At 44.8% G+C, this 72,089-nt stretch overlaps 1 protein-coding gene across 1 annotated transcript; it reads left to right on the plus strand.

Moving 5' to 3' along the window:
- The first annotated feature begins 233 nt into the window (after positions 1-233).
- LOC134352594 (calpain small subunit 1-like) lies at positions 234-43,899 on the plus strand. The gene is made up of 11 exons (XM_063059870.1): positions 234-366; positions 581-696; positions 13,288-13,306; positions 20,988-21,080; positions 23,752-23,809; positions 26,013-26,077; positions 27,683-27,751; positions 29,156-29,234; positions 35,172-35,288; positions 38,831-38,889; positions 41,819-43,899. Exons 2-11 carry the CDS (start codon positions 617-619, stop codon positions 41,843-41,845), a joined length of 666 nt encoding a protein of 221 aa, XP_062915940.1. The 5' UTR covers positions 234-366; positions 581-616; the 3' UTR covers positions 41,846-43,899.
- Positions 43,900-72,089: the final 28,190 nt, after the last annotated feature.

Genomic DNA, 72,089 nt, shown 5'->3' on the forward strand with positions numbered 1-72,089 from the left:
CTAGGTGGTTTGGAGGGTGGAGTAAGGCCTGGAGAAGGAAGATGAAGGGTCTCGGCCCGGAACGTCAGCTGTTCATTCCTTTCCATGGATGCTGAGTTCCTCCAGCACTGTGTGTGCGCGTTGCTCTGGATTTCCAGCACCTGCAGAATCTTTTCTGCTTACACCTTCTATATGGTTTCCTGAAAAAAAAAATCGACAGCCTATCGACCAAAACTTGCTTAGCAACCAGAAACGGAAGGGGCGTTAGGACGCAGGGGTGGTTGTGCGTGATCGCAATGGGTGGGGACAGGGAACCGGACTGACAGCTTCTAAGCAAATATCGGTGGCACAGCTGCGCCATTTATATCCAGCTCGGTCTTTCAGTTGGTAAGGACTTTTTTTTCTGCTGTGTTTCTCTTGTATTTACGATGAGTATTTGAGTTATTGAACTTGGGGGAGGGAACTTATTTTTGGAACGGCGATAAACATTATATGTAATAGCGGAAACATTGTATTCAGTAGCTTTGGGCTGAAATTGATGCGGATCCCGGCTGAAGTTCCTGTGAAATTAACCTTGTGTGTCTCTCTTTCTCTCTTCCAGCTGCTCTTCTCAGTCACTAAACCCTTCAGCTTCACCATGTTCCGTTTTCTGAGCGGCGCTATTGGCAACTCCGGCATGGCCAACCAACTCCTGCAAGGCCTGGCCGGCGTGATTGGGTGAGACTCCCTCCCACTTCGGAATTTGCTTTATCGTATTGCTCTGGACTTGGAATCATAAGCGGGGGGGGGGGGGTAGGTAAATGGGACCATTCGGCCCATTGCGGCTGTGTTCGCTCAAGAGCCCAGCCCATTCTCAGTCTCCAGTACCCGGTCGGTCGGTCTGCCGTGTTATTCCCTCCCAGGATGTGATTTTATTTTAAAAAATACATAGTGAAAAATTAAATATATTATCAGAAAGTTTGCAGTTATTGAGTTTGCAGGAAATGTGTTTTTAATATACGGTATCGCCTGCGGGATCTTGTCATTTGCCAGATCCGCATTTCATTCAGTTTCTGCGGGCGTGGTTCACCGACTGGGTATCGCGGAGTTGCGCAGAGCCATTGTTTAAACAAGCTATTAATTCTGCATAGAACCCCATTTGGCTTATCACTGGCTTCCAAGTGAAATTTCCTTGGATTCCATTCTGGAATTGAAGTTTAAAGTCGGCCGCACATTTTTATTTTTGTCGGCCTACTCTATTTCTCAGCCAGGACTTGGACCCACCCTGTGTGTGAAGTAACTATCAATTCTGAGACAAACCGTTCCTCGTTCAACTAAAATTTTATCTGGACTTCACTGTGTAAAGTCAATCAAGCTACAATCTAATTGGCAATATTAATCTTCATCTACTCTCCAGCTATTTCTGAATACTGAGTTACAGTGAAATTACCTTTTGATTTTTTTCCTCCTGGACCGAGCCTTTCTTTCGTGAAAGTTATCTTTGTACAACTTTCCTGTGCCAAGTGTCCTTAACCAAGCAAATGCAAATTGTACGCTGTGATTCAGGGTGGTTCCCTCTGAAATCTTGTGTACGTGTAGCGTTTCATTGGCCTGGGTGGAGGAAGCACGCCTTTAGCCAGCTGGAGACAGCAAGCTCCCACAGGTGGTTGGGAATGCACTGGTTTGCTTGATTTTTCATAGGTTTTTTTTGACAATGAGATAACGAGAAGCGTTTTTGGTATAGTACCACAAAACAGGCTTGCTGCCAAGACAGAAGGGAGTGGAATGTGAGGGGATAATTGAGTAATCTGAGGCAGAGAGGCGCCCCCAGATGTTTGTGTGATGGTCACTGCTTTTCATGATACATTCAGTGGCCACCTGCTTTTAGGTAATGCTCGTTAATGCAAATATCTCATCAGCCAATCATGTGGCAGCAACTCAATGCATAAAAGCATGTAGACACGGTCATGAGGTTCGGCTGTTGTTCAGACCAAACATCAGAATGGGGAAGAGATGTGATCTAAGTGACTTTGACTGTGGAATGATTGTTGATGCCAGATGGGGTGGTTTGAGTATCTCAGAAACTGCTGATCTCCTGGGATTTTCACGCATAACAGTCTCTGGTGTTTACAGAGAATGGTGAGAAAAATCAAAAATAAATCCAGTGAGTTGCAGTTCTTTGGGCATAAAGGCCTTGTTAATGAGAGGGGTCAGAGGAGAATGACCAGACTAGTTCAAGCTGACAGGAACTCAAATAACTGTGTTACAACAGTGGTGTGCAGAAGAGCATCTCTGAATGCACAACACGTCCAACCTTGAGGTGGACGGACTACAGCAGGAGAAGTCCACAGATATACAATCAGTGGCCACTTCATTAGATATAGGGTGCACTGGGCACAGTGTGAAGATGACACTAAATTTGAGAGTGTCTTGAACTTGCACAATCTTCTTTAAAGAAAGTACAAATGGCAGCTGAACTTCTCTTGTTGAGTAATGAGCTGTTACATGATGGTGGCAAGGGGCAATATAGAAGGGTCTGAACAGAGAACCAAAGTTCTACCTACTGCTCGTTGGAAGTGGGAGGGCAGGTGAGAAAGTGCTTAAAGTTTTGTGGGTACTGTAATATTAAGGAGGGAAGTATAGAGGGTTATTGGAGTTAGTGTTCTTTCACAGACTGATAGATGTGTGTATTGGTGGAGGAAGATGCATTAAGGACATTTATTAGAGATTGTTAGATGGGCACATGAATGATAGAAAAATTGAGGGCTATGTGGGAGGAACAGGTTAGGTTGATTTTTGATTCGGTAAAGGACCAGTACAACATTGTGGGCCGAAGGGCCTGCACTGCATGATAGGGGTCTACGTTCTATGTTTAAGGGCTGGTTGGTCACAACTCACCCTCCAGAGCACTGGCTCAGCCACAGTTGTCCCAAACTGGTTGGGACATAAAATCTTTGGAGAAGGTGCAGAAGAAATTTACTTGTATGAACCTTGGGAAGGGATTTTTAGACCGGAGAGGCAGGGTGCATTTTTGGAAGGGGCTGTTGTGAGGTGATCTGATGGGGATATTTAAAATCATAGAGGACACAGATTGTAAGTGTTTCCATTGGCAGGAGTGCCATGAACCAGAGAATATAGAGTCTAGATGGTTAATAAATGAATCAAGGAAACACACAAAATGCTGGAGGAACTCAGCAGGTCAGGCAGAATGAATAATCAGTCGAGGTTTTGGGCTGAAACCCTTCAGGAATTAAGGGTCACGGGAACTGAAGTCAGGACACTTCTAGGAAACAGTGGAAATGGGTTCAGCTGTGTTCAGAAGGAAGCTGTAGACATAATTGCAAGGGTGGCCCAGAGATGGCCTCTGTACACGGTTTTGTCTCAAACATCAGCTTCTATCCTGGTCCTCAGCTGCTGTCTATGTGGAGTTTGCATGTTCTCCCTGTGACTGCGTCTGTCTCTTCCCGAGGTCCAAAGGCATGGGTTGGCAGTTCAATTGGTCCAGGGGTTTAGGTAGGTGGTGGAATCTGATGGAGTTGATGAGGCTGTGAAAGTTTTGTAAAATGGGATTTGTATATTAGTCTAAGCGGGCATTTGACAATGGGTGAGATTCAAAGGCCTATTTTGTCAATGACTCCATAAAAGTAGTTGGAGGAACTCAACAGGTCAGGCAGCATCTATGGAGGGGAATAAACAGTCGAGGTTTTGGGCTGAGACCCCTCTTCAGGACTGGAAAGGAAGGGAGAAGAAATGAGAAATGGTGGGGGAGGAGTACAAGTTGGAAGGTGATTAATGAGACAAGGTGGGTGGGGGGGGGAGAGGAGAGGGAGGATGAAGTGAGACACTGGGAGGTGATGAGTGAGACCGGGTGAAGGTATTGGGGGGAGAGGGAGAATGAAGTGGGAAGCTGGGAGGTGATGGGTGAGATAAGGTGGGGTGGGGGTGAAGTGAAGCTGAGGGGACTGTGGGGAGAGTTGCCCTAGTGTAGAGTTGCTGGACTGAATGGCCTCTCAGTGCTGTACCCAGTGTGTTAAAGTTGAGAGGAGAAACCTGTTGTGAATTGAGCAATGCAGACATCCCACCTCTCCCAGAAGTTCCAGGAGTCTCCCACAAATTGATGGTGCTACCTCCCTGAAATGAATTTTTGCAGGGTGGGATGTCTGGCAATGCCTTGTGGAGCTGCAGTGGGTCTTGACGACATTCAGTGCAGTGACCCTCTGGAATCGGATGTGGATCATTCCTGTGCTACTTTTGTTGGCTGCTGTTCTCCTGAGGTGATTGGGGCATCTGATGTACAGGGGCCCAGTTAATAAGGGCGGGAGTGTTGTTGATTTTTGGCTCTGTGGATAACTTTCCAGCTCCTGAGAACCTATTAGTTCAACTCCAGTTCTGAGGACCCCAGTACAGAGCTCAGTGTCAAGATGATTCTGCAGATGCTGGAAGTCTTGGGCAACACGCGCGCACACAATGCTGGAGCAAGTCAGCAGGTCAGGCTACCTGATGAAGGGTCCTGGCCTGAAATGTCTACCGTTCATTTCCTTCCATGGATTCTGCCTGACCTGCTGAGTTCCTCCAGCAGTTGCTGAGGGGGTGGTGGTTTCTCATTTGGGTGAGAAATTAGACCAGGTATTTAAAACAGAAATAAGTTGCCACAATTGCACTGGCTGATCAATAGCGATCTCTCAGTTCGAGCTTGTCCAAGACTGTGGACTTTGGAAGGTATGGCCTTCCTGTTTGTGGGATCTACAGTGTATACATTTTTAACATGACAACGTGGCTGTGCTGTTTTACCATGAACAGTTGTTGCCACCTTGCCCCTGCCCCCTCATGCAAGGCCAGGTCTGTTTTCTCAGTAGCCCACTGGGTGTGTCGTTTCACTGGGGTGGGGAGACTGGTCTCTTCAGGCTGGTGAGCTCTCAGCTCCATGAGGTGTTGTCTCCCTGGGTGCAGAAGGAACAAGATTGATATAAATAAACAAACACAAAGAAAACTAGAGCCAGAGCAGGGTTACGGGGCCTTCCAGGCCCACACTGCCCAGTTACCGCGTGACCAATTCACCAACTAGCCTGCACTTCAGAACGTGGGAGGAAAGTGGAGCAGCAAGCAGAGATCCACACAGTAACGAGGAGTCTGTAGGACTGCTACTGACTCCTTGCAGTCCGTAGGAGGGATTGAACCCGGGTCACTGGTGCTGTAATAGTGTTATGCTGACCACTATGTCGCGTGTTATTTTTCAGCATTTGACATTTCAAGTCAGTGAGGGTGTGCTTGGGGGGGGCGGGGAGCAGCCCGCAAGTGTTGCCGTGCTTCTGGCACCAGCATAGCACGCCCACAACTCACTAACCCTAACCTGCCCATCTTTGGATGTGGGAGGAAACCGCAGCGTCCGGAGGAAGTCCGTGTAGTCTTGAGGAGAATGTACTGTATAAACTCCACATGTTTGGGGAAAAGTTCGGTTGTGTTTTCTGCTTGTCACCCACTTTATCCAGTTCCTGATTTCAATGGGAATGCATTTCTAGTATCGGGATATGATAACATTATTTGCTTTGGCTAAGTGGTACAGCAGATACCCTGATGGGATGGTGCTGACTCATTTGGAAGATTCTGGGATAGTCAGGAAGATCACCTTGAGTGCCTATTGTTAAAAGATTCCTGAAACTCTTGTTCCTTCAAAATACGAGGGTGTGCACACTGATTAGTAACCCATTTGGTGATGGCGATGCGTCATGTGGAATCCCAGTAGGAGTGACTTTGACATTGTATTTGTGGTGTGGGCCCTTCCCTTGCGTTAGCTCCACCACACTTGAAGAATGAGTCCTGACAGTACTGTCATGAGGAATTCCGTGCAGCATTTTTCAATCTTACTGTCCAGTTTGATAAAGCTGGCTGTTTTTCCCTGGTCTGCACTAGTTGTCAGCCAGATGTCTTGCATCCAGGGTTGATTTTGTCTCCACCGTGCAGCAGTTCCTTGTGTTCTGCGTTGCAGAATCTGTTCCAAGGTTACAATGAAGCCTTCTGTGAGAGGGTGTATCAGTGAACCATGACTGACTCCACTCCTTACCAACTCCTCGTCTCCAGGCAGATGTCACTCAGCACACTGGAGTTTCTCCAGCAGATTGTTTGATGCTCCGAATTGGACCGTAAGACTGGACTCTGTGTAACAATCTCTGAGATGTTTCATGGGTGTTTCTAAGCAGGAGGTGTGAGTGGAATTGACACTCTGTGTCATAGGTTCAATACATTCTCTCCCAATCAACATGGGGAAAATTTGTCGTTGAGTCGTACAAGATGGGAAAAGGTCTTTGGCCCAACTTGCCCCTCTAAGCTAGTCCTATTTGCCTAATTTTGGCCCACAGCCCTTGAAACTATTCCTCTCAAATACTCATCTAGATGACTTTTAAAAGTCCTCATTGTTCTTTCTCCGCTAGTCGTTCCACACACCCATTGGTCTTTGTGTGAAGAAGTTGTCCTCCTCACCAAAACCCTATACCCTCTGGTTTTTGATTCCTTTTCCATGGGGGTGGGGGTAAAGACTAATTCTGTGCAGCAATTGTATTTACAGTATATAATGTGAAAGTTTTTGGAGTTGAGTGAAAGTAGATTATTTGCAAAATGAATTAAAACCAAATAAATTGTCTCAGGTATTCAGAAAGTGTTGCACAAATTTTAATCACTGTTGGATCAGGGTGCAGAATTGTCATTTATAAGGTCATTAGATTTAGGAGCAGAATTAGGCCATTTGACCCACTGAGTCTGCTCCGCCATATCATCGTGGCTGATCAATTTCGCTCAGCCCCAATCTCCTGCCTTTCTCTCTCCCTCTTCTTTCCTACCCGGTATCCCTTCATTCTCTGACCAATCAAGAATATATCAACCTCTACCTTAAATATACTCATTGACTTGGCCTCCCTAGCCTTCTGTGGCAACAAATTCCACAGATTCATCAACACACATAAAAGTTGCTGGTGAACGCAGCAACTTTTATGTGTGTTGCTTGAATTTCCAGCATCTGCAGAATTCCTGTTGTTTGCCACAGATTCATCACCTTTTTTTGTTTGTATTGTCGTTTAACTTTCCTGTGCTGGATTTATTTTGTATAATCACCTATATGTGTGCAATTGTTCAGTAAATTTTCTATAACTGTCGTTGACTCATCCCGAATGTTCCTGAAGCTTCTTGGTTTTACGGGACTTTGAATCTGGTCTATTTTATAGATTAATTCTCTACCTATAAAAGCAGTGATTTTACTGGAATTTGATTATCTCTAGTTTGAGATAACACAACGGTTTCTTTGTTCTTGTAACACTTAATAAAACAGCTGTAATCACCAAGTTTTGTCTCATTTTTGACTTCTGAAGAATCTCTGGATTTGTATCACCAGATCCAGCACCACTAATGTAGTTTTCTATTGAATTTAACTGATTTGGTCCTTTTTATTTTAAGACGCATTTACAAATTGTCTAATTAGAGGGTCACCCTTTGTGCACTGAGAATTTCCCTTTGGAAAATGCTGGGCACAAGGTCTGAACTGCAACTAGTAGCATATGGAAAGTTTAGTCAATCACACCGATCTGACACCTCACGGTTCAGATATTAAAAGGGAGATTGTTTAACAGTGTAATGATGGTGAACTATATTGTTACAAAACACTGACAGCTGACCTATGAACATTGACATGAAAGCATTTTGTCATTTGCCTATTGAGTTATACACCCAGTGGCATTTTATTAGGTACACCTGTACACCTTGCTAATGCAAATATCTAATCACTGATTGTGTGGCAGCAACTCAATGCATAAAAGCATGCAGACGTGGTCAAGGGGTTCAGTTGTTGTTCAGACCGGAGATCAGAAAGGAGAGGAGTGGTCTAAGTGACTTTGACCATGGAATGATTGTTGGTGTCAGATGGGGTGGTCTGAGTATTTCAGAATCTACTGGCCCACGATGTTGTGTCGATCCAGCTGAAAAACAAATCAAAGAAACACCCAAACACTGATTCTTCTGACTTACACCATGCCCATATCTCTCCAATATCCTTCCTTGTATTCATATGCCTATCTAAACGTCTCCACCATACCAGTCGGTGCATTCCAGGCATCCACCACTCGTTGAGTTAAGGAAAAAACACTCGCCGCTCACATCCCCTTTGAACCTCCCCCCCTCACTTAAGTGCATGCACCCTGGTATTAGACATTTCAGCCTCGGGAAATGGATGCTCTTTGTCCACTCTATCTAGGCCTCTCATAATCTTGTAAATCTCTGTCAGATCTTCAGTCGGCCTGTAGCACTCCAGAGGGAGGGGGGAAAAAGTATATCCAGCCTCTCATGCCCTCTAAACCAGGCAGCATCCTGGTAAGCCTCCTCAGCACCCTCTCCAAAGCCTCCATATCCTTCCTATAGTGGGGTGACCAGAACTGTATGCATTGCTCCTGATGTGGCCTCACCAGAGTTTTATAAAGTTACAACATAACCTCCAGACTTTTGAACACAATGCCTTGACTAATAAAAGGAAGCATTCTATAAGCTGCCTTTATTGACCTGTATAGTCACTTTCAAGGAGCTATGAAATTGGATCCCAAAATCTCTCTACTCCGCAACACTGTTAAGGGTCTTGCCCTCAACAGTGCACTTTCTCCTTGCATTTGCCCTACTGAGATGCAACACCTTGCATCTGTCTGGGTTAAATTTCATCTGCTGTTTCTCTGCCCACATTTGCAACTGATCTATATCATGCTGTATTCTTTGCTATCTTGTGTGCTATGTACAACTCCACCAGTCTTGGTATCATCCACAAACTTACAAACCCACCTATCTTCATTTTCATCTGGGCCATTTTCATGCACAAGTCTCTAGAATTTATGGAGAATGGCGTGGGAGGAAAACAAAAATCTAGTGAGATGCAGTTCTGTGAGGGGGAAAAATGCCTTGTAATGAGAGAGGTTAGAGGAGAATGGCCGGACTGGTTCAAGCTGACAGGAAGGCAACAGTAACTCAAATAACCACACATTACAACAGTGGTGTGCAGAAGAGCATCTCTGAGCTCACAGCACATGGAGTCTTGAAGTAGATGGGCTACAGCAGCAACGACCACAAACACAGTGGCCACTTCATTAGGTACAGGAAGTTCCTGATAAAGTGGCCATTGAGTGTAACGAATATCACTGAGTCATTCTCAGTGTGAGGTCCATAATTGTGAGGATTAGTCGTTTTGTGTAGTTAGGCACATAGACTGAAAAATTTCAGCCTTGTGGTTGAGATTGGTAACTACTTTCTATGATTACATAAGAAATAGGATCAGGAATCAGCCATGTGGCCCGTCTAGCCTGCTCCACTGTTCGATAAGATCATGGCTGTTGGCCTATCTTCACCTACCTGCCTTTTTCCCCATAACCCTCAATTCCCTACTATGCAAAAATCTCTCTAACCTTGTCTTAAATATCAAAGTTGCTGGTGAACGCAGCAGGCCAGGCAGCATCTCTAGGAAGAGGTACAGTTAATGTTTCGGGCCGAGACCCTTCGTCAGGACTAACTGAAGGAAGAGCGAGCTACTTTGTGTGTTCACCAGCAACTTTGTGTGTTGCTTGAATTTCCAGCATTTGCAGAATTCCTCGTGTTTGAAATAGATTTACTGTGGTAGCCTCCACTGCTTCATTGGGCAGAGAATTCCACAGATCCACCACTCTCTGGGAAAAGCAATTCCTCCTCAGCTAAATTACTCCCACAAATCTTGAGGTTATGTCACCTAGTTTTAATCTCTCCTACCAGTGGAAACAACTTTCCTCCCTGTATCTTACCTATCTCTTACATTTTGTTTCTGTAAGATCTCTCATTCTTCTGAATTCCAGCGAGTACAGTCCCAGGTGACTCAATCTCTCATGGTCTAAACCCCTCAACCTTGTGGACCTCCTCTGCACCAAATCCAAAGCCAGTATGTCCTCCTCCAAGTAAGGAGACCAGAACTGCAAGCAGTACTCCAGGTGCAGCCTCACCAGTACCCTGTACAGTTGCAGCATAACCTCCCTGCTCTTAAATTCAATCCCTCTAGCAATGAAGGCCAACATTCCATTTGCCGTCTTGATAGCCTGCTGTACCTGCAAACCAACCTTTGGTGATTCATCTGCAAACTAGCCTTTGTGATTTATTTATTTTTTTAATTTTATGAGCATTGTTTGGCTCTGAGCCTGTACTTGCTGGAGTTTGGAAGAATGAGGAGGGATCTCATTGAAACCTATCAATTAGAATAGATGTGTAAAGGATGTTTCCTATAGTGGGAAGAAGTCTTGGACCAGAGGGGACAGCCTCAGAATATATGGACATCATTTAGAACATAAATGAAGAGTAATTTCTTCAGCCAGAGGGCAGTGCCAGAGTTGGCTGTGAAGGCCAAGTCATTGGATATACTTAAAGTGGAGGTTGATGGGTTCTTGATTAGTCATTAATCAAAGGTTTTGGGGAGAATGCAGGGAAATGGGGTTGAGAGGGATGATAAATTGGCCATGATGGTATGGCAGAGCAGAATCGATGGGCTGAATGGCCTAATTCCCCTGTGTTTTGTGGTCTAATGGTTAAAACAGCATGCGATCAGGCCCTTTGTCTCACTGAGTTGTCACTAACTATTTTCACTGATTCTACACCAATCCCCCTTTGTTATATTTTTACCATTTCCCCCCTCTAGAATCTACCCCTCACCTACACACTGGGGGCAATTTGCAGTAGCTAATTAACCTATCAATCTTGGGATGTGGGGGAGAATCAGGTCTGCTAGGGGAAATCTACAAATCCACAGCAAGAACATGCGAACTCCACATAGAAAGCACCGGAGGTTGAGTTTGAGCAAGACTCTGGACGAGCAGCTTGTCTGGCCGTGACGCTGCGCTGCCTTGGTTCTGCGGGTTGATTGGCCGTGACGCTGCGCTGCCTCGGTTCTGCGGGTTGATTGGCCGTGACGCTGCGCTGCCTCGGTTCTGCGGGTTGATTGGCCGTGACGCTGTGCTGCATTGGTTCTGCGGGTTGATTGGCTGTGACGCTGCGCTGACGCTGTGCTGCCTCGGTTCTGCGGGTTGATTGGCCGTGACGCTGCGCTGACGCTGTGCTGCATTGGTTCTGCGGGTTGATTGGCCGTGACGCTGCGCTGACGCTGTGCTGCATTGGTTCTGCGGGTTGATTGGCCGTGATGCTGCGCTGCCTCGGTTCTGCGGGTTGATTGGCCGTGACGCTGCGCTGCATTGGTTCTGCGGGTTGATTGGCCGTGACGCTGCGCTGCCTCGGTTCTGCGGGTTGATTGGCCGTGACGCTGTGCTGCCTCGGTTCTGCAGAGTCTGGTGCGTTATCAATGGTTTGATGTTCAGCACTTCTGCTTTCTGTATGGAGGTGTTCAAAAGCAGAGATGCATGATGTAGGAAAAGATTGCGCTGGCATTGGAGAGGGCCCAGAGGGGGTTGACAAGGATGATTTTGGGAATGAAAGGGTTATCATACGAGAACAGTTGGCTCCTGGTGTGTACTCACTAGAATTTAGGTTGGGGGGGGAATCTCATTAAAACATTTTGAATGCCTAGACAGGGTAGATATGGAAAGGATGTTTCCCATGGTGGGGGAGTCTAGGACAAGAGGGCACAGCTTCAGGATTGGGGGGGGGCGTCCATTTAAAACAGATGCGGAGAAACTTCTTTAGCCAAAGGATGGTGAATTTGTGGAGTTTATTACCACAGGCAGTTGTGGAGGCCAGGTCATTGGGTGTATTTAAGGCAGCGATTGATTGATAGATTCTTGCTCGGACATGGCATCAAGAAAAGGCCAGGAAGTGGGTCTGAAGAGGGCATAAAAGGAACAACTATGATTGAATGGTGGAGCAGACTAGATGGGCCAAATGGCCCAATTCTGCTCCTATTTTTGCGGTCTTGTGTATTGAGAGTATGGTGGGATGATACCCTCACTGCCGAGCTCGCCACAGGGAACATGGATGTGTGGGAGAGATGGACTGGATACACTTTTCGTCCACTTACCAACTTGATGTCAGGAAGGGCTGGTATGCAAGTGATGCGAGGCTGTCTTTCCTGTGAGAAGATTGTAAAAATTTGAATTATTTTGCTTTTAATGTTAAAGTTATTTTAAAAACGAAAGTTAAAAGCTGGAAGACCTCGGCCAGTCAAAAAGCATCTGAGGGAAAAGAAGTCGGTTAACATTATGGGTCAGGACTCTTCCCCAAAATGGATTCTCTTTCCACAGACGTTGCTTGACCTGCTGAGTTCTATCATTTCTTGTTTAGTTTCAGATTTCAGTATCCGCTATTTTGTTTTTCAATTATTTTTATAAACCTGTTCTGCCATCTCTGACAAAGTCAAGGTCAAGTTTATTGTCATCTGCACAAGTACATGTATGCACAGGTGCAGTGAAAAACTTGCTAGTAGCTGCATCAGACACACAAGACGATGACACAAAGTCCGTTGTAGTTCAGAATGGTTATAGTGTTGCTGCAGTGAGGTAGCGATTAGGGTTATGCAGGTTGGTTCAAGAACCAGATGGTTGATGGGAAGTAGCTATCCTTGAATCTGATGGTGTGTGACTTCAGGCTTCTGTACCTTCTGCCCGATGGTAGTTGTGGCATGGCCCAAATGGCAGGAATCTTTTGATAGATATTGCCTACTTGAAGATGAGCTTCCTGTAGATACAACTGGTGGTGGGGAAGGATGTGCCCTAGATGTATTGGGCTGGGTTCACTACTTGTTGCAGTGGTGAGGTGTTGGGATATCTTAGATGGATCCATTGTGGTTTTGTCTCGGGCTAGTCTGGAACTGGGAGGATTGGTTCTCACCTATACTGCGATGGTAAATGTGAGAGTCCAGTCCTGCAAGGTCTTGGATAAACTGAGGGGCTTGAGTGAAACAGTTGTGCAGTTGCTGGTGCCTTTTGAAGTGTTGTTTAGTACCTCTGTTCTCTCCAAGCAGTGTAGATGTGTAGCCGCGCAGTAACTGAAATGCTCCCGCGCACATATCCTTCGTTGCTGTGCAACTGGTATTTTCTTATTTAAACCATTTAAAAATTTTCTGCTCAGAGCAACAGTTGGTATTTTTAAATGATTTAAACTTTTAAAAGATTTTTTAAAAAATACTTGTGTATTAAAAAATATTTAGAGGGAACATTGGTTAGTACATAATGTGACTTTACCAGGAGGAAGCCCGTACGCAGCATAGTTGTTGCTTAGACTGAGCCCAGAATGGTGTGGGTGCATGCTTAACATGTATATTTGAAATGTACAATGCCTGAAAGTTTACTACATAATCTTTTTCTTCCTTTCTCTCCTCCTTCCCACCTGCCAATCATCCTACAGCCAAATGTCTGCTGGACCAGTAAGTATATGTGATTAATTTTTGTTTCTTGCTGCTTAAAGCCAATCAGGATTAGTACCAGGTTTGAGCTTAGAGGGTTCAAACTTGATGATTAGCTTTCTTTATGACATGTTCAATGTACACTTATTATCAAAACATGTGGGGATGTATGAAAATGCAACTTTGAAATTCGTCTCCTTACAGCCACAAAACAAAGAAGCACAACAGAGCCGATAAAACAAAATGGTGAAGCACAGCAAATGACTTGCTGGAAGCAAACAACACTACAAATTACTGTATTAATTTGTACATCTAATGAAGTGAGCCGACTGCGTAGAGGGTGTGCTGGGGGCAGCCTGCAGGTGTTGTCGTGCTTCTGGTTCCAATGTAGTATTCCCACAAGGAGGGCACAGTAGTGTAGTGGTTAGTGAAATGCTTTAGAGTACAGATGATCTGGGGTCAATTCCTGTCGCCGCTGTCTGAGGAGTTTGTACGTTCTCCTCATGACCACATGGGTTTCCTCTGGGTGCTCTGGTTTCCTCCCACAGTCCAAAGATGTGTGGGTTGGTAGGGGGTTGATTGGTCATTGTGAATTGTCCCATGATTGGGCTAGGATTAAGTCGGGGGTTACTGGGCCGAAGGGGCCCATTCTGTACTGGTTGGTAGGTTAACTGTTCACTGTGAATTATCCAGTGATTAGCCCAGGTTTAAATTGTGGCATTGCTGGGAGGCGAGGCTCAAAGGGCCAAAAAGGTGTAAATAAATAAACCCTAACCTGTACATCGGTTGGTCGGGTTGCTGTTCTTTTTTTTGGGTGGGGTGGGTTTGATGTTTCTCTCTGAATAATTTTCATGTTCTTTCTTTGTTTCTTATCTATCTGGAGAAGATAAATTTCAGAGTTGTACATGGATACGTGCTTTGATAATAAATGAACCTTTGATCTTTGTAATGTCGGGGGAAACTGGAGCTCCTGGAGGAAACCCATGTGGTCATGGAGGGAATGTACCAACTTCTTAAAGACAGCAACAGGAATTGAACCCATTATCTTACAGGTGTTGTATTAAGCATTATGCTAACCGCTGTACGACTGTGCTGCCATTGGGCTGTACTAAAGGCTGTAAAGGTAGAGAGATCTCCTGTGGTCTGGGGTGGGTAGTAGGGAATTAACTTTTGCCTTCCATTCCGAGTCGTGGAGAGTAGTAATGCTGACTGAAGGTATTGGCTTGTCTTCCCATTGTTTGCCCATGAACAGTAAATTGTCATTTTATACTGGGGTACAATGGAAAAACTTTTACAAACCATCTGTACAGATCACTTCATCAAATGGTGCATTGAGGTAGTATGAGGTTAAACAATAACAGAACGCAGAGTGCAGAGCACAAAGAAAGTGTAATGTTTACTTACTGACTTACTGCCCATTATGCCACTGATGTTTAGGGCAGCAATGAAGGTCCTCCATCGTGGGCTTCCTCTCGGTTTTCACCACTGTCAGTCATGCAAGTCCCGGGTGGAGACTCGGGACTACCATTGCACTCAGATGTAGAAGGATTCTTCATTGGTGTTTCTGTAACAGTTTTATTTGACCAGTCAGGGTTGTTAGCCCTGAGCTGAACCCCCCCGTACCTGTCGGACCGGTGGAGCAATGGGATAGAAGCTGTCCTTCAGCCTGGTGGTACATGCTTTCAAGCTCTCATATCTCCTGCCTGATGGGAGGGGAGAGGGAGAGAGCGAATGTTTGGGGTCAAAGGGTCTTTATGTTGACAGCTTTACCGAGGCAGTGAGAAGTCCCAAAGTGGGGAGGCTGGTTTCTGTGTTGTGCTGAGGAATAGTCTGTCCTGGGCCGATACCAGAGGATAGCGAGGGTCAATGATCTTGTCTCACTATGAGATGCTTGTGGTTTGAATCATGTTGGGGTGGGGGGAGGGGAGATTTGTGGAATACTGAAGTCTGTGTTTGTTAGAACTGCAGTGAATAACTGCGGTAAAGGGCTGTATCTAATGATCTCGCAGTTCTTGCAGCTCACTCCTCTCTATTGTGGAGGAAAAGATTTCAAGAGGTGCCCGCTAAATTAAGGAAATAGAAAGAAGTGAGCATTCCCTGTTCAGAAGAACATGCTCCATCCCTATGACAAGATATCCTGGAAAGGCTCTGGGTCAAGATAAATTTTAGTCTCCCTTTCCAGTGCTAAAAGGGTTTTACTAATTGGAAAGATGACTGGAAATTCCAATCCATGAGGCAGAGGTTTTCCACCATGGCAGATGCATTTCCCTCTTGGCCCCAGGCCCCAGTCCCCAGCCTTCTCCTTGCAACCCTTCACACCCTGACTAATCAACGGTCTATCAACCTCTGTCATATACACACACATTCAATGACCTGGTCTCCACAGCTGCCTGTGACAACAAATTCCACAGGTTCACCACTCTCTAAAGAAATTCCTCCTCCTCTCCGTTCCAAATGGACCTCCTTCTATTCTGAGGCCGTGTCCTCTGGTCGTAGACTACTCCACCATAGGAAACATCCTCTCCATATCCACTCTGAGGGCTTTCAACATTCGATAGGCTTCAAAGAGGTTCCCCCCCCCAAATCAACTGAATACCAGTGAGTGCACTCTCAGAACCATTAAACTCTCCTCGTATGATAAGCCTTTCAATCCAGAATTATTTCTGTGACCCTCCTTTGAACACTCTCCAATCCTTTCTTAGGTAAGGGGCATAAAACTGTTCACAATACTCCAAGCGAGGCCTTGTCTGTGCCTTAAGAAGCGTCAATATTACATCCTTGCTTTTGTATTGTAGTCCTCTCGATACGAATGCTAACGTCTTAAGGCATAAGAGAAGAATTAGGCCATTCAGCCCATCAAGTCCACTCTGCCTTTTCATCATGTCTGATCCCAGATCTCATACATCTGCCCTCTTACCATTTCCCTTGATGCCCCAACCAAACAGTAATGTATCAACTTCTGCTTTAAATATACCAATAGACTTGGCTTCAACCACAGTCTGTGGCAGAGCATTCCACAGATTCACCACTCTTTGGCTAAAATAATTCTTCCTTACTTCTGTACTAATAGGTCACCACTCAATTTTGAGGCTGTGCCCTCTACGTCTGGAGATGCCCACCAGAGGGAACATCCTCTCCACATCCATCTTATCTAGTCCTTTCAACATTTGGTAGGTTTAATTGAGATCCCCCTGCATTTTTTCTAAATTCCCGTGAGTACAGGCCTGAAGCTGCCAAATGCTGCTCGTATGTTAATCCCCTCTTTTCCGGAACAATCCTTGTGCACCTCCTCTGGATTCTCTCCAATGACAATACATCCATTTTGAGGTGAGGTGAGGAGCCCAAAACTGTTGACAACATTCCAAGTGCGGCCTGACTAGTGTCTTATAAAGTGCCGGCATTATCTCCTTGTTTTTATGTTCTATTCCCCTTGAAATAAATGGAAACATTGCACTTGAATTGAATTGATTTTACTACTTGCATCCTTTATGTACGTAAGTAAAAACCTTTACATTATGTCTCTGTCGCAATGTGCAATTTATAGAAGTTTGTAATAAATGGTATGTACAACAGGTCAGTCAATACAACATAGAAATATAGTTGTATCAGCATGAATTAATCAGTCTGATGGTCTGGTGGAAGAAGCTGTCTCGGAGCCAGATGGTAGCAGCTGGAACAGTTTGTAGTTCACGTGACTCGGGTCCCCAATGATCCTTTGGGATTTTTTTTTTACATACCTGTCTTTGTAAATGTCCTGAATAGTGGGAAGTTCACATCTACACTCAGAACATGCTAGAGGAACTCAGCAGGTCGGGCAGCATCCGTGGAAACGATGGGTCGCCGTTTCGGGCCGGAACCCTTCGTCGGGACTGTAGAGGGAAGGGGCAGAGGCCCTATAAAGAAGGTGGGGGGGGGTGGGAAGGAGAAGGCTGGAAGGTTCCAGGTGAAAAACCAGTAAGGGGAAAGATAAAGGGGTGGGGGAGGGGAAGCAGGGAGGAGATAGGCAGGAAAGGTGAAGAAGGAATAGGGGAAAACACAATGGGTAGTAGGAGGCGGAACCATGAGGGAGGTGATAGGTAGCTGGGGGAGGGGGCAGAGTGAAATAGGGATAGAGGGAGGGAATTACCAGAAGTTGGAGAATTCTATGTTCATACCAAGGGGTTGGAGACTACCTAGACGGTATATGAGGTTTTGCTCCTCCAACCTGAGTTTAGCCTCATCATAGCAGTAGAGGAGGCCATGTACGGACATATCCGAATGGGAATGTGAAGCAGAGTTGAAGAGGGTGGCAACCGGGAGATCCTGTCTGTTACGGACGGAGTGGAGGAGCTCGACGAAGCGGGTCCCCCAATCTGCTTCGGGTTTCACCAATGTAGAGGAGGCCGCACCGTGAGCGCTGGATGCAATAGATGACCCCAACAGACTCACAAGTGAAGTGTTGCCTCACCTGGAAGGACTGTTTGGGGCCCTGAATGGTGACAAGAGAGGAGGTGTAGGGACAGGTGTAGCACTTACACTTACAGGGATAAGTGCCAGGTGTCAGATTCGTGGGGGGGCGGGGGACGTGTGGATCAGGGAGTCGCAGAGGGACCAATTCCTGTGGAAAGTGGAGAGGGAAAGATGTGCTTAGTGGTGGGGTCCTGTTGAAGGTGGTGGAAGTTGCAGAGGATAATGTGCTGGATCCAGAGGCTGGTGAGGTGGTAGGTGAGGATAAGGGGAACTCTGTCCCTGTTGTGGTGATGGGAGGATGGGGTGAGGGCCAAAGTGTGGGAAATGGAGGAGATGTGGGTGAGGGCAGCATTGATGATGGCGGAAGGGAAACCACGATCCTTAAAGAAAGAGGACATTTGAGATGTCCTGGAATGGAAAACCTCATCCTGGGAGCAGATGCGGCGGAGACGGAGGAACTAGGAATAGGGAATGGCATTTTTGCATGTGGCAGGGTGGGAAGAGGTATAGTTGAGGTAGTTATGAGAGTCAGTGGGCTTGTAGAAGATGTCAGTGGACAGCCTGTCTCCAGAGATGGAGACCGAGAGATCGAGAAAGGGGAGAGAAGTGTCCGAGATGGACCAAGTGAATTTGAGGGCTGGGTGGAAGTTTGAAGTAAAGTTGATGAAATTGCTGAGCTGAGCGTGGGATCTGCAAATGCACTGGGCTGTCCACACCACTCTCTGCAGAGTTCTGTAATTGACAGAAGTACATTTCCCATACCAGGCCGTGATGCAGCCTGTCTCCTTCAGACTCAACCTGTGAATTAACCTTCTGGGAGTCTTGTACGAGGACTCCCAAGTACCTTTGCACCTCTAATGTTTGAATTTTCTCCCTATTTAGATAATAGTCTGCTCTATTGTTCCTTTTGCCAAAATGCATTATCATGTATTTCCCAACACTGTATTCCATCTGCCACTTTTTGCCCATTCTTCCAATTTGTCTAAGTTCTGCTGCAATTGCATTGCTTCCTCAGCATTACCTACCCCTCCAGCTAGCTTCATATCATCCGCAAACTTTGCCACAAAGCCAACAATTCCATTATCCAAATCATTGACAATGTGAAAATACTGACCCCTGAGGAACACCACTAGTCACTGGCAGCCAACCAGAAAAGGCCCCTTCATTCCTACTCACTGCCTCCTGCCTGTCAGCTATTCTTCTATCCACGCCAGTATCTTTCCCATAACCCCATAGGATTTTACCTTATTAAGCAGCCTCATGTGAGGCACTTCATCAAACACCTGAAAATCCAAGTAAATGACATCCACTGTCTCCCCTTTGTCCACTCTGCTTGTTACTTTCTCGTAGAACTCTTAACACATTTGTTGGGCAAGATTTCCCTTAACAGAAACATGTTAACTTTAACTTGTTTTATCATTAGTCTCCAAGTACCCCTGAAACCTTGTTTTTTAAAAAATGGACTCCAACACTTTCCCAACCACTGAGGTTAGACTAACTGGCCTATAATCTCCTCTCCTTTGTCTCCCTTTGGCCTTAAATGGTGGAGCCCCAGCCAAGGCAACGTGTTATATCCTTGAGCAAGGCACTTAATCACACATTGCTCTGCGGCGACACTGGTGCCAAGCTGTATCGGCCCATGCCCTTCCCTTGGACAACATTGGTGTCGTGGAGAGGGGAGACTTGCAGCATGGGCAACTGCTGGTCTTCCATACAACCTTGCCCAGGAGAGTGAAGACTTTCCAGGTGCGGATCCATGGTCTCGCAAGACTAACGGATGCCTTTACTTTAGTGGAGTGACATTTGCAATTTTCCATTCCTCCAGGATCATGCCAGAATCAATTCTTGAAAGATCATGACCAATGCATCTGTTATCTCTTCAACCACCTCTTTCAGGACTCGGATGTAGTCCATCTGGTCCAGGTGACTGATCCACGTTAATAACTTTGAATTTGCCTCGCACTTTTTCCTTTGTAATAACAAATTAAGTTCATCTGTCATTTCTTTGTCCCCCATAACTACCTCATTTGCTTTCCTCACCACAGACTCAACCTGCAAATTAACCTTTAGGGAATTCTGCACAAGAACTCCCAAGTCCCTTTTTGCCTCAGATTTTTGTATTTTCTCTCCATTTAGAAAATAGTCTACCCTTTATTCTACCAAAGTGCCTGACCATACATTTCCCAACACAATATTCAATTTGCCAAGTCTTTGCCCATTTTCCTAATCTGTCTAAGTCCTTCTGTAGCCTCTCTGCTTCCCAAAACTACCTGCCCCTCCACCTATCTTCGTATTGTCTGTAAACTTGGCCACAAAGCCATCAATTCTGTCATCTAAATCATTGACATATAACATAAAAAGGAACAGTCCCAATGCAGACACCTTTAGAACACCATAACAGGCTCCCTTTATTCCCACTCCTTGCCTCTAGCCAATCAGCCAATGCTCTATCCATGCTAGTAATTTTCCTGTAATACCATGGGTTCATAACTTGTTCAGCAGCCTCGTGTGGCTCCTTGTCAAAGGCCTTCTCAAGATCCAAGTACACAACATCAAATAATTCTATCTGCAAGTTATTTCCAGTAAATACCTGGAGAAAAAGAATCTTGGGGTTGTACATGGTGACCATGTAATGTACTTTGAATTTTGAACTTTGGGTATTGCTCAGACTTGCATTGTGTCAAAGCAAGAGGCTGTAGCCAAGTCAGTGGGATTGTGTAAATTAAGGTGTCAGGCAGAAAGAAGCCTGAAATCAGGCTGGCAGATTGAACATGGGTGGCCTTCGATGTGAATGTCATCTGTGTTTGGTTTCTCTAATGTAGGGCGGTCACAGGGAAAAGGTTAAAACAGTGCAAGTTCAAGTTAATTGCTGCTTCACCTCACGATTGCTGGTCCTGGTATCATGGGAAGGGGTAAAAGGCAGGCGTTGCATGAGGGAGCACCATGAGATTGGAAGTGGTGAGCGGGATTGATTAGTTCTATAGGGTGAACCCTTTTTAATGGGAAGTGCTCGTGTGATAGCATTCACAAATATATGATCAGAATTGGCAATCCAACCAATTTCATGGGTCTGTGTCCCCGATCGGATTTCATCCACTCTGGATTTAAGAACGAAGGCACGCGGAGTATTGACGGTAAGTAAGAGGTTACTTGCCTAAAACCAATTTAACACAAGGTCGTTATCACATGTTGTAGTAACACCGTCTTTTAGACTCCATGGACTTCTGCTGACCTGTTAACTCTTACTTTGTAGGCCGAGCAACCCCGCCATATTTCCCAAGTGGAGGCCTACGAGAACGAAGAGGAAAGAAAGTTCCGGCAGATTTTCAAAAGCTTGGCGGGAGATGTAAGTATTAAGAATCCGTGTGACCGCTGTCTATTATAAACTTATCAACTGTGAAGGCTTGTCCCACATCAGCTTGTTCTGGTTATCTGGAAAATGTGGATACCTGAGTCTTGATATTACAAACTTGTCCGATAAATTTTGTTTTGAATGCCCATGGTGGAGTTACCGGAAGGCTGGAGTATGATTAATATCGTTCCTTCATTTAAGAAAGAGCATCAGAGATAAGCAGGTAACTCCAGGTCAATGGGCCTTGTGTCAGTTGTAGGAACAGTGCTGGAGAAAACTTGATGGGTCAGGATTTGTGTTTTTGGAAAGGTAGGAAATGATTTATGAAAGTCAGCATGGTTTTGAGAAGAAAGCCCAGTCTTGCCATTTTTGACAGAGGTGGATGAAGGCTTCAATTGGCAGTAAAGATGATCATTGTGCGTCTTCTAGAGTTATAGAAAAGTACAGCACAGAAACAGGCTCTTCTGCCCATCTAGTCTGTGCCAATCCATGTAAACTGCTTACTCCCGTTGACTGGCATAGGGATCATAGCCCTCTATACCCCTACCATCAATGTACCGATCCAAACTTGCAGCATTCACTCTCTGTGGCAGCACGGGCAGGTGCTGGGGGCTGTGAAGATGGCAGGAGTTGCATGGAATTTGTAATTTAAAAGGGGCAAGTTTTCACACACGGGTATGGAGTGAGCTGCCAGAGGAAATGTTTAAGGCTTGGGAAATTAATAATGTTTGAAATAAGTACATGGATAGGAAGTTTGAGAGGGATAGGGACCAAACCCAGGTAAATGAGTTGAGCATCATGGTTAGCATGGATGAGATGGGCCAAAGGGCCGGCTTTTAATTTGTATGACTCTAACACTCCATCTCCATATGGCTACTCAATGGTTGGCATAGTGCCTTTGGGCCAAAGGGCCTGTTTGTGCTGTACAGCTGTCTATAGATTCTATATGGTGATTTATGGTAGAAAGGTGGGGAAGGTATGTAATCCACTGTCTGCCCTCAGTACCAGATCACTGTATAGGAATGTGGAGAAGGTACTGTATGTAATCCATATTACATATATAAGGTACGGTATCTAGTTCACTGAGTGCCAGTTGTACATCCTGTAAAATCTGCCGTGCAGCTTGACATCGTGTGGCTCTGACCTTGGGTCCACTTAGCAGCCGTAAACACATCTGCTGTTTCCTACATCTGTAAAATCTGGCGATAGTCTCAACAACAGAACCTCGTAACCCCTGCGTGAAGGACTCTTAAGTCCTGCTGCCCTGAATGGCTGGCTGCCTTGTTTAGGCAGTGTGAACCCGTGAATCAGGTATCTTGAACAATGTACCGGGTCCAGCCACCATATGCAATCCCATATGGACTTGGCACATTTCAGTGCTATTGCTTTTTGTTCTTTATCGGCAGATACAAACATTGGTATGTTTAACCCCCTCATCCCCGCAATCCATCTGGTGAACCTTTGTCCTTCTCTCTCGGTTGCAAGTATATCCTTGGGTATGGTCTTGCAATTGGAATGTCTTGTCTTCTCCCATGTCCGTGTCCTTGTCCTCTCCCAACAGAACCCAACCCAACAGCTTTCCCAAGTCCCATCTGTGCCTGATTGTTAATATTTTAGCCTTAAACATTATCTGTTTATTTCCCTCCATAGATGTTGTTTGCGTTTCTCTAGTCTTCAAGCATCTGCAGAAGCTCTTGTGTTAATTTTCGTAATGTGTGGGGCTTCGGAATATCAATATTGCCTTTCAACATTTAGATTCTAAACTTTAGAAGATACTCTGCCTCTTACAAAGTAGATAATTTGAATTTATTTAAATCTTGCATCTGTCCCACAGGGAGTAAAAATCTTTGCTTTACGACTCCTTTGCAATGTACAAACATGTGAATTTATAAGTCTAATGGTTTGTAGAAAGAAGTTGTCCTGTAGCCTGTTGGTCCTGGCTCTAATGTTGTGGTACCATTTGGAAGCAGCTGAAGCAGTTTATGGTTGGGGTGATTGGTGTCCCCGATGATCTTCCAGGCTGCCTTTCTTCACCTGCTGCTATAAATGTCCTCAGTGGAGGAAAGTTCACATCCACAGATGACCTGGGCTGTCCATACCACTCTCTGCAGTGCCCAACGATCAAGGTTGATGCAGTTCCCGTACCAGGCGGTGATACAGCCAGTCAAGGATACTCTCAATGGTGCTCCTGTAGAAGGTCTTGAGGATTTGGGGGCTCATGCTGAACTTCAGTCACCTGAGGTGGAAGAGACGCTGTTGTGCTTTTTTATTTGCCACACAGCCGGTGTGTACAGTCCAGGTGAGATCTTCCGTGAGATGGGAGAGGGTGCTGACACTGACTTCAACTTAAGTGTGCTGCTAAGTAGCGTCCCACACTGTAAGGTGGTGCCTGGTGGCGAGAGAAGTTTCAAAGTTGTATACCAGGGTCTAAAGTTCCTTGTGACCCATCAAGGTTCAGAAGTAGGATCTGTCTGCAATCAGCCTTAATAAAACTAGTCTGATGTGCTTTTCCTGTTAAATGGTGATTTCTCCTAAGTTCAGATGGCTAGAAGGAGGCGATTGAGTTAAATTTCCCTGTACTCTTTTTGTAATGTAGTCAGTGGTTGAATACTCCCTTGGAATTGATGCCAAAAATTGTAAACTAAGTTATCTTTTTATTTTGTAGGACATGGAAGTTAGTCCAACAGAGCTGATGAATATTCTCAACAAAATAGTATGCAGACGTGAGTATATTGTTAATATTCCATGTCCAGGAGTCTCATAGTTGTGATATTGTATGAAGCTGAGTTTGAAGTGCATTTTGTTTTGCTCGGTTATAGTCCCTCAAGTTTCAGATGGGAATTTGGTCAAAGAATCTTGGCTATTATCCTCGCAGTTTATAGTGTTGCAGTCACAGTTGGGTTTATTTAGATATTTAAATTGGCAACCTCTCAGTTGGTTTTGGTCATGGAACACGACAACATAGAAACGGGCCCTTTGGCCCATCTAGTCTGTGCTGAGTTATGATTCTGCCTCATCCCTTTGGCCTGCACTTGAACCATAGTCCTCTATACCCCTTCCATCCATGTACCTATCCAAATTTCTCAAAAATTGAAATTGAACCACTTGTGCTAGCATCTTGTTCCACACTTTCACCACCCTCTGAGTGAAGAAGCTCCCCCTCATGTTCACAATTCACCTTTCACCCTTAACGCATGACCTCTAGTTCTCATCTCATCCCCCTTCAGTAGAAAAAGCCATTTGTTCTGTTCGATGCAAGTTCTTCTCGTAACACTCCTCTCTGTTATTGTACCGCTGTCACTGTTGTACTTTCTTGTACTACGATCTTTACAACATTGTGCTATTTTTCACTTGTTCTGTTAATTACACCATGTTTGCTATTTACTCCGAGCTCTATGCAAACAAGGGATCTCTTTGCACCTTAGTGTGTGTAGCACTCTCGTCTAGCACTAGCTAGTCACCACTTGTAGGTGGATTTTGATTTTCTTCATTAGCTGCGGTGTTTGTCCAGAGAGACCAGATATAGAACATTGGAATCTACAGCACATTACGGGCCCTTCAGCCCACAATGTTGTGCTGACTATGTAATCTACTCTAGAAACTGCCTAGAATTATCCTAGAATTAGAGCCTTCTGTTTCTCTAAGCACTATATACCTACCTAAGAAGCTCTTAAAAGACTCTATTGTATCCACTTCCTCCACCGCAGGCAGTGCATTCCACGCACCCACCACTCTTTATGTGGAAACACCCACCCCTGACATACCATTTCAGCTCCTGGGGGGGAAAAGCCTCTGGTTATCCACACGATCAATGCCTCATCATCTTATGCGCCTCTATCAGGACATCATAGTTTGTTCGAAAAGTGACCGTACATGGACAGCCTCTTGTCATCACTTCATTCAGAGCATTGCAAAAGGCATTGGTGGTCAAGCGGTTGATGTATGTTAAATAGGACAATGCGCTGGTACCAGCTGAGATGTAACATCAACTAGACAGTCAGCCAGACTCCATTCAAAAATGACATGAGAGTCAGGGAATAGCCTCCAGCTCCTTGGGGGTTTATTGCAGACTCAATGGCACAACAGTGAATAAGGAGTGAAACTGGAAAAAAATAACAAAATGCAGTGCAATGCCACATTGTTCCATCCACACAATAATTATGCACAGATGAGTAAGAACTTGGCTAAGTTTCCTGCAGATAAATATTATGGGAATCCAACAAGTAAGTACTACTGGTATATAACATGTGTAAAGCTTTAGCATCAAGTTTAGTGTCTAATAAACTCATAACATTTTTTTCATAAAGTCTTACTGATACCTTTAGATTAATTTCTAAACAATATAACATCAACCTACAAACAATGCTGCGGCTGGGGAGACAACAAGATGTCTTTCATACTAGGTCGGACTGATAGGGTAGCGGTTCAATTCTGCCTCATTCTGCAAGGAGTTTGTATGTTCTCCCCGTGACCGTGTGGGTTTCTCTGCACATTGCAAAATCTACGGATTAGCAAGTTAGTTGATCACAAGGGTGTAATTGGGCCAAAAATAATTTTTAAAATGTAAGTATAAATTTAAAAAGCTAGTTTTCTGCTTTGAGAAATGATTTGGGGTGTATTCCATTATTGAAAATGAGCACTGCTGTTTGTTATTTGGTTATTGTGGGGCTTTCCTTATTTCTAGAGTAATAGTAACTCTTTAATTCTGAAAACAATGCTAGTCAGAGATGCTGAACAGTGTTGAAGAATGGGGTTAGTACAGATCTAAACTTGGCAGGATTAATGCCTGTGTGACTGACAAAGAAGTTGGAAGGTGATGCAGAAACAGCGGCTGTTTTCCAGTACCATGAGGTGCCTGCCAAGTTCCTCATGGAAGTGCTCATCTGGATGTGATTTGCCAGTTAACCCGTTTCTTCTCTGCCGCAGATGCTGACCTGAAGACTGATGGTTTCAGCCTGGAGTCCTGCCGCAGTATGGTGGCTGTGATGGATGTATCCTTTCAGTAAAGGCACCTCCGCCCTCTCAGCTCAAGGACGTTAACTGATGCCTTTTCTGCTTCTGGCACAATGGTCTTGACAGGCTGACCCACACTTGGGAAATCACTTCTTTAATTCCCTGGTCTGTAGTGCAGGAAAATAAATTTCCTAAAACCTAATTTCCTAAATTGAACACGGGGTGAAGGATTGGTTGCTGGTGTGAGAGTCGGCATTACATCTTTTACTGCGTACATATGGGCTTGCTCTGTTAAACCATTTCCGTTCTCCCAGGAACACAGGAGATTCTGCAGACGCTGGAAATCCAGAGCAACAAACAAACTGGGGCAGCACAGTAGCTAATGTGACACTGTTATAGCTTGGTGCGTTGGTGACTGGAGTTCAATTTCAGCGCCTTCTGCAAGGAGTTTGTACGTTCTCTCTGTGGCTGTGTAGGCTTCCTCTCGCAGTCCAAGGGTTAATTGGTCACTGTATTAGGCAAGTGTTAAATGGGTGGGTTGTTGGGCAGTGCAGCTCGTTGGACTGAAGAGACTGTTCCATGCTGTATCTCTAAATATTTAAAAAAAAAATACTGGTCAGGTCAGGCAGCATCTATGGAAAGGAATAAAGTGTTGATGTTTCGGGCCAAGACTGTCCAGATTGTTGAGGGGTAGTAACTGTTCCTGTACCTGGTGGCATGGGTCCTGTACCTCCTGTCCGATGGCCGAAGAGGGCGTGACCTGGGTGGTGGGACCCCCAGTGATGGATGCTGCTTTTCTGCAACAATGCCCTGTATAGATGTGTGCCGCACTGCGTGGTGGGGACGGCTTTACCCGTGATAGACTGGCCCATATCCACTACTTTTTGTACAATTTTTCCATTCAAGGCTGTTGGTATTTCAATAGCCGGCTGTGATGCAACCGGTCAATGCCCTGTCCACCACAGATCTATAGAAGTGTGTCATTCTGAATCTATGCATACTTCTTGAGAAAGAAGTTCTGCCATGCTGTCTTTGTAATTGTACTTGCATACTGGGCCCAGGACAGGTCCTCTGAAATGATAATACTGAGGGATTTAAAGTTGTCGATCCTCTCCACCTCTGATCCCCAAATGAGGACTGGCTCTGGTTTCCACCTCTTGAAGTCTATCAGCTCCTTGGTCTTACTGACATTGAGTAAGAGGTTGTTGTTATGGCAACCACTCAGCCAGATTTTCAATCTCCCTCCTCTATGCTGACTTGATTCAGCCAGTGTCAGTGTTGTCATCGGCGAACTTGCCATAACTCCATGTGATTTGTTGTGTTTGAACCAAATTCTTGGTCAGGGGTCAACTAGACTTGACAGTGATTGGTTTATCTGATTGGTAACCATGGTGTCTTCAGTGATGCCGTTCTCCATTATTCAAGAATGTTTGAGAACAGTGTAGGCTAAAATGAATCAGTTGCGACAGGGAGGATTTGCTTTTTGGAGTTTCCTGCATCTATGGTTGCAGTTTGGAAGCACTGAAACCCCAGAATTGGACTTGATTCAGCAGTGTCTAGCAGAACTATTTCTATTCTTTTTGTATAGAGTCTGTGCATTGAATGTCTTGGTAGGTTACGTTGCCTTAACTGACCTACTTCAGGCGGACAGCACTGGGAGACTGGGCTTCGAAGAATTTAAGTACCTTTGGGAAAAGATTAAGAAATGGCAGGTATGTAGAATGTCTGTCCTGACCGTGTGTAATGTCAAGTTACGTGGAGTCACTAGACATGTAAGACTCATTCCCCTGAGCAGAACGTGCCCTAGTTACTTTGAGGAGGGTTTCTGAGACTCTGTTAACCCAAACTCTTCTCGTGCATGTGCTGGTGCTGGGACTGTTTATTTTTACTGACTATGTTGATTTGAATAACAGAATTGATGGCCTTGTGGCCACGTTTGTGGATGATATGAGGAGAAGTGGAGGGGTAGGTAGTCTTGAGGAAGCAAGGAGCCTACAGAAGGACTTGTACACATTGGGAGAATGGGCACTGAAGTGGCAGACGGAGTGTAGTGTAGGGAAGTGTGTGGTCATGCACTTTGGTAGAAGGAATAAAAGTGAAGACTAATTTCTAAAGGGGGAGGAAAATTCAGAAACCAGAGGTGCAAAAGGGCCTTGGGAGTCCTTGTGCAGGAGTCTCTAAAGGTTAATTTACAGTTTGACTTGGTGGTGAGGAAGGCAAATGTAACGTCAGCATTAATTTCAAGAGGACGAGGATATAAAAGCAGAGATGTAATGCTGAGGCTTTATAAGGCATTTGTGGTATTGTGAGCAGTTTTGGGACCCTTGTCTAAGAAAAGGTGTGCTGGCACTGGAGAGGATCCAGAGGAGGTTCACAGAATGATTCTGGGAATGAAAGGGTTAACTCACGAGGCATGTTTGATGGCTCAGGGCCTGTATCTGCTGGACTTTAGAAGAATGAAGTGGGGATCTTATTAAACCTATTGAATTTTGAAAGGTGTAGGTAGTGGATGTGGAGAGGGTGCTTTCTATAGTGTGTGAGTTGAGGATGAAAGAGCACAGCCCCAGGATGAGGAACATCCATTTAGAACAGAGATGAGGAGGAATTTCTTTAGCCAGAGGGAGATGAATCTGTGGAATTCATTGCCACTGGTGTCTCTGGAGGCCAACTCATTGGGTATATTTAAAGCGGAGTTTGATAGATTCTTGATTAGTAAGGGTGTCAAAGGTCATGGGGAGCCCACTGGAGAATGGGGTTGAGCAGGATAATAAATCAGTCATGGTTAAATGGCTGAGTAGACTTGATGGGCTGAATACTCAAATTCTGCTGCCATGTCTTGTGGTCTAAGGGTATGAGGTTGCGTTTTCAAGATCGTTAACCAGGCAGCTTGGGACTGTAGCTGCCCTGGGTTTAAAAATGGTAGTGGTGTTGCTTGTTCTTGGGGGAGGCGATGGTGCCAGCAATAAAAGATGGCACTTTCTCAGATGTGTACCTTGATAACTGTACAGACTTGTGGAGCTTGCGTTGTCCTGCTCCGATCTATATTTGGGTGGTGGTGGTGGTGAGGGGCTGATGTTGCGTGGATTTGGGCGTAACTGCTGATTCTTGCACTACAGGCAGTCTATAAACGGTTTGATGCTGACTGCTCTGGGACCATTAACAGCCAGGAGCTGCCAGGGGCATTCGAAGCTGCAGGTAAGGTGAAATGGTGGACCGTTAGGTTGGTAAGTCCCTTGTGGGGGGCAGGTGGTCGTTTGTTTTCTGGTGTCTTTTTTTTCCCAACACTCCCTCTATAATGTGGTGCATCCTTGTATTTATTGTTCTAACATTTTTTAGTGGTGGGGTGGAGATAAATCTCTACCAAAGGAGGTGTAAAGTGCTCCCTCCCTCTGCTAGTCTGAAGATCATCCTTGAGCAAGGTGTAGCACCTGTTTAGACCCCACTCAGGGTCATGTGAAGCCATGGGACCAAGTGGTGGATGGTCGTATGAGTAGACGGTGCAAATCACAAGTCCTGGTCATGTGACCACTGACACCAGGCAGACAATCTCTGAAGAGTATTGATAATGGCTGGGGTCACCCGTCTTGAAAAGACACTGCCCAGAAGGCGGCAATGGCTTCTAGTCACCTCCCAATGTTACAGACACATCCAATATGGAAATGCCCCTCAGCTGACTGAGCTCGCCCAACCAGTAGCCACCCTTTCCACCAACACAAGAAAATCTGCAGATGCTGGAAATCCAAAGCAACACACACAAAATGCTGGAGGAACTCAGCAGCTCTGCAGGATCTATGGAAATGAGTAAACACAAGAGATTCTGCAGATGCTGGAAATCCAGACAGACAGACAATGCTGGAGGAACTCATGAAGGGTCTCGGCCTGAAATGTTGACTCGTTATTCCTCTCCGCAGATGCTGCCTGACCCGCTGAATTTCTCCAGCGATTTGTGTGTGTGGTACCTTTTACACCAATCCTCCATTACCTTATTGTTTGAACATTCCCATCAAACCCTTCAGATTCTCCCTCTTGGCTTCACACTGGATGAAGTTTAGGGTGTCCGGTTAACTAACAACCTGTACATCATGTTATTGTTCTAACATTCCCATCAAACCCTTCCGATTGTCCCTCTCGGCTTCACACTAGGTGCAGTTTAGGGTGTCTGGTTAACTAATGACCTGTACGTTATTGGGATGTGGAAGGAAATGTCAGGAACTTGGGCAAATTCCACACACAGTCACGAGCAATGACTGTGCCACGACACTGTCACGCTGTCTGACAAACAAGATTTGATTCCAATTACTTTGCTCTGATTAAACAACTGGTGCAGTGGAATTCCTTGCTCAGGAAAAGCTCAAAGAAGACATGGAATACAGGCTAATATTAAATACAGGATCATCATTGCATGTTGTGTCATATGACATCGTTACGTGCTATGTTGTATGACCAGGATTGTTCTTGGCAAATTTTTCTACAGAAGTGGTTTGCCATTGCCTTCTCCTGGGCAGTGTCTTTACAAGATGGGTGACCCCGGCTATTATCAATACCCTTCAGAGACTGTCTGTCTGGTGTCAGTGGTCGCATAACCAGGACTTGTGATCTGCACCGGCTGCTCATACGACCATCCACCACCTGCTCCCATGGCCTCACGTGACCCTGATCCGGGGAGGGGGCTGGGTGGAGGGACTAAGCAGGTGTGCATGTTGCCCAAGGGTGACCTGCAGATAGTGGAAGGAAGGAGCTGCTTTCACTTCCTTTGGTAGAGACGTGTCTCTGCCCTACCACCCGATTACAGTATTTGTGGAGGGGAATAAACAGTCGATGTTTTGGGCTGAGACCCTTCGTGAGGAGTCGGTCCTGATGAAGGGTCTTAGCCTGATATGTTGAGTGCTGATTTCCTCCATAGATGTTGCCTGATCTGCTGAGTTCCTTCACCACTTTGTTTGTTTCGCTCATGATTTCCAGCATCTGCAGAATCTCCTGTGTTACTGAACATGTTCCTTCTAGACGACTTATTCTCAAACTGGAACGGCTTACATTCTGTGTAGAATAAAATAAAAACGGTTGGGTCTGTGGTAGAGTGTTCACTTGCGAGAAATCTTTAAAGAACAAAAGAACCTCTAGATCAGGAGTTCCCATCCTTTATGCCATGGACCAGTGCCCTTAAGTAAGGGATCACTGGACTCCAGATTGGGAATCAGAATCAGGTTTATTATCACCGGCATATGATGTGAAATTTGTTAACTTACCAACAGCAGTTCAATGCAATACATAACCGAGCAGAGAGAGAAAAAATAATAATAAATAAAATAAAACCTAATAATAAACAGGTAAATCAATTACATGAATAGATTTTTAAAAATGTGCAAAAACAGAAATTCTGTATATTTTTAAAAAGGTAAGGATAGTGTCCAAAGCTTCAATGTCTATTTAGGAATCGCGTGGCAGAAGGGAAGAAGCTGTTCCTGAGTCACTGAGTGTGTGCCTTCAGGCTTCTGTACCTCCTGCCTGATGGTAACAGTGAGAAAAGGGCATGCCTTGGGTGCTGGAGGTCCTTAATAATGGACGCTGTCTTTCTGAGACACCGCTCCCTAAAGATGTCCTGGGTACTTTGTAGGCTAATACCCAAGATGGAGCTGACTAGATTTACAACCTTCTGCAGCTTCTTTTGGTCCTGTGCAGTAGCCCCTCCATACCAGACAGTGATGCAGCCTGTCAGAAGTTTTTGAGTGTATTTGTTGACATGCCAAATCTCTTCAAACTCCTAATAAAGTATAGCTGCTATCTTGCCTTCTTTATAACTTCATCGAGATGTTGGGACCAGGTTAGATCCCCAGAGATCTTGACACCCAGGAACTTGAAACTGCTCATTCTCTCCACTTCTGATCCCTCTGAGGATTGGTATTTGCTCTTTCATCTTGCCCTTCCTGAAGTCCACAATTAGCTCTTTTGTCTTACTGACCAAGTCCTGATCTTGGAACTATTTATCCCTGGGGGAGGGGGGGGTGGTTCTCATCACTAGCGATCAGGTTATGGAAACCTCAGAATACATGGTTGGCACAGCATTGTGGGCCGAAGGGCCTGTAACGTGCTGCAGGTTTGTCTCCTGAGCCTTTCTGTTGAACAGAATCAAAGGGAAACGGCTCAGGATCCACGGGTTCGATGGTGCAAGAGAGACAACCACCTGGAGTTAGGGACTATGCAACAGATTGAATGGATAGTGTTGGATGAAAGTAAAAGGCCTAGATTTGTTCCCAGATCATGTCCTGTTATGGAAACAGCAATGCCCATGATCGGAAAATCCTACAAAAAGTGGTGGACACAGCGCAGTCCATCAGAGGCAAAGGCCTCCCCACCATTGGACACGTGCGTGGAGCAGTGTCACAGGATGATGGCATCCATCATCAGAGACCCCCAGGATTCCCCTTGTCACTGCCATTAGGAAGGAGGTACAGGCACCAGCAGGTCCAGCAGCAGTTATTACCCATCAGCCATCAGGCTCCTGAACCAGTGTGGATAACTTCACTCATCTCAATTCTGATGGGTTCCACAACATACGCAGTTTCAAGGACCCTACAACTTGGATTCTCAGTACTATGTACTTATTTGTTTTTAAATTTACTTGCGCAGTTTGTTGTCTTTTGCGCATTGATTGTTGGTATTTGTGTGGAGTTTTTCATTGATTCTATTGAACTTCTCTGTTCTACTGTGAATGCCTGTTTTAAAAAAGAATCTCAGGGTAGTATGTGATGATATATACATATTTTTTATAATTTGTGTACACAGCTTTCCAAAGTTCAAAGTTTCTAATCCCAGTCCTTGCTACTTCACATCTGAGGAGATCTTGGGCTCAATGTCAATACGTTCCTACACTTCTGGAATTTCTCCCTAATTCAGTAATACTTTGATTTTCTATTCATGGCAACACTAGATCAAGCCTGCTCCAGTGTGCCATCTGGTGCTTGGAGGGAATATCAACCATTATTCAGCTGTAGGTTACCACCACAGGAAGTGGCCTTTTATGCCCCTGGAAGTAATCCCTCTTGCCAAGTTTTTTTCATGTGTTTATCCAAACCACTTTGTGAAAATTATGCTAAACTACTTCCTCATCCCTTCCAACAGGCCAACGGTTGTAAACTGCAGTAGTCTGTCCAGAAGAAAGGAAAGGACTCGTGTTTCTTTCGCTCCTCGGAATCAGAATAGAGTTTATTATCACCAGAGTTTGTAAAATCTGTTGTTTTGTGTCGGTAGTGCAGTGTGAGACACAGACATTGCTATAAGTTACACAATGAAATAGAACAAGGAATAGTGAGGTAGTGTTCATGGACCATTCAGCAATCTGATGGTGCAGGGAAAGATGTTCCTAAAATTGGTGTGTGTTGCTCCCCCCCATGGTAATAATGTGACGATGGAATGTCCCAGATAATGGGGTCCTTAATGATGCACCTTTTGAATATATCCTTGGTGGAGGAAACGTGATGTCACCACAACACCAAAGATGGAGTTCAGATGAGTCTTGACCCAAGACATGTCCTCTGTTTGCCACCACAGACACTGACTGAGCTCTTCCAGCAGCTATTTTAAAATTCCAGGTTCCAGCACCTGCAGTCTCATAGTCATAGTCATACTTTATTGATCCCGGGGGAAATTGGTTTTTGTTACAGTTGCACCATAAATAATTAAATAGTAATAACACTATAAATAGTTAAATAGTAATATGTTAAATATGCCAGGAAGTAAGTCCAGGACCAGCCTATTGGCTCAGGGTGTCTGACCCTCCAAGGGAGGAGTTGTAAAGTTTGATGGCCACAGGCAGGAATGACTTCCTATGACGCTCTGTGTTGCATCTCGGTGGACTGAGTCTCTGGCTGAATGTACTCCTGTGCCCAACCAGTACATTATGTAGTGGATGGGAGACATTGTCCAAGATGGCATGCAACTTGGACAGCATCCTCTTTTCAGACACCACCGTCAGAGAGTCCAGTTCCATCCCCACAACGTCACTGGCCTTACGAATGAGTTTGTTGATTCTGTTGGTGTCTGCTACCCTCAGCCTGCTGCCCCAGCACACAACAGCAAACATGATCGCACTGGCCACCACAGACTCGTAGAACATCCTGAGCATCGTCCGGCAGATGTTAAAGGACGTCAGTCTCCTCTGACCCTTCTTGTAGACAGCCTCAGCGTTCTTCTCCTGTGTTCATCAAAAATGAATGGTTACTGTGAGGGTTGGGCAAGAATATGACGGCTAGTGATAGGTGTACTACTTCATTTTGCAACTAGATTTTGATTGAGGTCTGCCATTGGCTTGGATAGCTTCCTGCATCCTACTTCAAAATGGTAGCCTGTGGCCTGGTATGTTCTGCTGAGTACCGTTGCCTGGTCTGCAGTGGAGAGCCAGCCTGGAGCTGTTTGTGCAGCTTCCTGCGAGAGGGACTGGGACTTGCCCTTGCGACTAATGTTCCATTAGTTGGGGAGCCAAGGTAGTGTAGCAGTTAGTGCAAAGCTATTACCGCTTGGGGTGTTTTGGAGTTCTGAGTTTGTTCTGTAAAGAGAGTCTGTATGTTTTCCCTGTGGAATACATGCGCTTTTTCTGTGTCTTCAGGTTTCTGCTCACAGTCCAAAGAGCAAATGGTGAGGGTGGAGTGGTGGGGGACAGGTGGCAGAGGAGGAGTGCCAGGGGCAGGGGCAGTGGGTGGCGTGGGTGCAGACACACCCAGCCCTGAGACACCAGGCAAGATTATTGATTCTAAACAGTTGGTTTACTGATCATTACAGAATGTCTCTCTGGTGCTTCCTGCTCCCTCCCCTCTCCCCCTTTTCCCAACCATGATTCCCCTCTCCCTGTCCCCTTCCCACTCTCAGTCCACAATAGAGACCCAGATCAGAATCAGGTTTATCATCACTCACATTCTGTCATGAAATTTGTCTTTTTTGTGTGGCAACAGTACAGTGCAATGCATAAAATTGCTACAGTACTGTGCAAATGTCTTTGGCACCCTAGCTTATATATATTTATATTATATACCTTAGAGTTTACTCAGTAAACGGCAGGTTAAAGCTCTGCAGTGATGGGTCCAGGGTTGGGGGCAGGCCAGGGACCTTTTCGTTAAGTCTCTTTTCTTTCCCTGGCAGGATACCCTCTGAACGATGAACTGTACCGACTGCTGTACCGCCGGTATGCCAACGAATCTGGAGACATGGACTTTGATAACTACATCGCCTGCCTAGTCCGATTGGACGCCATGCTCAGTAAGTAATGGGGGTTGTGTTGCTGTTTTTAATGCCTTCAGTGAGGACCCAGATAAGAATGGGGCAGGGAGTTCGATGTAAAGGTACAAAACGGCTCTGACATAGAGTAGAGCGCCTGGTTTGAAGATTCAAGTTTGTTTATTGTCATTCGTCAGTATACAAGTGTAAAGGAGAGGAGAATGATTGTCACTCCAGATCTGATGCAGCACCAAAAAAAACACCAATTTAAAAACAATAAATCTAAATAAATGAGATTAGCTTGTATACATTGTCTGTCCATAAAGTGACACTAGGCACTGGAGTCTCTGTACATAAAGTGACTCTGGCAGGAAATGATAAAGTACTGGTGGAGGGATGAGTTAATGGGTGGAGGTGTTGATCAGCCTTGCTGCTTGGGGGGGAAAGTAACTTTTTGATCTTGTGGTCCTGGTGTGGATGCTACATAGCCTCCCTGATGGGAGTGGGAGAAACAGTCCATGATCAGGGTGGGTGAAACCCTTCATGATGTGTGTTGGCAGCTTTAACTGCCTGTTGTAGAGCCCCCTGCCCCTGGCAATGCAGTTTCTGTTCCACACAGTCATGCAGCATGTTAGCATGCTCTCAACTGTGCACCTGGATAAGGTTGTGAGAATTGATGTGGATACTCTGGCTGTTTTCAGCCTCCTCAGAAAGGGGAGGCATCGGTGAACTTCACTGTGAAGAAGGGATTCCTGCCCTGGCATCCATGGACCCCTTGCTTAATGGTGTTAGTACACGGCATGAGAGGGTCGGGAAGCCCTGCGCCAGAGGATGTGTTCTGGGACCATGAGAAACCATGGAAACTGGACCATTTCCGTGTTACAGATACGAAAGCTTGAAAGCAGGACCCACCAGATTCCAGACAGTTTCCATCCGAGTGTGATGAGATGGATTTGTGCCCTCACAATCTACCTCATGATCTTGCACCTTGTCATTTACCTGCACTGCACTTTCTCTGTAACTGTTGCATTTTATTCTGCATTGCTGGTTTACTTTGTTCTGCCTCAATGATTTGATATGTATGAACGGAATACAAGAAAGGCTTTTCACTGTTTCTCAGTCCATGTAATAATAATAAAATATGAGAATAATGGCTGCACATAAAGCAGTTATTGCCAGTGACCTGGGTTCAATTCCAACTCCTATCTGAAAGGAGTCAGTACTGATGGAGGGTTTTGGCCCTGTTGCCACATGAACAAAGAAACACAGTTGGTAGATGTAACATAGTCTTTTCATTCGACAGAATGAGACACAGGAGGCATCGTATTGAGGCCCTTTCAGAGGAAGAAGTCTGCTCGACCCAACATTACAAGACATTTTGTATACAAAAGATCAAAGGACAATTCTATATCTGCCACCTTCTACAATGCTTCCTTTGAATTACATGTAATAACATTTAGATTATGAGAACACTCAGTCCTCTTTTATAGTTATTTAGAAATGCATACATGCATTAAGAAATGATACAATGTTTCTCCGGAGTGATATCACAGAAAACAGGACAAACCAAAGACTAACACTGACAGAACCACATAATTATAACATATAGTTACAGCAGTGCAAAGCAATACCATGGGCACGGGAAAAAAAAACTCCAAGTCCTGAGTCGATGGAATCCCGAGTCCCCGATAGCAGGTGGCAAAAGGGAGAAGCCCCCTGCCATAAACCTCTTGGCACTGTCAACTTGCCAATGCCCTGGAAGCAACCGACCACAGCCGACACTGGGTCCATCTGTCCGAAAACTTCGAGCCTCCGACCAGCCCCTCTGATACAGCCTCCCGAGCGCCATCCTCTGCCAAGCGCCTTCGACCTCGCCACGGCTGCCGAAACAAGCAAAGCCGAGGATTCGGGGCCTTCTGCTCCGGAGATTCCGGTTACCACACAGTAGCAGCGGCAGCGAAGTGGGCATTTCAGAAGTTTCTCCAGATGTTCTTCTGTACTTTCACCTCTGTCTCCATCAAATCAGAATTGTGCACGGTCCCCTACCTGACAGATTACAGATATCATTCACTGGAGAGGCCGCTCCTGCACACCCACGTTCCAGGCAGTGTTAATCATTGGGTACAAAGGAGGGGTGAATGTTATCTGTAATTCAAAGGAAGCATTGCTAATCAACATTCTATTTTTTTTAATCAACTGCTGTTTTCACAGCTCTAGGATCCCATTGTCCAGAGCTACATTTTAAATTTAATCTACAGTCTATATTCAGATCTGAAAATAGGTGGCTGAAGTTATTTGCTTATGTCCTAACCCCAAAAATGCCCTAACAGGCCCTAAATGCTTGTTTATTCGCCTCCATAGATGCTGCCTGACTTGGAGTTCCTCCAGTATTTTGTGTATGTTGCTCAAGATTTCCAGCATCTCTTGTGTCTATGGTCACAAGGAAACTGTGCATAATACATATAGCACTGGACGTGATGGGACAAAGAGTCCATTCTGTGCTGAGCACCTCCATGACATTGGAGGGGGATCTAGAGATGGGGTGGGAAGGAGAATATAGAAACATAAAAAACCTACAGCACAATACAGGCCTTTCGGCCCACAAAGCTGTGCCGAACATGTCCTTACCTTAGAAATGACCTCGGGTTACCCATAGCCCTCTATTTTTCTAAGCTCCATGTACCTGTCCAGGTGTCTCTTAAAAGACCCTATCGTATCCACCTCCACCACCGTCGCACCCTCTCTGCGTGTATATTTAAAAAAAAACACAAACAAACCTGCCTCTGACATCTCCTCTGTATCTACTTCCAAGTACCTTAAAACTGTGCCCTCTTGTGCTGGCTATTTCAGCCCTGGGAAAAAGCCTTTGACTAGCCACACAGTCAATGCCTCTCATCATCTTATACACCTCTATCAAGTCACCTCTCATCCTCCGTCGCTCTAAGGGAAAAAGGCCGCAGTCACTCAATCAATTCTCATAAGGCATGCTTCCCAATCCACACAGGGTGGAAAATAGCAGCATTAGTCATGAAACTTTCTCATCAGTATGTGAGCAGGATGCAATCATTAATGTACCCAGAAACGAGGTACAGAGGATCAGAGTGGGACTGAAGGAAGAAGTGTTACATACTATCACAAGATGCATTTGGCTTAGACTTTTGGGGTTTCCTGTGGCTTGTGGTAATGAATGGAGTTTGAGTAGTTGTTGATTGCAAGAACAAGGGAGCCAGATGGGGGGGTGGGGGGGCGGGTGCAGGTGACATTAGGGAGTGGTTGCATCTCTATTCAAGGAAGGAGTAAATTATTATATTTTGTAACTTCAAAACATTAAACTAATTTGAACTTTGGGTTTACTTTGTGAGGCTTGCCTGTGTCACATGGTGACACGATGACATATGGAATTCACACATGTATTTGTATGTCAATCATGAATTATTTAAACAAGCAAGAATGCTTAATCAGCCAACATAAATACAAGATTATACAAATATTAAATACACAACATAAATGGTCATCAGGCCCTCTGGCTGTGACACAGCGGATTGAGTTCCTGGTTGTAAACTTGTTTTCTTTCTCACTTTCAGGATCCTTCAATGCGCTGGACAAGGACAAAACTGGATCCATCAAAGTTAACATTGTTGAGGTAGGGTCAAATTGTCCCCATCGCTGGATGTGGATTCTGCTCATCAGCACCTGTTTCACTCTGGATGTGGACATTTGTACCCCCCTCCCCCTTACAAATCCTCATGAGGAGCTGCCCCATGCAGATACACTCGATTGTGTAGGTTATGCCAGAGAGAATTTGGATCAATCAGTGCAAAGGTCAATGGTTCGGTTCACTGTTTCCAGTGAAGTTGGACTTGCAGAGTTAATTGATCACTTGGGTTGAGTCTGTGGTGAGAAAGGCAAATGCAATATTGGCATTTATTTCAAAGGATTAGACTATAAGAGCAAAGATATAATGCTGAAGTTTTGTAAGGCACGGGCCAGACTGTACTTGGAGTTTTGTGAGCAGTTTTGGGCCCCTTAACTAAAAATAATGTGACCTTAGAGGATCCTGAGGAGGTTCATGGGAATGAACCTGGGAACTTAAATGTTACTGTATGAGCAGTGTTTGGTTGCTCTGGGCCTGTACTCATTGGAGTTTAGAAGAATGGGGGGGGGGATGAAATCTCATTGAAACCCATCAAATATGGAAAGGCCTAGATAGAGTGGATGTGGTGAGGGAGTTTCCTATAGTGAGGCCAGGGGGTGGGGGGGGGGGGTGTCTAGGATCAGAGGGCACAACCTCAATAGAAGGACATCCCTTTAGAAAAGAGATGAAGAGGAATTTCTTTCACCAGAGTGTGGTGAACCTTTGAAATTCATTGCCACAGGTGGCAGTGGAAGCCAAGTCATTATATATTTAAAGCAGAGGTTAAAAGGTTCTTGATTAGTCAGGGTGTTACAGGTTACGTGAGAAGGTAGCAGAATGGGGTTGAGAAGGGAAATAAACCAGCCATGATGGAATGGTGGAGCAGACTCGATGGGCTGAATGGCCTAAATCTGCTTTTATATCTTATGGTCTTGCGTGGTTATGCTGGATTTGACTGTTTGATAACTTTCTGGTTGTGATCCTTGACTCTGAAACACCAAGAGCTCCTTAGTTTGCTGGACATGGAGATCAGCCTGTGACTTGCCAATGAATAACCTGTAACTGTGTGGAGGTTCATCAGTGATGAGAAGGCAGACGTCTGACCAGCAAAGCCAGGGCTTCACCCGAAGCTCGTGCTGTTGTGACATTTGAATCTCTGCTGCATCCAGCCCATTCAGAGGCTTGAGTTTGTTTCCTTCCCTGGGTGTGGCTAAGGCTGCTAGTTTGTGCCCATTCCCTGTAGGCATGTGGTTGTTAGAGGAGATGTTGCACTGGGACTGGGGCATTGATGTGACTGAGGTAAGCCAACAGGCTCGTGATGCATGGCTGGTTTGAAATTCTGTCTGAAATTTAACTGAGGTCAAATCCTTGAATTTCTGAGTGGGGTTTTCAACTTGGGTTTTAGTTCAGAGTCAGTACATTACAAACATAATACAAATTACGTAAACTTAAATTAATTGTACATGCGCCCTTGACACAATGTGCTGGTCAGTGGCGTAGTGGCATCCACACCGGACTTCGAGGTGAGTGGTCCTGGGTCTGAATCCGGCCAGCCCCTTGCATGCTTTCCATCCGTGTTGGGTCGAGCATCGAGCTAGCAACTCGGCCTCGTTTATATATAAATAAGTAAATTTAAATAAATAAAATAAATCAGACAAAATTCTAAAGAAACGGCAAGGTTGTCACCTAATATGCCACAAGGTGTGGAGGGGAATAACAAACATGACACAAACAAAAGTAATGTAACTTTAGTGTGAGTTGAGGGAAATGTTTATCTAAATCACACTTTGAATTTGGGTAAGTGGATTGTCTCTGTTAATATAACTGATAGAATCCTGTTTTGTGGAGCACAGTTAGTATGTTTGTTGAACTAACACATCAGTGGGCCATTTGGCCCTTTGAATCTGTTTATATATAAAAAAAATTTAGGTATTCAGGTGAAAATAGCAGCCTCGAGTTTGATCCTGCTGTGGAATATCTCCTTATGACAGTGTGGGTTTTCTCCTACATCTTAAAGGTGTGTAGATTGGAGTAGGTTGCTTGAAATTTCTTTAGCGTGATGGAGTTAATCGGAATGTTGGATGAACGATAAATGGGATCAATGTTGGATTAGTGTAAATGGGTGGTCAGTGTGGACTCTGGGCCAGAATGACCATTTCTGCACTGTATTGGTCTCTGAATCCACAGTTGGTCAGTTCTATTTACACTGTATACCAACACTGGGGTACACCTGCACACTTCGCTCATGCAAATATCTAATCAGCCAATTATGTGGCAGCAACTCTATGCATAAACACATGTAGACATGGTCAGGAGAGGTTCAGTTGTTCAGACCAAACATGGGAAGAAATGTGATCTCGGTGACTTTGACCATGGAATAATTGTTGGTGCCAGATGGGGTGGTTTGAGTATCTCAGAAACTGCTGATCTCCTGGGATTTTTGCATATAATGGTCTCTCGAGATTACAGAGAATGGTGTGGCAGTTATGTGGGTGAAAATGCCTTCTTAATAAGAGGGGTCACAGGAGAACGGGCAGACTGGTTCAAGCTGACAGGAAGGTAACAGTAACTCAAATAACCACGCATTACAACAGTGGTGTGCTGAAGAGCATCTCTGAATGCGCAACATGTTGACCCTTAAAGTGAGTGGGCTACAGCAGCAGAAGACCAGGAACATGCACCCAGTGTCCACTTCATTAGGTATAGGCAGTATGTAATAAAGTGGCCATTGAGTATATAGCCCCTTGGAGGAGAAAATTCCTTGTAAAAGATGGGTCAACATTCAATAAGTCATTCAGCATCTGCAGAGTGACACGTAGTTAATATTACAGATTAGTGATTTGTCATTGGTTGGTTTTATTTTGAGAAGCTCCTGTGAGAGAGGAGTTAGTACAGCAAAGGGACAGCTATGTTAACGTTTTTCTCCTCTCTGTTCTAGTGGCTGCAGCTCACCATGTACTCGTGAACATCCGCACCGTCAGTCCTTTGAAGAGAGCAGAGGATCCTGGTGGCGCTGCTTGGCTGATGTAGTTGGACAAATAATCCTTTGCTTAGGGGGTGGGCGTTGTGGGTGAAAAATATATTTTTCTGCATGTTAGCTTTTTATAGTTACTAAGATTTCCATCAGTATGGCTTGTTCGGAGATGTTGCTGACTCTGCAAGGGCAGGTGAACTTGACTGTTCCGAAATCTACTTCCTTCCACTAACTTCTGGCTTCCAAAAGCAGAGGTCGTTCTATTCTAGGAATTGGAGGTTCTGCAGAAGTAACGTTGAAGATGAGAGACTAAAGGGCTTTAAAAATGGAGAGGTAGAGATGTGGTCAGCAGTTAGTCCCTCCTGTTATCTCCACAGATGTAGAGTGCCCTGTCCATGGTTTTCCTGCACTTCCCCTTTCCGGTTCCCATCCTCTGCTCTCTCTGCCTCTCCTGCTCTCTGCTTGTGAATGGAGGATTGAGGAAAATTAGAGTGCAAAAGAAGCTTTGGGATTCTCTGACCAAATTGTGCCCTCTTCTTTGGGGAAATAAAAATAAAAGCTGCAGATGATGGGAATTTGAGACAAAAACAAACTACTCAATAAGTCAGGCTGCATGTTTGGAGAAAGGAGCAGGAGCTAACACCTCAGATTGGATTACCTGAAAGTTTAACTGCCTTTGCAGATACTGCCTGACCTATTGAATATTCTAGATTGAATGTCTACCTGAAAGACATGAGACACAAAATAAGGTTGCTGAAATTGCTGTGCAGGTTCAGAGTTCATTTGTGGGTTAAAAGGAGGACAGGTTCAAGGTTTGTCCTTTATTTTGTGGAATGTACAAGCATCAAAATGCCATTTGAAGCTTACTAGTTTAAGACCCATTTCACCAGCATGAATATCTGTATTACTTACCCACTTGTGGTGAAGCTGTAACTCGAGGAACCATCATCTTTCTTGAATTGGATTCCTTGATGGACAAGTTTAAAGCAATGTATTTGAAACCTGGTTAATCTGCCAATAACTGCAACCTTGGAAAAGTCAAGTTTGTATTTACGTGCTTCATATTTAATGGGACAGAGATTGTAAAGAGGCTTTTGAACACTTTTTATCTTAACCTAACTGCTTTCATTTATCATGATTCTCTTGAAGGTTTCTAGTTTAGTTCTAATGTCGGAACATTATTTATGATTTTGCTGAAATGATCCATATTTCATCCTGTTAAATTTTTTTTGCCAGTTCCATCACACAAAAGCAGGATCATTTGGAAAAAGTTGAATGAGAGCAATGGCTTTTGATCCCCAAATTGGCCTCTTTGAGAACTAATTTCATTTTATAAAAAAGAAAGATGTTATAATATTGTTGCTGTTGAAACTAGTTTGTGTTCAACAAGGATCCATTCAGCACAAAACTAATTCTTTCCTAGCTGCACTGGAATCTGGAATCATTTGGAGTTCTGCCAATAGTTCCCCATTTAGAGTGAGGAGAAATCTGTGAGGAAGCCATTCTTTTGGCATCAATTTCTTGAGGATGAAGATAATTCTGTTTGCATCAATAGTGATGGTGCCATAATCCAACGAATCTATTTACAATTCTTGATCTTGGTAGCATTAAATAAGTTTGGCCAATTGACATAGTCATTATGGAAGACCATGCTTCCTCTTGCCATATAGTGTTAGTAGAAGCATCCCTTCTGGTGTCTAGAGTGTGCCAAATCATGGAGCTTGTAGGTCAGGAGGGATAGGGTGGGGAACTTATTGCTGCTTGTTGGACCAGGAACAAGCAGTCTCTCCATCACTAACATGCCAAAAAAAAACCCCCACAATTTTGTCAGGAAATTGATTTTTTTTTCTTCTTGTGTTGAGGTTCTCTTGGGGGATGTGTGATTACTGACCCTGCCATAATGTAATGGGGAAGAGAGTTGTGGGGTGAACAGATGCGTTTGAAAGTTGCTAACCTGCCTCTGTTGCTGCTTACCTGTTGCACCTTCCTTCAGTGGCCAATCTGTATGGTTTTTATTAAAAGAAAATCTATCCACTTTTTAAAAACTTGTTTGCTCATTTCTTTTAAAAAAAAAAGGTAACTGCAAGCACGTATGAGACGTAACACCAGATTCTGACTACACATGATTCTGAGCTCCGGGGCAGTTCTACAAGGTAATTTCCCGGAGGTTACCTGAGAATTGTCCCACAGAAATGAGTAAAATACACTAATACTCTCTAGAATGAATGAGACATCTTATTGAGTCATTGTTATACAGCACTTTGGACATGGTGATGATCAAATTCCTACGGTTGGTAACCCCTTCATTAGGTACACTTGTATACCTGCTTGCTAATGCAAATATCCTGTTAACTGTAGGACATAATGGAAAATGAGAGCTATCGTCAAGGGCCAGGTTGAGAAGCAGTCCTGCCAAAGGCTTTTGGGCTGAAATGTTGACTGTACTCTTTTTTTTCCCAATGATGCCTGGCCTGCTGTGTTCCTCCAGCATTTTGTGTGTGCTGCTTGGATTTCCAGCATCTGCAGATTTTCCTCTTGTTTGAGAAGGATATTGCTGATAATGCTGAGATTGACCCCTGGAGATTTTTTTTGAATTCTTTAGCAGTAAAAGTTGAGGAAGTTGAGTGTGTTAAAGTATTCACCTGCAAAGATGTTACCAATATGCCAGTAAGTGTAGAGAAAAATATGGTTATTTTAAGTGATTTAGAGATCTTGGAAAGTGAGGTCCTGCTAAAACACTAAAAGTTAATAAATTTCCAGGGTCGGGCAGCGTATGTCTTAAGGGTACTTAAAGAGTTCTGTGATTATATATACAAACCCCTAACATGTATTTTTTAAAAGTCAGTGAAGACTGGTAAAATCCAGAAGGACTAGAAATGGGCTAACGTTGTCCCAGTATACAAGAAGGGTGACTGTGCTGACCCTGGTAACTGTAGACCAGTAAGCTTAATGTGTATTGTAGGCAAGATAATGGGAACAATAATAAAGAATGAGACGGAAAAGCAGCTGATAAGAACAGGCATGTTCGCAGAAAGCCAACATGGGTTCAGGAAGTGGAAGTCATGTAATAATGATATGCAGGAGTTCTCTGAAGGGGCAATAAAATTTATGATGTCATTTACTTCGACTTCCAGAATGTTTTTGACAAGGTATCTAATGAGAGGTCAATAATCAAATTACAGGAGGGTGTGCGAATGGGCACAGAATTGGCTCAAAAACAGAAAACAATGAGTTATGGTGAGAGGATCATTTTCACACCTAGAAGATGTTAAAAGTGGGGTTCCACAGGGATCAGTTTTTGGGGCTGCTGCTGTTTCTAATTTACATTAATGATTTGGATAAGCACATATCTGCAAACTTTACTAGTTTATTTGTTAACACAAAATTATGGGGCGGGCTGATGATACCACTGCTGAATGTCAATATAGTTTGATCCAAACAAAATCCAGATGTGGGTGGATAAACGGTTGATGAAATTTAATGTAAATAAATGTAAAGTATTACATACAGGAAGTAGAAATAATAGATATAAATATACAATAGGAGGTATTGAGTTGAAAAGGGCTCTGTATGAGAAGGATTTGGGTGTCCTGGTAGACTCATCACTATCAACATCTAGACAATGTACAGAAGTGATTAGGAAGCTAATAGAACATTGGGTTATATAATGCACACTCTTTGAAGTTCAAGTCTAGAGGTGTTCTTGAGCTGTATAATGTGCTTGTGAGGCCACACCTTGAATACTGTGTACAATTTTGGTCTCCGTATTGTGTGAGGGATGTGAAGGCCCTGGAGGGAGTTCAGAGAAGGGCAACTAGACTCATTGCAGGTCTGCAGGGTATGAGCTATGAAGAAAGATTCAAAGAATTAGTCTTTTTAGCTAAGTAGATATAGAATGAGAGGAGACATGATGAAATCGTTCAAAATCATTAAGGGTATAAGATGGATGCCAGCTGATACTTCACATTTAATCCATCAGTGAGGATTAAGGGGAGATTCCAGACTAATGTCAGGAACCATTTCTTTACACAGTGGGTTGTGGACCCATGGAACAAACTACCCAGCTGAGAGTAGTATTTTAGAGGCTTTCAAATCTAAACTCGATAATTATTTCAACACACTGAATAGGAATTTGGCAAGCTTTGTTGGGCTGAATGGCCTGTTCTCAACAAAAAACTTTCTAATGTTCTACTGAGCCAATCGTGGCAGCAACTCAATGCATAAAAGCATGCATACATGGTCATGAGGTTCAGTTGTTGTTCAGACCAAATATCAGAATGGGGAGGAAATGTGATTTTGATCACCTTTATGCTTGTGTACTGGAAATTACATTAAACATAAGAACATAAGGAAGAGAAGGAAAAAGGATTGGCCATGGTTGAATGGCGGAGCACACCCGATGGGCCAGATGGCCTAATTCTACTCCTATTTCTTATGGTCTAACATAAGAAATAGGAGTAGGAGTTGGCTGTCTGGCCCGTTAAGCTTGCTCCACCATTCAATAAGATCATGGTTGATCTGGCTATGGACAAGCAATCTCAAATCTTGACTATGGAAATATTATTGGTGGTAGAATATCTCAACCTGCTGATCTCCTGGGAGTTTCACACACAACAGTCTCTAGAGCAGGGTTTCCCAGCCTTTTTTTATGTCATGGACCAAAGCCATTAGACAAAGGTCCATGGAACTCAGGTTAGGAACCTCTACTTTAGGGTTCACAGAGAATGGGGCAAGAAACAAAAAACATCCAGCATGTGGCAGATCTGTGGGGGAAAAATGCCTTGTTAATGAGAGAGGTCAGAGGAGAATGGCCAAACTGGTTCAAGCTGACAAGATGGTGATTGTAATTCAAATAACTAACCATTGCAGCAGTGGTGTGCAGAAGAGCATCTCTGAATCCACAGTGTATCAAACCTTGCAGTGGATGGGTTACAGCAGTAGAAGACTGCATTGGATTCCAACCTTGTACCTAATAAAGTGGCCACTGAGTGTATCTATACTAATGTTATCTACCAGTACACGGTCTATAGCTTTCTATTTCTTGGCAATTCAACTGCTGTACTTTGTATAGATACTTGTCCCCAACACCTGTTCAGGAAGTGCATTCCAAATTCCAACAAACCCTGGGTGAAAAAAAAATCATTCCTCATGTCCTGTTTAAACCTCCTACTCATCCTAAAAACCCCTGGTTTTGCTATGGAGGAAAATGGTCTATTCTATCTCTATACTTCTGTAAACTCTTTCCAAGGTTTGTCCACTCCAAACAAATCCAAACCCAGCCTCTCCTGTCTCTCATTATTCATGCATTTAACCCGGATGAGTCTCCTCTGCACCCTCTCAATTGCAGTCACATCATTTCCTGACAGGCAAGCAAAACTGCACATGGTGTTTCAGATGTGGCCTCATTGCTGTTTTATTAATCTCTATAGCGTAGCGGTTAGTGTAATGCTTTTACAGCGTCAGTGACCCAGGTCCAATTCTACCACTGTCTGTGAGGCATTTGTATATTCAGAATCAGAATCAGATTTAATATCACTGGTATATGTTGTGAAATCTGTTAACTCAGCAGCAGCAGTAGCAGTACAATGCAATACATGATAATATAGTAGCATCAATTACAGTAAGTATATATATTCACATTAAATAGTTAAATTAAAAATAGTACAAACACAGAAATAATATATAAAAAAGTTAGTTGGTGTTTGTGGGTTCAATGTCCATTTAGGAATTGGATGGTAGAGGGGAAAAAAGCTGTTCCTGAATTGCGGAGTATGTTCCTTCAGACTTCTGTACCTCCTTCCTGATGGTAACAATGAGAAGAGGGCATGTCTGGATTTGTTACCTGGATTGGGGAGTGTGCCTTATGAGAATAGGTTGAGTGAACTCGGCCTTTTCTCCTTAGAGCGACGGAGGATGAGAGGTGACCTGATAGAGGTGTATAAGATGATGAGAGGCATTGATCGTGTGGATAGTCAGAGGCTTTTTCCCAGGGCTCAGATGGCTAACATGAGAGGGCACAGATTTAAGGTGCTTGGAAGTAGGTACAGAGGAGAGGTCAGAGGTAATTTTTTTACGCAGAGAGTGGTGAGTGTGTGGAATGGGCTGCCGGCGATGGTGGTGGAGGCGGATATGATAGGATCTTTTAAGAGACTCCTGGATGGCTACATGGAGCTTAGAAAATTAGAGGGCTATGGGTAACCCTAGGTAATTTCTGAAGTAAGTACATGTTTGGCACAGCATTGTGGGTCAAAGGGCCTGTATTGTGTTGTAGGTTTTCTACGTTTCTGTGGGTTTTCTATGTTCTATGTCCTGGGTGATAGGGGTTCTTAATAATGGGCAGCACCTCTCTGAGGCACTGCTGCTTGAAGATGTCTTGGATACCACGGAGGTTAGTACCCACCATGGAGCTGACTAATTTTACGACTTTCCGTAGCTTCTTTCCATCCTGTGCCGTAGACCCCTCCCCCCACCCCCCACCCCATATCCGACGGTGATGCAGCCTGTTAGAATGCTCTCCACAGTACCTCTGGAGATGTTTTTGAGTCTCCTCAAACTCCTAATGAAATATAGCCACTGTCTTGCCCTCTTTAAAGCTGCATCAATATGTTGGGACCTGGTTAGATCCTCAGAGATGCTGACACCCAGGAACTTGAAATTTCTCCCTCTTACCACTTCCAATCCCTCTATGAGGATTGGTTCATGTTCCTTTGTCTTACCCTTCCAGAAGTCCACCATCAGCTTTTTGGTCTTACTGAAGTTGAGTGCAAGATTTTTACTAGTTACGTAAACCTTACTAGTTATGGACAGGGCCATATTCACTGCTTTTTGCAGGATTTTCCATTCAAGGGCGTTGGTGTTTCCATACCAGGCTGTGATGCAGCCAGTCAATAAACTCCCCACCGCACATCTATAGAAGTTCGTCAAAGTTACTGAGAGTAAAGAAGACAATTGTAGATTACGGGGCGGTGGGGGGGGGTCTTGGCCCATTAGGGAAGTGGGATGAAGAGTGGCAAATGGTTTTCAATACAGATTAATGTGAGGTGATGCACTTTGGGAAGTTAAACCAGTCTATGAGTTATACTGTGTATGGGCGGGCATTAGGGGGTGTGATAGAACAGAAGTGTCCAGGAGTAGATTGTTCTCATATTGCATAGAAAGTGGTGTCACGTGTAGCCAGGGTAGTGGAAAGGGCATTTAGCACATTGGCCTTCATCAGTCAGGGCACTGAGTATAGGAGTTGAGATAGTAGGTTAGACAAGCCATTGGAGCGGCTGCCCTTGGGGTACTGCAGAAAGTGTTGGTCACCCTGTTACAGGAAGGATGTGGTTAAACTGGACGGAGCAGAGAGAGATTTACAAGCATGTTGCCAGGAGTTGAGGGCCTAAGTTAGGTAGGGGAGTTGCAGAAATGTTTAAAGTTCTGAGGAGTATAGATCAGGTGGATGGTAACAGTTTCCCCCCCAGGGTAAGGAGTCTAAAGCAAGAGGTCGTATATAGGGGGTGAGATGGGAAAGAGTTAAAAGGGATGTGAAGGGCAATTTTTTTCACACAGATGGTGGCAAGTACTTGGAATGAGCTGCCAGAGGAAGAAGGTTCAATTGTATCATCTGAGAAGCATTTGGATAGGACGTGCAGGGGTGAGGCAAGCCTCTTATAGGGATATAGGTCGAATACAGGAAGCTAGCTGGCTGGGCAGCTGGTCAGAATGGACTGGCTGGGCTGAAAGGTCTGTATCTGTGCTGTATTGGGAATGAGAGGGTTAACATATGAGGAACGTTTGTCCGCTCTTGGACTGTATTCCTTGGAGTTTAGAAGAATGAGGGGAGACCTCATAGAAACATTTCGAATGTTGAAAGGCATGGACAGAGTCGATGTGGCAAAGTTGTTTCCCATGATGGGGGAGTCTAGTACGAGAGGGCATGACTTAAGGATTGAAGGGCGCCCATTCAGAACAGAAATGTGAAGAAATTTTTTTAGCCAGAGGGTGGTGAATCTATGGAATTTGTTGCCATGGGTGGCAGTGGAGGCCAAGTCATTGGGTATATTTAAGGCAGAGATTGATAAGTATCTGAGTAGCCAGGGCATCAAAGGTTGTGGTGAGAAGGCGGGGGAGTGGGACTAAATGGGAGAATGGATAAGCTCATGATAAAATGGCGGAGCAGACTCGATGGGCTGAATGGCCGACTTCTGCTCCTTTGTCTTATGGTTTTATGGTCTATGTATTGCTCTGACTCTGTAAGTTTACACATATTAATGTGAATGATAGAAATGGGACAGACTGCACAGGCATTGTGGTTTAATTCGGGACATGTGCCAAGCAACAGACTGCATTTGATCATGGTTTGTACCCCTGTCCGTCACTGAAGCAGCTCTTGTGTTCAGGTGGAGTGGACCAGTCCTCAGGAGAGTTGTCAGAGACGGCTGCAACCATGCCAGGGAACAGGACGCTCATCTGTAAAACGACAATGCAGGCCACTGTGTGTGGAAGCCAATAGATGTGGCTGAGCAAACCCACAGCTAAAATATCAGCTCAGGTCAAAACTCTATCGTCACCATTTCTCAGAATCTTACCTACACTAGCCATGCCAATATTAGGGCAATAAGAGGGGCCAGAGACGCAATCTCCTTCAGTAAGTACCCGCTTTCCTGTGATAACATTCCTCTGCTCTCTGCTCTCGGGAGTGTAGTGGCAGTACTCACTACTTATCTGGATAAGGGTGGTCCCGGTGCCTCATCACCTAGGGCAGAGCGCCCTGCCTGATCAGTATCCCATACAGTAAAATGGACTCTTCATCCTCATTCTGGTTGAAAATCTGTCTGAGTGGAGCCACAACAACCACCTCTCACTCAATGTCAGCAAGACCAGGGAGCTGATTATTGACCTCAGGAAGAGAAACGCAGAGGGCTATGAGCCAGTCTTCACTGGGGTCGGGGGGGGGCGTGGTGTGGAATCAAAGGTGGAGAAGGTCAGCAACTTTAAATTCCTCCTTGTTATCACTTCTGACGATCTGCACTGGGTCCATGCATAGATTCGACATGTCACCTAAAATGTTCACAAACTTCTATAGATGTAAGTGGAGAGTTTCCTGACTGGAAGCATAACGGCTTGGTAATGGAAACACCATTGCCCTTGTTACCCTTGGAAAAGTCTTCCAAAAGTAGTGGATACAGCCCAGCCCAGCCCATCACAGGTAAAGCTGTCCTCATTTAGCACATCTACTTCAAATACTGTCGCAGGAAAGCAGCATCCATCATCAGGGACCCCATCACCCAGGCCATCCTCTCTTCTCACACCAGGAAGGAGGTACAGGAGCCTCAGGTCCCACACCACCAGGTTCAGGAACTGTTGTTACCCCTCAAACAACGTCTTGAACCAGAGAGGATAACCTCAACTCTGATTCCATCGGGAAGGAGGTACAGGAGCCTCAGGAGCCACACCACCAGGTTCAGGAACAGTTATCACCCCTCAAACAACAAGCTCTTGAACCAGAGGGGATAACTTCACTCAGCTTCACTGAACTGAACTGTTCCCACAAGCTATGGACTCACCTTCAAGATGTCTACAACCCGTGTTCTTGATATTTATTATTTATTTATTTGTCATTATTATTTTGTGGGTTGTTTTGTATTTGCATAATTAGTTGTTTTTTACACGTTGGTTGTGTGTCTGTCTTTGATTGTGGGAGTTTTTCAGTGATTCTGTTGTACTTATTTATCTATTGAGGAACAGCATGAAACAGGCTCTTCGGTCTCTATGAACCACACTGCCCAGCAACCCCCCTGTTTAATCACAGGACAACTTGCAATGACCAATTAACCTACTAAGCAGTATGTCTGGAATGTGGGAGGAAACTGGAGAGTCTTGAGGAAACCTATGCCTTTCTTGGGGATGACATACAGACAGCTTTGGAAATTAACTCTAAGCTCCGACGGCCTGAGCTGTTACAGCCTTGTGTTAACCGCTACGCGACCGTGTGTATTGTGTTTTCTTGCATTTCCTGTGAATGCCTGTGGGAGAATGAATCTCAGAGTATATCTGGCCCTTAACACCCAGAAGACCAAGGAGATCATTGTGGACTTCAGGCATCCCAGGACTCACACTCACATCCCCATCTACATCAACGGAACTGTAGTGGAGCGTGTATCAAGCTTCAAATTCCTTGGTGTCCGCATTTCCGAGGATCTCACCTGGTCCCTGAACTCCTCCATCCTGTTCAAAAAGGCGCAACAATGCCTTTATTTCCTGCGGAGCATGAAGAAAGCTCACCTCTGTCCCAGGATACCAACGGACTTTTACCGCTGTACCATTGAAAGCATACTCACCAACTGCATCTCAGTGTGGTATGGCAATTGTCCCGTATCAGACCGCAAAGCACTCCAGCGTGTGGTGAAAACTGCCCAGCGAATTATCGGCACCCAATTGCCCACCATTGAGAACATCTACCATAAACGCTGCCTGGGCAGGGCGAAAAGCATTATCAGGGATGCATCTCACCCTAACCATGGACTCTTTACTCTCCTCCCATCTGGTAGGCGCTACAGGAGCCTCCGCTCCCGCACCAGCAGGCACAGGAAGAGCTTCTTCCCTGAGGCTGTGACACTGCTGAACCTCACATCACAGCGCTAAGCAGTATTGCATCCATATTGTACTGTCTCAGTACTTTCATATTTGTGTGCTGTAGCACTTACTTTTTATTCACAGTTATTTTGTAAATAATACTATTCTTTGCATTTCTGGTCAGATGCTGAATGTATTTCATTGGCTTTGTATCTGTACTCGGCACAATGATAATAAAGTTGAATCTAATCTAATCTAATCTATATATGGTGATATTATGTACTTTGATAATAAATTTACTTTGAACTTTGAGTTTTGGGTAATAAAGCGTCTGAGGTTGCTCTGTCGAGTTTTATGGGGTTGCCAAAGGTTTTCCCTTCATTATAGCTTCCCAGATATGGTAGGGCCATAAAGGGGTTTAACTAAAGCGGAACTTAACCAAGATTCCGAGTCTGGAGATAAGTTTAAAGTTGGCAATAAATCTTAAATATAAAAGATTTTATCAAGCGGATAATTTGTGCACTGTTTGTTCTGTTATCAATTAAGTTACATTTATTTTGAAAGAAGCCTTCTTAAAGTTGCAGCAATCAATAAATCTGTCAGGGGATATTTTGTTAGTGTTCTCTGTTGCCAATTGGAACAGATGATTCAATGGATCTTCCTGGACTAACTCAGGCCTCTTTCCAACAGGTTAGTTGACAAGTCAAATGCAAACTGAGCACCAGACCACCAAGTGGCACTGTGAGCTACTACAGTGAGCCCATGAGTAGTCTTCACCCTTAGAAATAGTGAACAAAATTCTAGAGATAGATTAGATTGAAGATTACCTTTATTTGTCACACGTACTTCGAAGCATCATTTGTCTCAATGACCAACACAATCCTAGGATGTTCTGGGGGTTACCATGCTTCTGGTGCGAACATAGCAGGCCCACAACATACTTACCCTTACCTACACAAAATGCCAGAGGAGCTCAGCAGGTCAGGCAGCATCTATAGAGGGGAATAAACAGTCGACATTCAGGCCAAGACCCTTCATCAGGACTGGAAAGGAAGGACAAAGACTCCTTACCTTCTTCCCTTCCAGTCATGATGAAGGGTTGCAGCCAAAACTTCGACTGTTTATCCACTTCCATAGATGCTGCCTGAGCTGCTGAGTTCCTCCAGTATTTTGTGTCTGTTGCTCTGGATTTTCCAGCATCTGCAGAATCTCTTGTGTTTACAATCTTAGCCAATACGCCTTTGTAATATGGGAGAAAGGCCCCTTGGTCACCTGGAGAATGTACAAACTACTTACAGGGCAGTACAATAGCGTAGCGTTAATGTAACACCATTCCAGTGTCAGTGATATGTGTTCATTTCCTGTCTCTGTCTGTAAGTACGTTCTCCCTGTCACTGCATGGGTTTCCTCTGGGTGCTCTGGTTTCCTTCCACATTCCAAAAACGTACGGATTAGTAGGTTAATTGTTCACATGGGTGGAATTGGGTGGCATAGGGCCTATTTCCATGCTGTACCTCTAAATAAATAAATAACACGAATTACAAGTGGTGGTGGGAATTGAATCCTAATTGACGCAGTAAAGTGTTGAGCTACCGCAACACCACCATGTCGTCCAGATATTCTGGGATATTTAAAAACAGCTCAGATTTATCTATGTTGCCCTTTCTCTAACCTTCTGCTTAGTTTAATCTTTTGTTTTTGCCTGTGGAAGAATCTCAAATGAGGGGACAAGGCTTTGAGATTAACCTTGAGGAACATAGAAAGTTCTTTTTGTACGGGGTGGTGGATATCTGGAATTTTCTACCACCCCCCACCTTCCCCAAGGGTTGTGGAGTTCAGCTGATCAGAAGTATCCAAAGGTTAAGGTGGACTGAGGGTTTCCCCTCTTCCACGATCGATTCCTTGGTGATTTTGACATTGCGTGCAAGGTTTTTGTTACGACGCCACTGAACCAGCTGGTCTATCTAATTCTTGTAGGATTCCTCGTCACCATCTGAGACTCTGCCTCCAGCAGTTGTGTCGTTGTCGAATTTATAGATGGTGTTTGAGCCATGCATTCGTGAGTGTTGAGAGAGTAGAGCAATGAATCATACGTATTTTTCTACTGCACGGTTCAAATACTGGCCAGATCCAGAGTCTGAATAAGACAGAGGACTAGAATTAGACTATCTAGTACAATGAATCTGCACCATCCTGGCTGACTTATTATTCCTCTCAACCCCAATCTCCTGCTTCCTCCCCATTAGCTTTGACTCCCTGATTAATCAAGAACCTATCAACCTCTGCCTTAAATACACCCAATGACTTGGCCTCCACAGACATGTGCTCAGTGTTGGGGTGAGTGAAGTTCTCCATGTTGGTTCAGGAGCCTATTGGTTGAGGGGTAATAACTGTTTCTGAACCTGGTGATGGGAGTCCTGAGGTCCCTGTACCTCCTTCCCGATGCCAGCGGTGAGAAGAGGGCATGGCCTGGGTGGTGGGCATACCTAATGCTGGGTGCTGCTTTCACTTCTGTCAATTTGCTCTCTTTTATGTCCAGGTGGAAGCTCCTAGATCAGCTTTGAGGGGACCTCATGTAGTGACTCAAATAAATTGAAATAAAGAGGGTGGAAAATAAGGGAAAATAGCAGAAAATGGAATAATTACGGATTATTCCCCTCTGAGCAAAAATGTATAATTCAGTATTATAGGTACCCTCTTGTCTTTTTATATAAAAATTGTTCAGTGTGTAATTGGTCAGTGAATTTTTAGTAATTGTGGTATAGATGATTCCATATTTTTCTGGAAGTTTCTAAGGTTTTTTTGCAGCAGGTGTCATTTCATTTGAGCATCGAGGGAGAGAGGAAGAGGAGAGCCATCCGCAGTGCCACCGATGCAGCAGAGAGGGCCTCAAGATGGCTGTGGCTCAAAAGAGGGGAGCCATGGAGTCATAAGTAGCTAGCCATCTGGACACAAGCTGAGGTCTGATCAGCCCCGGCTGGGTCACCTGGAGGAGGGTGTATGATGTTGAAAGACCCGAAACACCCGATGATTCCAGGAACATCACTGACGATGTGTCCGGAAGCATCAGTAGATGTTTGTACACAGCGATTCACTTGGACCTGTTTCATAGGCTATCTCCTATCAGCGGAGTGTGCCTTTCTCTCTGAAGAGCAAGCTTTCCATATAAGATGACCACAACTGTTTTGATTCTTTGTCTTTTCTGTCGTTTTGTTCTCCTTCACTTTCTCTCCCTCCCTTACAGTAGAGTCAGTTGACACCAGTACCTATAATTACAAGATTTACACCTTATTCTTGACTTCTGAAGAATCTCTGGATCAATTTTACCAGATCCAACACAGCTAAGGATAGGATGGCGAAGAATTGTCAAAGATCATTGTCTCTAATCACCAGCTGGGGTCACCTGCTGGAGGCTTGGGTTGTAAGTGTTGGGCAAGGGATTTTCCTAAACACAAGAGATTCTGCAGACGCTGTAAAACCGGAGCCAGCGAGACAAAAGATGCTGGAAGAACTGAGCAATTCAAGCAGCACCTCTGGAAATGAATGAACAATTTCTGGTGGAGACTCTTCTTCAGGACTGAAAAAGATGAGAGGGAGACACCAGAATAAAAAAGGTTTGGGGGGAGAGGAAAAAGGAGAAGAAGGGATTTTCCTCTTTCATTTTGATTGCCTGCATGGTCAAACAGCCTACGGTTGTTGACGCACTATCAGAGACCATTCTTCTGAGGGATGGGCCGAGTGAGGGCAATAGAAGGAGTGGAAAGATCGTGAAGGTATGATTTTCAACAATGTGGCATTGCTTTAACTTGCAGGGTGATTAACAGGGCCAACAACACTCAACTTGATTCACAGGCTGCAACAGGGCTAACACAGGACTGGTAGAGAATAGTAATGGGACTGGAATATGTTCACCGGACTGCAACAGGACTGTAATGGACCTGGAATTGATTCACAGGGCTGGAACAGAAGAGTAATGGAACTGGAATTGGTTCACAGGACTGGAACAGAACAGTAATGGGGCTGGAATTGATTCACAGGACTGGAACAGAACAGTAATGGGGCTGGAATTGATTCACAGGACTGGAAGAGATTGGTAATGGGACTGGAATAGGACAGTAATGGAACTGGAATTGATTCACAAGACTGGAATAGGACTGTAATGGGCCTAGAATTGATTCTCAGGGCTGGAACAGAATGGTAATGGAACTGAAATTGGTTCACAAAACTGGAATAGAACAGTAATGGAGCTGGATTTGATTCACAGGCCTGGAATAGAACTATAATGGAACTGGAGTTGATCCACAGGACTGGGACAGGTCTGAAGAACAAAGCTGCAGCACAAGTTGATAGGGTTGTTAGGAAGTTGTATGGTGTGTTAGCCTTGAGTTCAAGATGCATGAGGTAATGTTACAGCTTTATAAACCTCTGGGTAGACTGCACTTGAGTTCATGGGGGTGTAACAGGGCTGGAACAGAGCTGTAATTGATTCATTGTGCTATAACAGGGCTGGAATAGAGCTGTAATGGATTCATGGGGCTGTAACAGGGCTGGAACAGAGCTGTAATGGTTTCACAAGGTGTAACAGAGCTGTAATGGATTCATAGGAGGCGTAACAGGCCTGGAACAGAGCTGAAATTGATTCATAGGCTATAACAGGGTTGGAACAGAGCTGTATTGGTTTCATGGGACTGTAACGGAGAGGTAATGGATTCATAGGGCTGTAACAGGGCTGGAACAGAGCTGGAACAGAGCTGTAATGGTTTCACAAAGCTGTAACAGAGCTGTTATGGATTCATGGGGGCATAACAGGCCTAGAACAAAGCTGAAATTGATTCATAGGCTATAACAGGGCTGGAACAGAGCTGAAATTGATTCACGGGGCTGTAACAGGGCTGTAACAGAGCTGTAATGGTTTCACAAGGCTGTAACAGAGCTGTAATGGATTCATGGGGGCATAACAGGCCTAGAACAAAGCTGAAATTGATTCATAGGCTATAACAGGGCTGGAACAGAGCTGAAATTGATTCATGGGGCTGTAACAGGGCTGTAACAGAGCTGTAATGGTTTCACAAGGCTGTAACAGAGCTGTAATGGATTCATGGGGGCATAACAGGCCTAGAACAGAGTTGAAATTGATTCATTGGGCTATAACAGGGCTGGAACAGAGCTGAAATGGATTAACGGGCTGTAACAGAGTTGTGATGTACTTATGGGGCTGTAACAGGTCTAAAGCGGGGCTGCAAGAGAGTCACAGTCACAAACACAAGAGATTCTGCAGATACTGGAAATCCAGAGCAACACACACAGAATGCTGGAGAAACTATCTATAGAAATGAATAAATAGTCAACGTTTTGGGCTGAAACTGGAATGGAAGGGGGAAGATGCCAGAATAAGAAGGTGGGGAGGGGGAGGAGTACAAGATGGCAGGTGATTGGTGAGACCTGGTGAGGGAGGGGTTGAAGCTGGGAAGTGATTGGTGAGACCTGGTGAGGGAGGGGTTGAAGTGAGAAGCTGGGAGGTGATTAGTGACACCTGGTGAGGGAGGGGTTGAAGCTGGGAGGTGATTGGTGAGACCTGGCGAGGGAGGGGTTGAAGTGAGAAGCTGGGAGGTGATTGGTGAGACCTGGTGAGGGAGGGGTTGAAGCTGGGAGGTGATTGGTGAGACCTGGTGAGGGAGGGGTTGAAGTGAGAAGCTGGGAGGTGATTAGTGACACCTGGTGAGGGAGGGGTTGAAGCTGGGAGGTGATTGGTGAGACCTGGCGAGGGAGGGGTTGAAGTGAGAAGCTGGGAGGTGATTGGTGAGACCTGGTGAGGGAGGGGTTGAAGCTGGGAGGTGATTGGTGAGACCTGGTGAGGGAGGGGTTGAAGTGAGAAGCTGGGAGGTGATTAGTGACACCTGGTGAGGGAGGGGTTGAAGCTGGGAGGTGATTGGTGTGACCTGGTGAGGGAGGGGTTGAAGTGAGAAGCTGGGAGGTGATTGGTGGAAAGGGCAAGGGGTTGAAGAAACAATTTGATAGGAGATGAGCGTGGACCATGGGAGAAAGAGGAAGAGGAGGGCACCAGGGAAAGGTGATAGGCAGGTGAGGAGAAGAGATAAAGTATGAGCGGAACCAGAATATGTAATGAAAAAGGAGAGAGGGGAGAAATTTGGAATATGGAGCAATCTGCTGCAGGAAGTCAGCAAGCCGATCAGCATGTGTGGAATGAAATGAACTGCCAGTTTTCAGGTCAAAGCCCTGTGTCAGCACCAAGAGGGGAGAGCAGAGAAGGCCAGTATAATTCTCTTTATACCTGCTTTAGTACTGCCTATCTCCTCTCAGTCCTAACGCAGAAATGTCAGCAGCTCTTTCCATGCACAGACTTCACCAGAGGGTTGCGTGTAGTGAGAGCATAGTCATCTCCTTCACAGGGATAGGTCAGACATAATGGGCAGAATAGCCTGTCTCTATGCAGGGTGCTTCTGCACACAAAGCAGTGAGATTTATTTTTCTGTGCTTCAATAATTCTCAAGACACATAGCATTTTCAGATATATTCTACAATCATCTGTAAAACTATGTCTGAGAGTTTGGTATTGCTGTACTACTTCAGTATGGTCTTTGTTCATCACGTTTCCCACTTTGTCTGGAGTTTACAAAACAGTGGATGCCTCAGTGAATTGCGTGGTGAGCAGTGGATGGGAGAGACAAGAAAATCGTGTCAAGAGACTGGAATGACTCACTCCACAATGTGTCATCTCATCACAAGAAATGTTCCCCCCCTTTCTTCTCCTGAAAGAGCGATTCCCCATTTCATCTAAACACTAGATGTTCCTCCCTCCTTTACAGTGCCAAGTGATTACTGATCAGGGTTCATTTCTCACAGCTGCCTGCAAACAATCTGTACCTTCTGCCCATGACTCTGTGTGTTCCTATTTGCCACACTCCCAAGACGTGCTCTGCTCTGGTTTCCCACATTCCAAAGACATCGAGTCCTGTGGGCATGTACGTTGGTGACAGAAGCACAGCGACACTGGTGGTGTGTCAGTTGGGTTGGAAAAAGAATGTGTGTATGTAAATAAATAAATGATGGGGTACAAGGGGGATATAAATCCCATTCCCATTCTGATATGCACACATTTTAATTCCACGTCCCATTCCCATTCTGACATGTCTATCCACGGCCTCCTCTACTGTAAAGATGAAGCCACGCTCAGGTTGGAGGAACAACACCTTATATTCCATCTGGGTAGCCTCCAACCTGATGGCATGAACATTGACTTCTCTAACTTCCGCTAATGCCCCACCTCCCCCTCGTACCCCATCCGTTATTTATTTATATACACACATTCTTTCTCTCACTCCTTTTTCTCCCTCTGTCCCTCTGACTATACCCCTTGCCCATCCTCTGGGTTTTTTCCCACCTCCCTCTTTTCCTTCTCCCTGGACCTCCTGTCCCATGATCCTCTCATATCCCTTTTGCCAATCAACTGTCCAGCTCTCGGCTCCATCTCTCCCCCTCCTGTCTTCTCCTATCAATTTTGGATCTCCCCCTCCCCCTCCCACTTTCAAATCTCTTATCTCCCCCTCCCCACTTTATCCCACTGATCTACTCGCACAGTTACACCTTAGCCTTCTGCTTAGCTGTCTGATTTACTCTCTTTAAACCCACAACTGTGTGGACGAGCAGAGGCCCAACACCACCTACGGACTGCATGACATTACCAGTGTTGTAGGCTGGATCATGGGTGGTGATGAGTCAGGGCACAGGGGTGAGATAGAACACCTGCTTGAGAGACACCATGATAACAAACTGATGCTCAATGTCAGCAAAACGATTAAAAAGTTCCTTGGACGAACACCCCCCCGCCATTCTAAACATTTTTTTACCATCAAGGTTGTCCTGCCCAGCTGCATCACTGTCTGGTTCAGAAATCGTGAGGCATCTGACTGCAATTCCTGACAAAGGATTGTGAGGGCTATTGAGAGGGTCATCGGGGTCTCTCTTCCACCCATTGGAGATATGTATCAGGAACGCTGTGTACACAGGGCCCTTGTCATTGTCAATGATCCCTCCCAGCCGTCCATGTATCTCTCTAACCCCTACCATCAGGCAGGAGGTACTGTAGCATTAAGACAAGAGCTGTTAGGAAACAGCTTCTTCCCCCAGGCTGTGAGGTACAGAACTCCCTGTCACCACCCAGGTCTCACCACATATGAAGTGCCAGTAGCGTTGTACTGTTTGCTTTTCAACTTGTGTCATAAATGCACTCTATTATTTGTTAATTTGTTTGTGGTGATATTGCTTTATGTATTGAGTGTGAGTTGTATGTATTGTGTTGTGCTCCTTGGTCTGGAGAAACGTTCGGTTTGGAGGTTTACATGTGTATGGTTGTGTGTTCGTTATATGTGCTGTGTTGTGCATCTTGGACTGGAGGAACATTGTCTCGTTTGGAGGTATGCAAGTGTACAGTTGTGTGTGGGTTATATGTACTGTGTTGTGCACCTTGCTTTGGTATACATATGTATGGCTGAGTGACAATAAACTGAACTTGAATTTGAACTTAGAAGCTTAAGGAGATTTGGCAAGTCACCAGATACCCAAACTTGTACAAATGGAGTGCTGAAAGTACCTACCTTGCTGCCTCAAGGCCTGCTATGGCAGTTCCAATGCACGGGAACGCAGGAGGCCGCAGAGGGCAGTGGATACAGCTGGGTCCATCGTAGGCACCGCCATGCCCACCAGTGAGAGCACCAATAGAAGGTGTGCCTCAGGAAAGCTGCGTCTGTTATTAAGGATCCCCACTATGCAGGTCATGCCCTGGTCTGACTGCAGTGGCCAGGCAGGAGGTACAGAAGCCTGAAGTCCCACACCACCAGGTTCAGGGACAGCTACCTTCCTGCAGCCGTCAGGTTCTTGATCTGACCCGCACAACTCTAACCGGACCCCGGCATCGGGACACTGCGGACCACCTCTTTCACTACCGTGGTGTTGCTGTGCCGAGCATTTGCGTGCTCTGCTGGTGCCGTGATGTGTGCAAAGACTTGTGGGTTGCTCCATCACATCTTTAGCTTGTGTTGCTTCTTAACGCAAACGACACATTTCACTGTATGTTTTGATAAACGTGTGATAAATAAATGAATCTGATCTGATCTGATGTACTTGCTGCTGACTGTGTTTTGCTTTTGAACAGATGTCATGTTTTGCACTCTCCAAGTCTTATATAATTTATATTCTGAAGATTTAAAGTACATTTATTATCAAAGTATGTGTGCAGTATACAACCCTGAGATTCATCTTCCCCACAGACAGCCGCGAAACGAAGAAACATCATGGAACCCATTCACAGAAAAACATCAACACTGCCCATCCACGTGCAAAAAAAAACCCCTAAATCGCACAAGCAGAAACAAAATAAGTGATAACACAGAATATTAAACACAAAATTGAAAGAGTACAGGCGTATTCAGTTCAGCTCAGTGTCATTATCAATCTGCAGGCTGGTCTGATGAAAAATGCCCAAAATCTCAACCAAAAAAAAGGAGCAACCAGAGACCAGAAACACATCGTAACGTAAACCACAGAGTCCAATCCACTACTTACTTACTTTACTTCATACCTTATTGTCGCCAAACAATTGATACTAGAACGTATAATCATCACAGCGATATTTGATTCTGTGCTTCCCACTCCCTGGATTACAAATCGATAGTAAATATTAAAAATTTAAATTATAAATCATAAATAGGAAATATAGAAATGGAAAGTAAGGTAGTGCAAAAAACCGAGAGGCAGGTCTGGATATTTGGAGGGTACCGCCCAGATCCGGGTCAGGATCCGTTCAGCAGTCTTATCACAGTTGGAAAGAAGCTGTTCCCAAATCTGTCCGTATGAGTCTTCAAGCTCCTGAGCCTTCTCCCGGAGGGAAGAGGGATGAAAAGTATGTTGGCTGGGTGGGTCGTGTCCTTGATTATCCTGGCAGCACTGCTCCGACAGCATGCGGTGTAAAGTGGTCCAAGGACGGAAGATTGGTTTGTGTGATGTGCTGCGCCGTGCTCACGATCTTCTGCAGCTTCTTCCGGTCGATTAAACCCTACCCAAGACACAGGATTCCAGCACAATCCTCTAGCAGCTCTCAGTGAGATGGAGAGAGAGAGAGAGAGAGAGACCTTTCAAACGCAGGAACCTTCCTCCGGGAGAAGTGTGTAAGGACGGGATGGAGAGAGAGAGACTGGTGCATACAGTATCTTCAAATACACCAAAAACATAACAACTATCCCAATTGGTTCATAACATCTTCTTATCAGTAACGTGATTCAACAAACTGCTAGCGGGAAGGATTTTCTCAGCGTTTAACATAACAAAGAAGCATTCCCAAGTATAACATAACAAAGAAGCCATTTTAATGAGCCTACACTGTAACATAAAAGACGAAACCCCCTTACACAAGCTTTGCATTTTGCTTTGCATGTGAGCTCATCTGCCTTGGAAATTCCAGTCATCGGTCTTCTGGGAACTGTAACCGTATTTGTGCACAGGACAATAAACTCCACTTGATTTGATGTTTGTAGCTGATTAAATGCTTTTTGAAAGTGATTACAGAAATGTGAGATTTTCCTTCTTTAAGTTAAGCAATATTTAGGCTGTGTATTACCGTAAGATATAGGAGCAGAACTAGGCCATTTGGCCCATTGAGTCTGCTCCACCATTTCATCATTACTGCACAACATGATGGGCTGAAGGGCCTGTAGTGTTCTAGAACATGGATGATGTGCGGAAATCCTGAGCCTGCAGGTTGTTTATGTTAAGGAGGGAGAACCTTGTGTTTCTGGGTTTCAGTTGTAAACCCTCCTGCTTTACCACTGCGGTGATAGCTCCCCACATCCTGTTCTGCGTGGGATTCTGATGGGCAGTGAACTCTGTGGCTCACTGTGGGGGAGAACGAGAAGACCCATACTTACTGTAAACACTCGTTACCTCGTTGAGAGCCGACAGAGTGAAAGAATGTGTAATCTTCAACAAGCTGGGGTGGTGCAGCTGTGGCTGGTGGCGGAGGAAATTCTGTCACTGGGGGGTTGTTCTACACTTAGACTGATTTCTTGCTAAGCAATAATCTGTTTACCCCACGTCTCTGTTCAGTTACAGGAGAATTCTCCTGACAGGAAATGAAACTGAATTGCTGGCTCTTTTTGAACCCTGAGATCCAATTAACTCCTTCAGGTTCACAGCAGCGGATTACTTCCCCAACAGCCCTTCTGATTCATTCTCGAACTGCTGCAGCCATTGATCAAATCGAGTGTTCAGGAAGCAGCCGGCAGGTGGCAGTAGTGAGCCAGAGGACCAAATTCCCATGAGGAGAAACGCAAACACGAGGAATTCTGCAGATGCTGGAAATTCAAGCAACACACATCAAAGTTGCTGGTGAACGCAGCAGGCCAGGCAGCATCTCTAGGAAGAGGTACAGTCGACGTTTTGGGCCGAGATCCTTCGTCAGGACTAACTGAAGGAAGAGCTAGTAAGAGATTTGAAAGTTGGAGGGGGAGATCCAAAATGATAGGAGAAGACAGGAGGGGGAGGGATGGAGCCAAGAGCTGGACAGGTGATAGGCAAAAGGGATATGAGAGGATCATGGGACAGGAGGTCCGGGGAGAAAGACAAGCGGGGGTGGGGGGGGGAACCCAGAGGATGGGCAAGGGGTATAGTCAGAGGGACAGAGGGAAATTTTTCTCTCTCTCTCTCTCTCTCCTTTTTCTCCCCAACGAAGGGTCTCGGCCCAAAACGACGATTGTACCTCTTCCTAGAGATGTTGCCTGGCCTGCTGCATTCACCAGCAACTTTGATGTGTGTCCCATGAAGAGAGATGTCCGTATTGGAGTGGATCAGTGCAGGTTTTGAATTCAATAAATAGGAGTGAATTATAAGGGAATGTAGAAGTTTGCAGTTCCTAGGAAACAAATTGTTCAAAACTAAAAGCTGGATAAGTAGCCTTACAACTTATTAAACAACAACAACACCACACACACACACACACACACACACACACACACACACACACACACACACACACACAAAGTGCTGGTCAGGCAGTGTCTATGGAAGGAAATTTCCAGCTGACATTTTGGGTCAAGTTCCGTTATCAGGACTGGAAAGGGACAGAATAAGAATGTGTGTGGAGGGGGAGGAGTACGGGCTGGCAGGTGACAGGTGAGGCCAGGTGAGGCCAAAGGTAGGTGTGTTGGGGAGGGCGATAATGTCAGAAACTGGGATGTGATATGTAGGTGGAACAGGTAAAGGGATAAAGAAGAAGGAATCTAATAAGGGAGGATCCGATAGGGGAGGATCTGATTGAGGAGGGATCTGGTAGGGGAGGATCTGATTGGGGAGGATGTGGTAGGGGAGGATCTGATAGGTGAGGATCTGATTGGGGAGGATCTGGTAGGGGAGGATCTGGTAGGTGAGGATCTGATTGGGGAGGATCTGGTAGGGGAGGATCTACGAGGTGAGAAATCTGATAGGGGAGGATCTGATTGAGGAGGATCTGATAGGGGAGGATCTGATTGGGGAGGATCTGATTGAGGAAGGATCTGACTGGGGAGGGATCTGATTGGGGAAGGATCTGGTAGGGGAGGATCTGATAGGTGAGGATCTGATTGGGGAGAATCTGGTAGGGGAGGATCTGGTAGGGGAGGATCTAAGAGGTGAGAAATCTGATAGGGGAGGATCTGATTGAGGAGGATCTGATAGGGGAGGATCTGATTGGGGAGGATCTGATTGAGGAAGGATCTGACTGGGGAGGGATCTGATTGGGGAAGGATCTGGTAGGGGAGGATCTGGTAGGGGAGGATCTGATTGGGGAGGATCTGATTGGGGAAAAATCTGGTAGGGGAAGATCTGATTGGGGAGGATCTGATTGGGGAAGAATCTGACAGGAGAGGATCTGATAGAGGATCTGATAGGAGAGGATCTGATAGGAGAGGATCTGATTGGGGAGGGATCTGATTGGGGAGGATCTGATTGGGGAAGAATCTGATTGGGGAGGATCTGATAGGAGAGGATCTGATTGGGGAGAGATCTGATAGAAGCAGATCTGAGAGGTGAGAAATCTGATGGGGAGGACGGTGGAAAACAGGGATGGAGGAGATAAGGGGAACGGGAGGGGGCAATTTATTCAGTTGTTTCGTACGGCACTATGATACAGCTGGCAAAGCCATTGCCTCACTGCTTCATAGACCAGAATTCGATCCCGACCACACACCCTCGTCATTCTCTCTTCCTCTCTCCCCCACTGGACCGCAGATACACAAGCCTGAACGCAAGTCCCACCAGTTCCAAGCACTGCTTCTACCCTGCTGTTATCAGACTCTTGAATGGATCCTTGTACGATAAGATGGACTCTTGGCCTCACAATCTACCTCGTTATGATCTTGCATTTTAAAGTAAAGAGTAAAGCTAGGGCTTTACTCTTTGGAGAGAAGGAGGATGAGAGGAGACATGATAGAGGTGTACAAGATAATAAGAGGAATAGATAGAGTGGATAGCCAGCACCTCTTCCCCAGGGCACCACTGCTCAATACAAGAGGACATGGCTTTAAGGTAAGGGGTGGGAAGTTCAAGGGGGATATTAGAGGAAGGTTTTTTACTCAGAGAGTGATTGGTGCGTGGAATGCACTGCCTGAGTCAGTGGTGGAGGCAGATACACTGGTGAAGTTTAAGAGACTACTAGACAGGTATATGGAGGAATTTAAGGTGGGGGTTTATATGGGAGGCAGGGTTTGAGGGTCAGCACAACATTGTGGGCTGAAGGGCCTGTGCTGTGCTGTACTATTCTATGTTCTATCTTCTATATTTTATTGTTTACCTGCACTGCACTTTTCAGTAGTTTTTACACTTCATTCTGCACTGTTATTGTTTTGCCTTGTCCTACCTCAGTGCACAGTGTAATGATCTGGTCTGTGTGAACAGTACGCAAGACAAGCTTTTCAGTGTATCTCTGTACACGTGACAATCATAAACCAATACCAATACCTCTGGTGCTCTCTGGGTGGAGTTTGCAGGCTTTCGATGTAACTATGTAGGTTTCCCCCGGGTGCTCCCGTTCCCCCTGCAGAATCTCTTGCGTTTCCGTAAGTGAGGGATTTGTAACCCGGGAAGGATTTGCACCTGTCCATCTTCCCCACCAGTTCAGCACTGCTATGGATTTTCATTCTTCAGCCACTGAAACGGAATCGCAACCTCACAAACGGGAGTGCGAGCTCAAGGTTCTACAAGGAGAAGGTAGAATGTGGTAGAATTTGTACACGTGCTCTTGGATTAAGGAATCTGTTGATAGATCTGGATGGTATTTGAATCACAGAAGAGCTTGCTGACGATTAAATGGCTATGTACGTTTACGTTGCGTTCGCAATTGGGTCTTCTGGCAAGTATTACGCAATAGTGTCTATGCAGCGGGTGTTGGGAAATTCGAACACTGGTCAAGGGTTTTACCTGAGTTGCTCAAGGAATGAGTCTGAAAAGTAGTCAGAGTGTGAATCAGAATTGGCTTTATTACCACTGACATAAGTTGTGAAATCTTTTTTTGTGGCAGAAGAACAAATTAATACGTTACAATTTAAGTATATCAACAAATCTAAAAGAGGACTAGCGAGGTCGTGTTTGTGGATTCATGGTTTCTTCAGAAATCTGATGGAGGTGAAGACACCAATGCTAAAATGTTGAATGTTTCATAGATCTACCCAAGCAGTCCCATCCCTCTGCAAACATACCTGTCTTCCTCTCATCTCTGATTCTCATTTGGAATTTGCTATTGAATTTACTTTCACTCCCCCACCACCTCCTTTCAGTCAGTGCTTACCGGATCCAAGAGAGCCTTCTCATCTTGCCTCTGTCTGCTTTACCGATTACCTTCAGGCCAAGTCATTCTCTGCTGAATATGATTGGTATTTCTGGCACATTGTGATTGGTAATCACAATGCAAAATAGCCAATGGGAATGAGAAGTTGCGACAATGGTTGAGAAATTGAGGAATGGAAAATGACAAATGCTGATTTTAATTAACTACGCTCTCATTGATTAATGACATTAATTAATGCTTAATTGGAATAAAGTTTATTATTTATTTATTGTTTGTTTATTGAAATACAGCATGAAGCAGTAACCCCCAGTTTAATCCTAGCCTAATCATGGAACACTTTGCAATGACCAGTTAACCTACTGGCAGCAGCAGTACATAGGAATGCATAAAAACTATATAGCTATAAATTACAATAAGATATATATATATATACATGCAATAAATGTAATGAAAAAAGAAAGCAAATATAGTGAGGTAGTGTTCATGGGTTGTTTTGTTGTCCCTTGAGAAATCTGATGGCAGAGGAGAAGAAGTGGTTCCTAAAACATTGAATGTGTGTCTTCAGGCTCTTGTACCTCCTACTTGATGGTAATATTAAGAATGTTAGGGTGTATTCTGGGGTTACAGAATATAGCAGATTCTAATTTCAACACCAACCAATCTTCAGACCTGAACGTAGATTGTAGATTGAATTTAAAAATGCGTCTCTGAACAGAGGGATCTTGGGGTCCAAGTCCACAGGACACTCAAAGCTGCGACGCAGGTTGACTCTGTGGTTAAGAAGGCGTACGGTGCATTCTTGCAAGACCATGGATCTGTGCCTGGAAAGTCTTCACTCTCCAGGGCGCAGGCCTAGGCAAGGTTGTATGGAAGACCAGCAGTTGCTCATGCTGCAAGTCTCCCCTCTCCACAACACCAATGTTGTCCAAGGGAAGGGCATTAGGACCCATACAGCTTGGTACCAGTGTCGCCGGTGCATTGGCCTTCATCATCATGGGATTGAGTTTAGGAGCCAAGAGGTAATGTTGCAGCTATATAGGACCCTGGTCAGACCCCACTTGGAGTACTGTGCTCAGTTCTGTTCGCCTCACTACAGGAAGGACGTGGAAACCATAGAAAGGGTGCAGAGGAGATTTACAAGGATGTTGCCTGGATTGGGGAGCATGACTTATGAAAACAGGTTGAGTGAACTCGGCCTTTTCTGAAGTCCTGGATAAGTCATCAGGACCACATATTGTACACCACAGAGTTCTGAGAGAGGTGGGTGAGGAGATCGTGGAGGCATTAATAATGATCTTTCAGGAATCACTAGATACTGGAATAGTTCTGGAAGACTGAAAAATTGCAAATGTCACTCCACTCTTCAAGTAGAGAGGGAGGCAGAAGAAAGGAAAGTATAGGCCAGTGTGTCTGACCTCAGTGGCTGGGAAGATGTTGGAGTCGATTATTAAGAATGAGATCTTGGGGTACCTTGGGGGTACATGATAAAATAGGCTGTAGTCAATATGGTTTCCTCAAGGGAAAATCTTGCCTGGCAAATCCGTTGGAATTCTTTGGAGAAAAAACAAACAGGGTAGACAATGGTGAATCGGTTGATGCTGTGTACTTGGATTTTCAGAAGACCTTTGACAAGGTGCCACACGTAAGGCTACTTAACCAGCCACGAGCACATGGTATTACAGGAAAGATTCTAGCATGGATAAAGCAGTGGCTGATTGGTAGGAGGCAAAGAGTGGGAATAAAGGGAGCCTTTTCTGGTTGGCTGCCAGAAACTAGTGGTGTTCTACAGGTGTCTGTGTCGGGACCGATTCTTTTTATATTATATGTTAATAATTTGGATGTTGGATTGATGGCTTTGTTGCAAAGTTTGCATATGATATGAAGATAGGTGGAGGGGCAGGTAGTTTTGAGGAAGTAGAAAGCCTATAGAGGTCTTAGTCAGATTAGGAGAATGGGCAAGGAATTGGCAGATGGAATACAGTATCAGGAAGTGTATGGTCAAGCTCTTTGGTAGAAGAAATTAAAGGGTTGACTATTTTCTAAATGGGAGAGAAAATACAAAAGACTGAGGTGCAAAGGGGCTTGGAGAATCCTTGTGCAGGATTCCCTGAAGATTAATTTGCAGGTTGAGTCAGTTGGTGAGGAAGGCAAAAGTAACGTTATCATTCATTTCAAGAGGACTAGAATATAAAAGCAAGGATGTAATGTTGAGACTTTATAAAGCACTGGGGAGGCCTCAGTTGGAGAATTGTGAGCAGTTTTGGGCCCCTTATCTAAGAAAGAATGTGCTGACATTGGAGAGGGTTCAAAGAGGTTCAGGAAAATGATTCCAGGATTGAACAGCTTGTCACATGAAGAACATTTGATGGCTCTGGGCCCATATTCACTGGAATTAAAGCAACACACATCAAAGTTGCTGGTGAACGCAGCAGGCCAGGCAACATCTGTAGGAAGAGGTGCAGTCGACGTTTCAGGCTGAGACCCTTTGTCTGATGAAGGGTCTCGGCCTGAAACGTCGACTGCACCTCTTCCTACAGATGCTGCCTGGCTTGCTGCGTTCACCAGCAACTTTGATGTGTGTTGCTTGAATTTCCAGCATCTGCAGAATTCCTGTTGTTCACTGGAATTACTTTACTTTGCTTTACTTTATACTTTATTGTCGCCAAACAAATGCTACTAGAACGTACAATCATCACAGCGATATTTGATTCTGCACTTCGCGCTCCCTGGAGTACAAATCAATAGTAAATATTAAAAATTTTAATTATAAATCATAAATAGAAAATAGAAAAGGGAAAGTAAGGTAGTGCAAAATAACTGAGAGGCAGGTCTGGATATTTGGAGGGTACGGCCCAGATCCGGGTCAGGATCCGTTCAGCAGTCTTATCACAGTTGGAAAGAAGCTGTTCCCAAATCTGGCCGTATGAGCCTTCAAGCTCCTGAGCCTTCTCCCGGAGGGAAGAGGGACAAAAAATGTGTTGGCTGGGTGGGTTGTGTCCTTGATTATCCTGGCAGCACTGCTCCGATAGCGTGCGGTGTAAAGTGAGTCCAAGGACGGAAGATTGGTTTGTGTGATGTGCTGCGCCGTGTTCACGATCTTCTGCAGCTTCTTCTGGTCTTGGACAGGACAACTTCCATACCAGGTTGTGATGCACCCTAGAAGAATGCTTTCTACGGTGCATCTATAAAAATTAGTGAGGGTTTTAGGGGACAGGCCAAATTTCTTTAGCATTCTCAGGAAGTAAAGGCACTGGTGGGAATGAGGGGTGACCTCATTGAAACCTATCGAATACTGAAGGGCTTGATAGAGTGGATGTGGAGAGGATGTTTCCTACGGTGGGAGAGTCTAAGACCAAAAGACACAGCCTCAGAATAGAGGGGTGTCCTTTTAGAACGGAGATGAGGAGGAATTTCTTTAGCCAGACAGTGGTGAATCTGTGGATTTCATTGTCAGAGGCAGTCTTCATGTATATTTAATGCAGATGTTGACAGATTCTTGATTGGTCTGCGTATGAAAAGAGGAGGGGAGAAGGCAGGAGTGGGGCTGAGAGGAAAATTGAATCAGCCCTGATGAAATGACAGAGCAGACGCGATGGGCCAAATGGCCTAATTCTGATCCTATATTGTATGGCCTTTTGGTCTTACGATGGGCCCATGGTGGAGCTGGCTGAGTTTACAACTCTGCGGCTTTTTCTGATCCTGTGCTGTGGCCCTTCCATACCTAATTCATTCTAATGCTCTCCTCTTTGACCACGAAGCATTTTATACACTGATCTCCTTTTTCCCAAGGGCAGTGGCTGCTTACTCGTGCCTTTCTGGCTTGTCTGTCTAATTTGTAGGTCGTTGTATAATAAATGACAAATGTATGTATTCAGAGGCTGCAGGCTCTGAACTTAGATAAAATATTGATAACTGGCCCATTGTTCCTATACCCTCTAGTGAGGGAAATTAATTAGAAATCATTAACGTGGCTCTGATTCCATTTGAACTGCAGAGGATAAAATCGAGTTCAAAAGTCAAAGTAAATTTATTACCAAAGTACATATAAGTCTCCATATATACAACCCTGAGATTCATTTTCTTGTGGGCATACTCGATATGTCTAATAACCATAACAGAATCAATGAAAGACCACACCAACAGGCCAGACGACCAGTGTGCAAATGACAACAAATTGTGCAAATGCAAAAAGAAAGGGAGAAAAGGAAACAACAATAAATAAGTAAATAATAAACATCGAGAACATGAAATGAGGAGCCCTTGACAGTGAGTCCATAGGTTGTGGGAACAGTTCGGTGATGGGATGAGTGAAGTTATCCCCCTCGTTCAGAAAATGATTCAGAGTGATTGTGACTTTCCGGTTCCTGTAATCTCTCACCTCCTTCACAGTACCAATTACTTTAAGAGCTTCTATGTGTTGTAGTGTGATTGCTTTAGTATTTCAGAGCAGCTAATTTTGCTGAAAGTCGTGCCTGTTGAATTTATAAAATTGCTTCGGCAAATGTGTTTCTAACCTGCGTCAGTACCACTCAGCGTCTATCCTGAAGACCTATCCTAGATGCAATGGGCTGATACAAATGCAACGAAGGCACGACGGCGGCTGTATTTCATTAGGAGTTTGAGGAGATTTGGTGTGTCACCAAAGACTCCAGCAGATTTCTACAGAGCTGTCTAACTGGTTGCCATCACTATCTGGTATGGGGGGTGGGAGTCACTGCACTGGATTGGAGAGAGCTGCGGAGGGCTGTAAACTCTTAAATGGGCGTTAGCCTCCCCAGCATCCAGAACTTCTCCAGAAGATGGACCTGTCCTAGGTGATGAGCGACCCAAAAAGGCAGCTTCCTTCAT

Source organism: Mobula hypostoma, chromosome 10 (genome assembly GCF_963921235.1).
Source record: "Mobula hypostoma chromosome 10, sMobHyp1.1, whole genome shotgun sequence".
NCBI lineage: Eukaryota > Metazoa > Chordata > Chondrichthyes > Myliobatiformes > Myliobatidae > Mobula > Mobula hypostoma.

Coding starts and splice junctions, on each gene's coding strand:
- LOC134352594 (XM_063059870.1), top strand. CDS start 617: ATGTTCCGTTTTCTGAGCGGCGCTATTGGCAACTCCGGCATGGCCAAC. Junction 23,810..26,012: donor CAACAAAATAGTATGCAGAC/GTGAGTATATTG, acceptor TCTCTGCCGCAG/ATGCTGACCTGAAGACTGAT. Junction 29,235..35,171: donor AGGGGCATTCGAAGCTGCAG/GTAAGGTGAAAT, acceptor TTTCCCTGGCAG/GATACCCTCTGAACGATGAA.